Here is a 72,089-nt window from a genome sequence, read left to right as displayed (position 1 = left end):
AAACAGTTTGGAACGAATTTAGGACTATGTGAACACGTGATAAATTATTTTGCGCCCTAATGATCCATTTAGAAAGTGTAAATTAAGTGTAAGACCGTTCTGATATATCATTTTGATTCAATATGGTCTTTCATATAAGTAATAGTCGCGATATGGTGGCACTCTATCCTGGCGCCTGTAAGACACCAAATAATGTGGGATGTGATATCAATATTGCCGGTATTTAATAGAGTTTTCATAATAGAATGTACAAAATAATTGACAACTGACTGAATTGACTCGTCTGAAATGATATGATTTGAATAAATCATATAATTATGACACATATCAAGATTACATCATTAATTTAATGCAGGTTAGCTATGGATCAGTGGGTTACAAAATAGTTTTAATGACTGTTAAAACTTTCACCACAATCAAATTCGGTGGTGTATTTTTAAAACTTCTAATGTATTAAAGTGTATTGAGATATTTTATGTCGAGTACTGACAGTGTAAATCAACACTTAGAAAATATTTCAATTGAACGTTTGTCTGACAGATGGTACCTCTAGTTTTCACATAAAACATTAATTTGTTAAGTCAATACAAACGTAGCGAATTCAGATATCTTTGAATTACAACAGTATCTTTTTCCTAAAAATAAAGTACTAGTAGCGGAAGTCAATATTTTGATAAATGACGTCTGATACGTTTGTTTGGTTTTGTTTTGGATTAACGTCACACTGACACTAATATAGATCATGGTGACTTTTCAGCTTTTCGTGGTGAAAGCGGACTCTGGGTGCCCTGGGCATTATTTCATCATGTTTTACCGCCCTGTAGATATGGTGACATGTTTTATCGCCCTGTAGACATGGTGACATGTTTTATCGCCCAGTAGATATGGTGACATGTTTTACCGCCCTGTAGACATGGTGACATGATACCCCCACCACGTCACATACTGACACCGGGCTGACCAGTCCTAGAATACGTACTACCATTTTAATGCTAAGCGCCAAAGCGAGGCAGCTAATAATACCATTTTTCACGTTTCTTGGTATGTCGCTATTTACAACATCAAAAGGTTTTTTCACCTCCCAAAGCATCGGAGCGTGATAATCATATTAAGACGTTATTTATCTACCTCTCTTAATTAGATATACTGTCTCTGATAAATGACAGTAAAGTTGGTAGGCAGTTGGTAGTTGGTAGTTGAACATTCGAATAACCAACTACTTACTAGTTGCCAGTTGGTTATTCAAAATGTATAAGCAAGTCTGATTACCTTTTAAAACATAATGATAAAAAAATCATTCTAATACATGTTTTGTTCTTTAAACTTAATCTTCATTTCTTAAAATGCATTCAGCAGTCTCAAAAAGTACGTTGAGAGCCAGTTGCCAATTCGCGATATGTATCAGAAAAGTTTTTTTTCAGTCACAAATGGATAAAATCATTCAATATGACATTTTATATGGTTTTTAATATCAATATATGACGCTTTCAACATAAAGATCAGTCTTGGAAACACTAAGGAGAGCCAGTTGCCAATTCGCGTGCGAATAACCAACTGCCTACTGGTAGGCAGTTGGTTATTCGGCATTTTACATACAGTCAGTGTTTTGATAGAACATGATAAAAAATTTATTCTAACCCTTGTTTTGTTGTTGTTTTATGTTAGCATTTATTCTTTTAAATGCATTCAACAGTCTCAAAATGCACAAGGAGAGCCAGTTGCCAATTCGCGATATGTTTCAGAAAAGCCGATTTTTCAGGCACATATGAATAAAATAAATCAATTTTACATATATTTTGTCCTTTCGTATCAACATCCGACACTTTCAACGTATAGGTCCGTCTTGGAAGCACTCAGGAGAGCCAGTTGCCAATTCGCGTGCGAATAACCAACTGCCTACTGGTAGGCAGTTGGTTATTCGACATTTTACAGACAGTCATAGTTTTGGTCGAAAGTGATAAAAATATCAATCTAGTCCTTGTTTCGTTCTTTAATGTTAATATTTATTCCTTTCAATGCATGCAACAGTCTCAAAATGCACCAGGAGAGCCAGTTGCCAATTCGCGATATGTTTCAGAAAAGCTTTTTTTTCAGACACATATGAATAAAATAATTCAATTTTACATATATTTTGTTCTTTCGTATCAATATCCGACACTTCCAACATATAGGTCAGTCTTGGAAACACCCAGGAGAGCCAGTTGCCAATTCGCGTGCGAATAACCAACTGCCTACTGGTAGGCAGTTGGTTATTCGACATTTTAATGGCAGTCATTGTTTTTGGAGAACATGATAAAAAATTCATTCTAACCCTTGTTTTGTTGTTGTTTTATGTTAGTATTTATTCTTTTAAATGCATTCAACAGACTCAAAATGCACCAGGAGAGCCAGTTGCCAATTCGCGATATGTTTCAGAAAAGCTTTTTTTTTCAGACACATATGAATAAAATAATTCAATTTTACATATATTTTGTTCTTTCCTATCAATATCCGACACTTCCAACATATAGGTCAGTCTTAGAAACACCCAGGAGAGCCAGTTGCCAATTCGCGTGCGAATAACCAACTGCCTACTGGTAGGCAGTTGGTTATTCGACATTTTACTGTCAATCATTGTTTTGGTAGAACATGATAAAAAATTCATTCTTACCCATGTTTTGTTGTTGTTTTATGTTAGTATTTATTCATTCAACAGTCTCAAAATACACCAGGAGAGGCAGTTGCCAATTCGCGATATGTTTCAGAAAAGCCGATTTTTCAGACACATATGCATAAAATAATTCAATTTTACATATATTTTATTCTTTCGTACCAATATCCGACACTTTCAACGTATAGGTCAGTCTTTGAAACACTCAGGAGAGCCAGTTGCCAATTCGCGTGCGAATAACCAACTGCCTACTGGTAGGCAGTTGGTTATTCGGCATGTTACAGACAGTCATAATTTTGGTCGAAAATGATAAAAATATCAATCTAGTCCTTGTTCCGTTCTTTAATGTTAATATTTATTCCTTTCAATGCATTCAACAGTCTCAAAATGCACCAGGAGAGCCAGTTGCCAATTCGCGATATGTTTCAGTAAAGCCGTTTTGTCAGACACATATGAATAAAATAATTCAATTTTCCATATATTTTGTTCTTTTGTATCAATATCCGACACTTCCAACATATAGGTCAGTCTTGGAAACACCCAAGAGAGCCAGTTGCCAATTCGCGTGCGAATAACCAACTGCCTTCTGGTAGGCAGTTGGTTATTCGACATTTTTTTGACAGTCATAGTTTTGGTCGAAAATGATAAAAAAGTCAATCTAGTCCTTGTTTCGTTCTTTAATGTTAATATTTATTCCTTTCAATGCATTCAACAGTCTCAAAATGCACCAGGAGAGCCAGTTGCCAATACGCGATATGTTTCAGACAAGCCGATTTTTCAGACATATATGAAAAAAATAATTCAATTTTACATATATTTTGTTCTTTCGTATCAATATCTGACACTTTCAACGTATAGGTCAGTCTTGGAAACACTCAGGAGAGCCAGTTGCCAATTCGCGTGCGAATAACCAACTGCCTACTGGTAGGCAGTTGGTTATTCGACATTTTAATGGCAGTCATTCTTTTGGGAGAACATAATAAAAAATTCATTCTAACCCTTGTTTTGTTGTTGTTTTATGTTAGTATCTATTCTTTTAAATGCATGCAACAGTCTCAAAATGCACCAGGAGAGCCAGTTGCCAATTCGCGATATGTTTCAGAAAAGCTTTTTTTTCAGACACATATGAATAAAATAATTCAATTTTACATATATTTTGTCCTTTCGTATCAATATCCGACACTTCCAACATATAGGTCAGTCTTGGAAACACCCAGGAGAGCCAGTTGCCAATTCGCGTGCGAATAACCAACTGCCTACTGGTAGGCAGTTGGTTATTCGACATTTTAATGACAGTCATTGTTTTTGGAGAACATGATAAAAAATTCATTCTAACCCTTGTTTTGTTGTTGTTTTATGTTAGTATTTATTCTTTTAAATGCATTCAACAGTCTCAAAATGCACCAGGAGAGCCAGTTGCCAATTCGCGATATGTTTCAGAAAAGCTTTTTTTTTCAGACACATATGAATAAAATAATTCAATTTTACATATATTTTGTTCTTTCCTATCAATATCCGACACTTCCAACATATAGGTCAGTCTTAGAAACACCCAGGAGAGCCAGTTGCCAATTCGCGTGCGAATAACCAACTGCCTACTGGTAGGCAGTTGGTTATTCGACATTTTACTGACAGTCATTGTTTTGGGAGAACATGGTAAAAAAATCATTCTAACCCTTGTTTCGTTCTTTTATGTTAGTATTTATTCTTTTAAATGCATTCAACAGTCTCAATATGTACCAGGAGAGCCAGTTGCCAATTCGCGATATGTTTCAGAGAAGCCGATTTTTCAGACACATATGCATAAAATAATTCAATTTTACATAGATTTTGTTCTTTCGTATCAATATCCGACACTTTCAACGTATATGTCAGTCTTGGAAACAATCAAGAGAGCCAGTTGCCAATTCTCGTGCGAATAACCAACTGCCTACTGGTAGGCAGTTGGTTATTCTACATTTTACATACAGTCATAGTTTTGGTAGAACATGAACAAAATTTCATTCTAACCCTTTTTTTGTTCTTTAATGATATTATTGATTCTTTTAAATGCAATTAGCAGTCTCAAAAGTGCCAGGAGATCCAGTTGCCAATTCGCGATATGTTTCAGAAATTCCCTTTTTTCAGACACATATGCATAAAATAATTCGATTTTACATATATTTTGTTCTTTCATATCAATATCCGACACTTTCAACGTATAGGTCAGTCCTGGAAATACTCAGGAAAGCCAGTTGCCAATTCGCGTGCGAATAACCAACTGCCTACTGGTAGGCAGTTGGTTGTTGAACATTTTACAGACAGTCAGTGTTTAGGTCGAAAATGATAAATAATTCATTTTAATCCTTGTTTTGTTCTTTAATGTTAATTTTTATTCCTTTAAATGCATTCAAAAAAAAAAAAAATCAATTCTTTTTACGCCTTAAAAATGGCATCAACAATCTTACTGCTACATGTCGCGTCAACATTAAATCGCCCCTATTTAATATACGCACTATTGTGTATTCTATATACTGACTAAAGGTTAGGGTTATGTTTAACATAGGGTTTACTAGTGTATATTCAGTGTATGCGTAAACTCAATGCGTGAGATTTAATGCCGACTACAAGTAGGTAGTTGTTTTTTTGCACGCCATAATATTGAATACTTCTATGACTTTCGACCGAAATAGTGAATTTTTGACAAATGTAAAATAACCAGCTGCATACCATTAAATATATTCACATGGCAGCAAGTCACCAATTAAAATCTTTGGGAAAACAAAGCTGCAGGTCAAGTTCAATAACACCGTTCATGAGATCGAGTTTCAAGAAGTTTCAAGTCATAAATCAAGCTGGACGAGGAATCTTAGGTCATAAATCGGTTGTGCTAATGGGGATATTACGCATCGGAATTTAAGCAATGTACAGAGTTCATCAGGGCTGAACATCTGACTGGGGTTAAAATGCCATTTCAGGACAGGTTCAAAGGCATTGTAAAATTGAAGGATTATCAGTTAAAGGCCGACCAAACCAGTTGCTCAACCCACGAGAAAATTAACCTTCCAAATTGGAAAAAAAAAATGTTGAAAACGAAAAAAGACAAAAAAAAAAGATAAATAAACAAAAAACTGGTCTTCCTGAAAAATGCCGAAAAACAAACTGTTAGTAGAATTTGTAGTCTCATATTGCTAATATCCAGCAATATGTAGACTGCAAAAGAGAAAAAGAGTTATATATAACTTATATATATTTTTTCATTGATTATTAAAAGAATCAGTGCTTTTGTTGTATGTATAGTATATTGTAAACAAATCTGATATGCAACACTCATTTACCTTTCTGTACGTCTGTTTCATTTTTAACCATAATTTAAATGTAATTTAATTCACAAGTTTTTGGTTATTGCTTTGATATTTTCAATAACTAAATAGTCGAGTTGAGGTGTTTCAAATTCATGATTTATATATAGTCTACTATATCATAATGAGCAGCGCCATGAGAAAACCAACATAGTGGTCAGGATCCATGCTGTTCGCTAACGGTTTCTCTAATTGCAATAGACTTTGAAAGTGAACAGCTAGCTTGGATCCTGACCAGACTGTGCAGATGCGCAGACTGGTCTGGATCCATGCTGGTCGCAAACACACTATGTTGGTTTTCTCATGGTGCAGCTCATATAACAATGTTTTTGTTTTACACATTCCTTCTAATTATTTCAAACACTGTCCAGTGTAATTACCAAAGTTGACCACTGCCGTAATCTATAGTCCCGCTGCTGAGTGTTAATGTCCATTTTATTGACTTGGGAGTAATATTAATGACATGCATCGTCTTAGCAATCTAGGACCTGATATATGATGTGGTAAATGCACTTCCGCATTTGACTTATTTATACAAAGACATAACTACTCTATATAATGAACAATCCACTACGCATAATGACATAATGATTATATTATCAAATATCCTCTTCATATAATTTAATAACGACTCTATTATACGGCAGCGCAAGCTTCGTATGAGGATTTGGGGACCGTTTTTTTCTTTTTAAAAAGTATCCGCTTTATATAAAGAAGTACTTACCTTATGTAATGGTATTTGAACGAACTCCATGTAAAGAAATATGTATTATATATAAGGATGAAACCACTTAATATAAAAAAGTTTGCACTTTAAATAATGCCAAATATGCAAGCAGTTCTTTGTTGCATAATAAAATTTCAGTTGCTATTACTATTTTTCTTGTTTTGTTGCTTCTATATAATAAAGTGAATAACGTGTTATTGATATTGTCAACCCAAAAACTGAATTTTCATCCGAGCCGATGCAGTGAGGGTGTCGTGGACATTTTTATCATTTTAGACTAAAAATGGACTTTCTTGAAAATGTCGATTTACTAACTTTCTACCAGTAGGCGTTTGGTAATTCACAAGCGAATTGGCAACAGACATACCATGGTGTTCCCTGGATCTATTTACTTGTTGAAAATATTTGATACTGAAAGAACAAAATATATGTAATTATATGAATTATTTTATGCACATGTGTCTGAAAAATCGGCTTTTCTGAAACATATCGCGAATTGGCAACTGGCTCTCCTGGTGAATTTTCAGAGTGTTGAATGCATTTAAAAGAATAAATACTAACATAAAAGAACAAAAAAAGGGTTTGAATGATTTTTTTATCATGTTCTACCAAAACAATTACTGTCAGTAAAATGTCGAATAACCAACTGCCTACCAGTAGGCAGTTGGTTATTCGCACGCGAATTGGCAACTGGCTCTCCTGAGTGTTTCCAAGACTGACCTATACGTTGGAAGTGTCGGATATTGATACGAAAGAACAAAATATATGTAAAATTGAATTATTTTATTCATATGTGTCTGAAAAAAAGGCTTTTCTGAAACATATCGCGAATTGGCAACTGGCTCTCCTGGTGCATTTTGAGACTTTTGAATGCATTTAAAGGAATAAAAATTAACATTAAAGAACAAAACAAGGATAAGAATGAATTATTTATCATTTTCGACCTACACACAGACTGTCTGTAAAATGTCGAATAACCAACTGCCTACCAGTTGTCAGTTGGTTATTCGCACGCGAACTGGCAACAGGCTCTCCTGAGTGTTTCCAAGACTGACCTATACGTTGACAGTGTCGGATATTGATACGAAAGAACAAAATATCTGTAAAACTGAATTATTTTATGCATATGTGTCGGAAAAATCGGCTTTACTGAAACATATCGCGAATTGGCAACTGGCTCTCCCGGTGCATTTTGAGACTGTTGGATGCATTGAAAGGAATAAATATTAACATTAAAGAACGAAACAAGGACTAGATTGATTTTTTTTTATTATTTTCGACCAAAACTATGACTGTCTGTAAAATGTCGAATAACCAACTGCCTACCAGTAGGCAGTTGGTTATTCGCACGCGAATTGGCAACTGGCTCTTCTGAGTGTTTTCAAGACTGGCCTTTACGTTGAAAGTGTCGGATATTGATACGAAAGAACAAAATATATGTAAAATTGATAAAATTGAATTATTTTATTCATATTTGTCTGAAAAAATCGGCTTTTCTGAAACATATCGCGAATTGGCAACTGGCTCTCCTGGTGAATTTTGAGACTGTTGAATGCATTTAAAAGAATAAATACTAACATAAAAGAACAAAACAAGGGTTAGAATGAATTTTTGTATCATGTTCTACCAAAACAATGACTGTCTGTATAATGTCGAATAACCAACTGCGAATTGGCAACTGGTTCTCCTGAGTGTTTCCAAGAGTGACTTATACGTTGACAGTGTCGGATATTGATATGAAAGAACAAAATATCTGTAAAATTGAATTATTTTATGCATATGTGTCTGAAAAATCGGCTTTTCTGAAACATATCGCGAATTGGCAACTGGCTCTCCTGGTGCATTCTGAGACTGTTGAATGCATTTAAAGGAATAAATATTAACATTAAAGAACGAAACAAGGACTAGATTGAGTTTTTTTTATCATTTTCGACCAAAACTTTGACTGTCTGTAAAATGTTGAATAACCAACTGCCTACCAGTATGCAGTTGGATATTCGCACGCGAATTGGCAACTGGCTCTCCTGATTGTTTCCAAGACGGACCTATACGTTGAAAGTGTCGGGTATTGATACAAAGGAACAAAATATATGTAAATTGAATTATTTTATTTATATGTGTCTGAAAAATCGGCTTGTCTGAAACATATCGCGAATTGTCAACTGGCTCTCCTGGTGCTTTTGAGACTGCTGAATGCATTTAAAAGAATAAATATTATCATTAAAGAACAAAACAAGGGTTAAAATAAATGTTTTATAATGTTCTACCAAAACACTGACTGTATGTAAAATGTCGAATAACCAACTGCCTACCAGTAGGCAGTTGGTTATTCACACGCGAATTGGCAACTGGCTCTCCTTAGTGTTTCCAAGACTGATCTTTAGGTTGAAAGTGTCAGATATTGATATGAAAGACCATATAAAATGTCATATTGAATGATTTTATCAATTTGTGACTGAAAAAAGAAGCTTTTCTGAAACATATCGCGAATTGGCAACTGGCTGTCAAGGTACTTTTGGAGACTGCTGAATGCATTTTAAGAAATGAAGATTAATATTAAAGAACAAAACATGGATAGGAATGATTTTTCTTCAGTATGTTTTAAAAGGTAACCAGACTTGCTTATACATTTTGAATAACCAACTGGCAACTAGTACGTAGTTGGTTATTCGAATGTTCAACTACCAACTACCAACTGCCTACCAACTTTACTGTCATCGCTGATAAATGCATTTTAATCCGAACAAAGTGAAGGCCTTATGCCGAGAAGATAATAAAAGATATAATGAGGAATTTAGTATTTTGCGTATATAAGTCAGTCTATACTAACTATTACTATTAGCAGTCTGATCGAACTCTAGTTGCTAATAGCAGTTTACTTGCCTAGTTAGTAAGTCCAAAATTAGAACCATCCACAAACTACGCTATCAGGAAAAAAGCCATCTCATTCACAAATAATGTCTAAGAAGCCACATAGAATGTTGGTTCATTATAAATATGCAGCACTTTGACTCTGATTGGCTTGGTGTTACTATATGACATCAGTAATTACACATTTTATTAATATTTCTTGTATTATTACACAAGGGAACAAGCGCTGATCGGTCATATAGCCTAACTATACATTGCCAATTTATATAAGGAAGCTTGGTATAAGTTTGAGTTTTTGGAGTAACGTTGGATTTATTCAAAATACAAAATTCTCTGGAGTCGTTTTTTAATTAGTGAATAGGTATTTATCAATTAGTCCATAAGAAAGTTGGAATGAATGAATTTCTTGAGTTTCGTCAATTTCTTGAGTTTTGAAGTCTTTTAGCTTTCTTTAATTTGAAACTTTATTAAATAATTCAGTTAAGAATTTTGTTTGTTGTATTATAAAAAATAATTATTGTAAGTAGGCCTACTACACAAGACAATATAATGAGTTTACATATGTATAAATGTATATTGAAAGACATATGAGTAAATTTCTCTCGGAGATAATTTATCGAAGGAAGTTCAATTCTCTACAAAGTAGTATGTTATACTTTAGAGAAATTTCTAGAGAAAATGGTGTGTAACGTTTTCCTAGAAAAAGACAGTGTTCATATGTTATTTACAGATTAATTTCTGGAAATCTCGCGTGTTGTGTTTTGCTAGCATTTATGAGTAGACATTCTTGTCTCATGGCTTTTGATTTATTCAGTTGTCATATTTGTGTTATATTTCATGTTTTATTTATTCATTTCTTTGGCCTCTGGGTTGGCGTTATATTGAATATTGATAATGATTATGCTGTTTGATACTTAACAGTATGTCTTGTTTATATCAAATTAAACAATATTACTTATACCGTGATCAATTTAATCCTAATTAAAATATTTAATATGTCAGTTTTATAAAAAAATAAATAATAAACACTTAATTGCGATACGACTGTGCTTGAGATTTGAATTTGAAAAACAAAAATTGTGATTACCAATTTTAATATCACGTAATACTAAACATATATATGATTCTATTACATTTAAATTTGCATTTATACGAAAGTATTAATCAATGTTTAGTTTATATATAAACTGTTGGTTGCATCATTACATAGTCTTGTTTACTTTACAACAAACTGTGCCTTCCTACTTTAATTACATAATTGATTGTTTCATGTACGTGTCTCATATAGATTCGTGTGTGCAAGGGATAGAAGCTTCATTTCATTTGAACGACTGCATATGCAGTTTTGAAGGTCACAGAAGTGATAGTAAACTGATGGGTAAACTTTACACTTGATTTATCAACAGTTAACAAGGCTTTTATCATTTTAGGACACTTAATATTCATCTTGATTATCCATCAGATCCCGTAGCTGCAAGATTCGCTAGAACGTCATGTGTTAACATGTACGAAGACATACCAATGACCTCACGTATTTTAGATGGTTTTTTATCAGGTATAAAACTAGCAGAGTGTTGACGTCTTCGATCCTGGTCTTTTTAATCATAGTGGCAACATACCATGTGACCCGCTCACAGTTAACTTACATAACCATACTTTGTGGAAGGCTGTTACTTTGAGAACAAAAATATGCCCTATAAACATACATTCCCAGTTACCTATACTAAATGTACTCCCGACAAGAACAGACAGGGATCAGCTAATGATTGTTTAGATGCATGAACTGCTAGTACTGGTTGAATACATCATTTTTCTTCTAAACTGTTTTCAGTGTAATTTTAGACACACGAACACATTCGGCATATTCACTGTATTGTTTATTTGAGAACTATTGTATATCAAAGAATGTTTTGATATATTAATAGCCGACGAAGAGGTAATTCGCCTGTGGAACGATTTCACCAGGGCATATTTTCTACGTGGCGTACAAACAATTCAAGGTCTCCACAAAACATGGTTTTACATTTTAAGGTAACCCACCTAATGCTAGACATTTCAAATGTTCAAAACAATGTTACAGCAATATATTGTATCCAGTCAAAGACTTGTATGCAAAATTTAAACAACTTTTAGCGTGCCGTTTTTATAAGTTTTGTTTTAAATTCATGATATTTCCTAAGCTCAAGTACAGACAAATTTCAAAGTGATGGCCACTGTCCAAAACGTTTGCAGAGAATTCATTATACCATGAATTTTGATACAAGAAGCGTCAAACTACTGGTAAAAAATTATAAAACACAAAATAAAACTGTGAATATCATATTTTCCAGGGTGCCTCAAGTAAAAGAATTTGGTGCCATTATGCAGACGTCATAGACTGCTTCACCATTTCTTCGCCGACGACTCTCAATTATACTTTTCCTTTAACCTTATGGAAGCAGTGGCTAGAAGTTAGGCTTAGCGCCGCACTGAAGATTGTCTGGCTGCAGTTATCTCTCGGATGCATTGCAACATGCTAAAGCTCAATACTGATAAAACGGAGGTAATGTTATTCGCATGAAAATGTTATTCGCATGAAAGCAAGTACCTTGAGAATGTCTCGGTATCGTATTTTTAGAGATTTTGTTATTTCTGCCTTGTTACGTTAAAGGGTAACAATTTCTTGTTACAAAAAATAAAAGTAACAGTAAAACAAACCAGCAACTATTAACAATAACAACATTTTATTCTTGAAGTTAACAATTCAAACACCTTTTAAAATGTCAAAACCTCTGCCCACGTCAAATTTAAATCCAATCAGTATAAATTCCACAACAGTTCAAAAATGAATTTAGTACATCCAAGGAATGTATAAATCCTCTCTTCCAAGATAACGTTTTTACAATCCTTAATTTATATGTAAATCCTTCAAATGTTAAATATTCAATCTAGTAACACATGTATTTCGTTATCTAGAAATACAGGAAAGTGCTCACTAATACTATAACTTTTGGTTCTGGCCTTGTGTCAGAAAGCACCCTATTTAATGTGAAGGTTCCGGTCATGCAAGGTTCCAGAGTAAGTAGCACTAAGAATTGCACAAATATTCTGGAAAAAAAGAACAGTCCTTTCAAAATAATTTTTTATCAGTATTATGGTAGAATATTCTGGAACACAGTAGAAAACAAACAACTCATTTAAATGATGTCTTTAAAGTGTTGGTCATAAACAATCAATATATACTAGTATAACTTAAAGTGGGGATGGCATATTAAGTAATAAAACTGTCTTTATAATGTTTACAACATAACACAAATTATGCATACATAATGCATGAAAAAGAAATTGAATGCTTCAATATATTATATTTACAATTATTACACACATATATACTAAATAACATTCTTTTTGTGTAGAACCCTCTGTTCAAATCCTGAATAGGGCATATGATATTAAGTTTTTTAGATGTTTAAATAAAATAAAATGTAACCTGTCCTGAATCCTAAGACACTTACGCTGATATCAACTGAACAAAAAGTGTTGCCGTAACTTACAAGATAGCCGGTGAATAAGCCAACAAAAGTGCCCACCCTCCACGCAAAAATCAGCCAAAATTTGCATTCTGAATCAAAGTAGCACCGAAAAACTATTCACTGCCTTTAAAGTTAATTTAACATGATATTTACATTTTAAAGCCTTTCAAATGTTAAAACGATACACTTTTAACATAATTCTGGCATACAAATGCAGATTACCGTATTTAATAACCTATCGGGACTCCCCTTAAAGGCCACCCATCCATCCTTTGGGGCCACCCCAGCCACTATATAGCTTGATGGCATTGCTAGATATAGACACATGTGCTACTTTTAAACAAAATGGCATAAATAGTCATTATCTAGGCACTATTTTCTTCTTTTGGCCGTTTTATGATACGAATCCTACTGGCTGGGGGTCCTTAGCTTCATTGTTATATGGCCACCCACTGCCATTTTGGGACTCGCCAGGCCGAATTTAGTACTCAAAAATGAATAAAAAAACACTATATGTTACAGTTCATTCCGTAATGGGTTTAAATAAATGCAAAAAGTCAATATTTGAGTGGTTTGAAATTTTGTCTATTTTCCTTAAGGTCGCAGGGGAGTGCAAATTTGCGGATTCCACATTGACGTATGGGTACCAGTGTTGAAATATCCGTAGAAATCACGTTTTTGCTTATTTTTCTTTGAAACTACTATGGACCATTGCAGATACTATAGACTACATAAAGACGCCTCTCCGGTCCTATGCACCTGTCGCTTTCCACGCCAGATGTAGTTAAAATCGGCCAAAGCGCCCAAATTTTATAGACCAAAATTAGCCTTACCGGGCCTCACTTTGAACTCTGCCATTCATCCATTTTTATTTTTAAATCCAATTTCGTAGCATATATGTATAGCACGAACATAGATGCATACCAAGGTGGTATGGAATGTGTCTGCAACCACCACTTTATTTCCCTAATTTTCACTTGAAAAAAAGTGGATGGATGACAGCCGCGCGTCTGGCCGACTTTTTGTTCTGTTATTTATGTTTTAGCCTCAACCGGAAGTACGGAGCTAGGAATTTTAAAACACCCGCCATGTAGAATCATTAACCGTTCCACATTCCCCAGATATATTAAAGAATTAATAAGGATAAATAACCAGTAAGATAGATATGCCTTTATATCTACCCTGTCCAGTTTATACAGAAAATCGACAGGGGCCAAAACTACGAAACCGCTCCCCTGCCACGTAAGGTTATCTTTGTCCTTGATATGCTGGATAGCCAAATTGTTTTTCATTTTGTTAATGAAAGTGAGAGGATTATAGTAACTGAAGACATTCATAGGGTACATGGCCGCAGTTGAATACATTTCAAAGTGCTGAATAGCCAAAATAAGAGATAGACACTCTTTTTTCAATAGTGCAGTAATTTCCTTGATGTTTATTGAACTTTTTTGAGAAATAACAAACAGAATGATTAATTCCAGAGTTGTCTTCTTGTAGCAATACCCCTCCCCCCCCCCGCGCTCCCGCCCCCTCAGCACCAATATCACTAGCAACTACTGCTAACTTGATTTTTTTTTTTCAAAATTCGGTGCCAAAAGAACCGGTTCACTTTCGAGTATGGCCTTCAAATTTAAAAATGATTTTTTACATTTAACATCCCAGATAATTTTTTACTTTTTAGAAAGTAAATTGGTAAAGGGTTCAGCACGTAAAAAAAAAAGAAAAAGTTTGACAACATTTTCTGTAATATTCAGCCATAACGAGAAAACCCATAATATTGGTTGGAACTGGAAAATCACAGATTAATTCAACCTTAGCATCAATAGGTTTTACTTGACCCCGTCCCACAACATGACCCACGAAATTTACACAAGTTTTACAAAATTCACTCTTTGATAAATTAATTGTCAACTTTGCTTCACTGACTCTCTCGGAGAAATCCTCTATAGCCTGCAGATGACTTTGCCAAGTGTCATAGTATATGATGATATTGTAATGGAATTCTCCCTTACAAAATGAACGCCATGAAATTATGTGACAAATAATCATTTAGCATACAAGTAACTGCTGAACTAGAATAATTTAACTTAATACAAGGACTATTTAAAGTGTTTACGTCATACCTAAGTAACTTTCTTTCAAATGGACTGTTTCCTACAAAGATTCTTCGTAAAAATTAGAATGTCATCGTTGCTGACATTTCTCCTTGTGAGAGAGAACTCTACATTAGGATACGTAACTCTTGCCATAATTAGTACAGGAGGCAGATGGTTCTTTTAGCGAATAAACTAACTACTCCCCGACACGTACAGGAAGAGATTTTTACCAAATCATGACTATCTACAGATGTATTGGAACATTTCTGACGCTGCTGCCTTGTGTCATTTACGGTATTTAAAAATGGCGAACACGGAACTTTGGACTACTTCTACATTTTAGGATTCGGCTTTTCGTGACTGTATCTTTGTTATGAATGAAACTTTTAGGGATTCATATTTATGCTTAAATAACATAAAGCCTGATGTAAGCCGGATATTTCACATCAATTTTAACATTTTACTATGTATGTACTATATATTGTTAGGGTAACAAATTTCATCTGCCTGTATCACTACGCTCAGCATATAATGCTCCGGCTTTTTATCAATATGTTATTTCATAATATATATCATGTATGATTATGTGGCTTTTCCTTTAAGCCGTGCTTGTAGTGCTCGAGCCTGAAATGTAACGCACTTTTAATGTTCTCATTGTTACATGTTGCTTTGGGCGTATCACAGTACCTAGTCTAAAGCCTTTGCCATTGACACTCCAAAGGCTATAAACACGGGTGTCCGCGATCAGTCGGCATCTTCTTCTCAACCGTAAAACCTTGAGAAGTAAAACTTACAGACGAGTCATTTCTATCTAGAAATACATTTTACTATTCAGAAATACATTAACAGCTCTTCAACAAGGTAAAAGGAACACTTATTAGGCAGTCTTAACTTTGTTTTAAAGAGCAGAAAGTCACATTCATAGAATAGGCACTTTTAGCCTTACAGAGCAAGAACAACAACAACAATATTATGAAGTAAATACAAGACCATGTAAAACCGAACCTTTAGTATGCCTAGTCTGAATTACCACGTTATGACAGAACCAAAGAGATGCATTGGTCTACGTAATTCTACTTATATTTACATATTATAATGCTTTGTACATTCAGTCAGGGCTGTTATATTTCGATCTTCTCATATCGTTCAGCACGACTTTTATGTCGTGTTACTGGTACTGTTTAGTTTCTCAGCATGAACATTTCGGCCTGGGTGGTTCCAATACTCCCGCTTTCATAGCTTTGGGTATTGTTTAATCACCCCTTGGATATGGTGTCTGCTTTTTAATTTTGTCTTTTGGCAGTTCCTGTGATATGCAGGCTCCATAACCTCAGATCCCCTTTCTAAATTCCAGTTTGTTTAGTTCTGCTCATTGTTTTCTCGTTTAGGGCAAACCCTTTATTTTAACTGGGGACCATACGCCGCTTTTCATGGAATTACACGCTAGTGTAGCATTGAAGGTTCCATGTGCACCGCCGTATGAACACATCTGCGGATGTCTCTAAATTTCTTTTGTACTTTTAGCATGTGTAAATGTTGAGTTCTGCCCAACCCGGGGCTAGAGGGCGTGGACGGTAGCATGCATTTTAACTACCGTCCATGAACAGGCTCAATCAAACCGAGCCTGCAGCATTTTCGTTTTTGTTGTGTTGAGCGACCTGTAGAGTTTCCACTTTTTCTATTTTGTACTGATGTAGATTCTATATATAACTGCTTTGACTGAAGAAGATTCCATGCATAGGCCTAGGTCCTCCATCATTAATCTATGACGATGTATTTATTTCTACGATGTAATATCATTTCTACGATGCCATATTGTCAACTTCTGGAACGTACTTTTGTGTTGTGTAAGCGTTATACGATTATTATGACGTCGCAATATTAAAGAGCTAGTTTTAACCGTTCATCCGAGTTCCTGTGATAATTTGAAGGTATTGATGTAAACCAGAAAGCTGTACCTGTATATATGCACTTCATCTTAACTGATGGTGATGTATGTATATCGGTTATCATTATGGTCCGATATCCTGACTAGATAGGACCGACAAGGTTTGCCCAAGGTATATGATATATATATTGACGCATCTACAGAGATTGCCCGATATCGACGCATCCAAAGAGGTTGTCCCAGGTATACATTTCAACGCATCTGGTGTTAATCCCAACATACACTTGTATTTGCATGCTTTATCAGGGGAGATGTTGATGTGCAAATACCAGTTATTACTAGAAGATCGGTATCTTGATTAATAAGGATGTGAAACTACCCAGGGGGTAGGTCCTTACAATATCATCAATGTAGTATCAAATCCTTTAAGTCCAGAAATAATGGAATTTACAAGTCGTTAAAATGTTTCTGGCGAGTTCTTCATTTCAAATGATATAATTGTTGTACTGACGTTATCCAAATGGTGTAACCATAGCTGAAACTTGTTAAACTTTAACTGTGAGGGGAACTTGCCCAAATCCTTTTATCAAATCAAATTTCGTTACAGATTTAGCTTGTCCAACTTTATCAATACAGTCGGCAACTCTATGTATTAGAAATAAATCAGTTTTTGTGACGCTGTTAACTTTCCTGTAATCTGTACACAAGCGATGCGATTTGTCAGATTTTGGAACAAGAATACATGGAGAACTCCAGTTACTGTTACTTGGCTCAATGAAATCATTGTCCATCAAGTATTGAATTTCTTCTTTTGAATGATTCTGTTTTGTTGGATTCATTCTGTATGGATGTTGTTTTATTGGAGTAGAATCTGAAACTTTAGGTAAGGGGATATATGAATTGTCTCAAAGCGGTCCAATGCAACCCCATTTATTGAAATGACAATGATGCTGATAAAACAAGTCAAAATATGAACAATGCATACATTGTCATCAGAGTAAAGGATTCGTTGAAATAAATTTGAAAAAAGATGCGTATAAAAATCAATGCCTCCCTCATTTGAGAATGCTTAAATTGTGATAAAAGGGTGGACATGAATTAGTACTGACGCAAAACAAACAAGACAAAATATACCCAGACATGATATCATCCAAATAAAAGCCAACTGTCCCTTTAAACAGTACCAAAATACTTCTTTTTTCTTTTACGATATGTTGTGTTCCCTCCTAATAGTTTTGTTTCCATCAAATGAACCCAGTGTGCATAATAAATTTGATAAACGCTAAAGCTTAAGTTCATGCATGTGCAAAGATTTCATATTTTAAAATCCTTCAAATGTCCCAGTGTATATGAAAGTGTAAACTATTTTACGGTTTGCTAATAAATCACAATTATGTGTATTTATTTATTTATTCCACGTAAATACATGTTGAAAAGGTATAGAATAATACCGACAAATGTGACTATAGTAAAGCGGACGGAAATGTTATTTGTGTATAATCTTTCATTCGTTCGGGTATGTAATCTGATAGACAGCTGTCAATTATTTACAAGTAACTTAATGATAAGATATAACGCAAAAATGAGTTTATAAATAAACAAACATAATATAAAAATAGCATGTGTTTTTCCTAAAATCGCTAAATATAGAAGGTTGATATCAGTCGACTCATAACCTAGTAGAACTTGAACAGCAGTGATTAATTTTCAAGGGATATTAGGAATAAATTTGATATAAAAATGCGTGTGTACAAAGCAGCTGGTTATATCATTATAATTTCTTGTATTTTCGTAGCGTTTATTGCTGGAATTACGGACAGATTTGTGTTTAAAGTAAATTCCGACATTCGTGAAATGGAGGACACTCTCCGTGTTTTTAATTTTATAGATATATTAGAGGTATGTAGCTTTGAACCGTAGTAGTTGTGTGTATAATTATGTAAGATTTAAACAAAGTGTCTTGCATTGTACGAATGCACTAATTTAAACAAGCCCAACATCTTTGCTATTGTGTTCTAAGCAGGGAAGAAATCAAACCCTCATACGCCCCAACATAAGTAACATTTTTTTAATTTTATTTTATGGTTAAAATGTTTATATATGATATATAAATAGAGAACGATAACGAAAACATTATCGGAAAAGTCGATTATGTCTTTATTGGTAATTCAGGGTTTTCTTTATAGTCAATACGATTCAAAAACAGTACAACTATTTTGTCACGGATAATGGTTTCACTACCCGATTCCCCTTTTCTCAATAGTAACATTAACATGTTATTGTTACAAATAACGTGCGAGAGTAGTACTCAAATTTTAAAGTAATACAAAGAGTATTTGTTTGATGTTTTTTAGAAAAAAATGTTTTTCTTAAGTTAAATTTTATTTTAGGAGTAGCTTTTGCTACTCTTTTGTATATTCTATTTAGTAATAATAAAACAATAATAAAAAGGCGTATAACAAAAATATAATTTACGATATAAGCATGTTTGCATATGATACGCTAACTCTGAAATTAATAGTAGAAATTTCGATCGCAAGCCGGACTTAACTTTGTGTTTCCGAGCTTTAATATGCATTATGAGTAAGAACAATATTTACACAGAAGTAGGTAGATTTATCTTACCACACTTTCCACTTTTCTCATTTAATTGACCATCCGGCTAGTTCACGAAAGATCAGTGGTTCTACTCAGGTCCCTGTCAGTGTCTACAATAATGTCCGGAAGATAACGTGGGGTCCTTCCATCCGCCATCGAAAGCTTGAAATTTGCCATTATGATTTATACCTGTGACGGTGTTACATAAACTTAGTCAAAGTGACATATAAAATTACACCTATAGACTGGCTGACTAAAATTAATTCCGATATAATTGTGCTTTGACATATAAAATTACGAAGCAATATTGGTATAATTTGCTGTATTAAAGACACTGATTCTGGTATGCCAGGTATGTGGCCTATGGGAATGATCAGGTCTGCGTATTGGTGGTAATGGCCAATACACAAGACTGACCCATTGATAGACTTGCTTCTGTTTATCATAATAAGCTACTGTATAGCTACTGTGCAGTACATAAATTACAGGTGATATTTCTCACCTTCATAGCAAATCAGTTCTCACCTTTATAAGGAGTTTAGAAAGCTTGATTGAATTAGGGCTAAATAAACAAAGTGATACGACACAACAGTGTTTTTTTCATATTTTTAATAATCAAGTTTTTTAACAATTACATTTCATCATTGCTGTTTTTTTTTTTTTTTTTTAATCAAAAATATAAAAAATGCATTCAGGCACATAGCTTTTAGAAATAATAAATTATGTGTATTTTCAACAATGATATCTCTTTATTGCTGGATTTTATTATACATAAAAGAATGATCGTTATTTAGACAACACAAGGGGAATTATGCATTTCTAATATATAAAATCCTTCTGTCTATATTCCATTTTATCTATTAAAAATGCAACTGAACGCTTAATTTCTAATAAAATCCAGCAATTATCTTTTTTCTGGTTTTATTTTGTTACTTTTAATAAAAAGGTCATAATCATTGAATAAACAAACTTTTAATTTCTTTTATTATGTTTTAAATAATTATTTAATGGTTAAGGAGTGAGAATTGCTTTGCTATAATAGTTATTATTTAATTTGCCTGGACATTACTCAACATCAATATTAAAATAATTTTTTGTACATTGTAAACAAAAACAAAAATAGCATTTCAATCAATAAAATGCAAAACACATGAAATAACCAATTTATCTGTAGGCAATAAAATTTATGATTCTCTGACAATAATTAGGCTACATGTCAAGTCTACAGGGGTTTTATGGACCCTTATCAGACTGGACCAGACAGGATCTTGTATATTGGGGATTAAGAAGTCTGGTATTTGTGGGGGGGGGGGGGGTCACTTATATAGGAGATTTTCTTTGTCTTTAACTTTACTTTTAACATTTAACCTGTGAGTCAAATAATTAGCCAGCTCACCTAGAGTTCTAATACTACTTTGGAAAATATTATTTGTTGAGGTGTTTTGCTATTACTGTCCTTATACGTTTGTACAGCTTCGTTTAAAATGTAATTGCTACTTTCTTTTATATTGATCATCCATTACATAGATATTTTGTCCTTTTTCTATTATTTTCTGTAATTGTTGTCCATTGGTATTTGGTTCACACAGAAGGAAATACTACTGAATTATTTGATTTTGATTACCCCCCTTTATTACTCAATTTTGCAATATAGAAAATGTTTTTTTCCTAACCGTGTTTTAATGTAGATCTCTCTCTGCACATATGGTCAGCTTCTATAATCGTTTTCGTATAAAATTAATGATTAAGCTTATTTAGTGTATTTCAATCATATGTTTTTACATTTGTTGTTTACCTTGTAGATAACACCGAATGTGTACAGTTTTAAGTATGCGGGATCATTCAGTACATCAAAAATAAAACACGTTTTGTCAGCAGTAAAACGGGTTTATGGTGATAAGGTTTGTAATGACTTTAATGAAGTTTAAATTTTGTGGTATTTACGTCCAGTTATCTGAAAGCGTTTGCTGTTGTTGCTGATGATGATGCTCCTATATCAAACAACAGTTTGTGAAATATATTTGTTAATTATATCTAATACGACTGATGGCCAGAAAGGTTCTGTCTTCCGTATCTTGTCATTTTTCGTCCTGAAAGGCCGGAAAAGTTATATGGACAATCAACCGCTTCAGTTTATTATATAACCCCTTAATACGCTCATCATGACAAGTGTAGAATAATTGTTAATTACAATCAATTGTGTGAATTTAAAGCATAAAATTAACTTCTGATTATCAAATAAAAGCCAACGATTAAAAAAGAAATCCGAAAGCTGAAACATGCTGTCTCCCCGGAAGTAATACCTTACATCAATGTATGTATGCATGTGTAAATGATAGACGTTTACACAAACATATATAGATAGAGTAAAACAAAGAAAAAAAACAAGCACAAAATAAATAAAGTTAACAATAAACACAATGAGGCCTCATTAGAACATCCAATCGTGTTAAAATGTTTTACAGCTAAACGAGACCCATGAAACGGCAGAAAATCGCCAACTCTAGTGTAAGAACTAAAGTACATGTACTTACGTACATATCAATTACAGTATAAAGAAATGTTACGCATTATTGCTTATGTTCTTTGTATGATGTCATTGTGTAACAAAAGCCAAGTCTACTCTTGTCTATTAAGTGAAGTCCGATATCTATGAAATAGAAATGTTAAACTAGAAGTCATATTAGCAAGTCTCAGTTTTCGTAATGTTTTCATATCGAACGAGGGTGATTATAAAATATATATAATTTAGTAATGCATACATTCTTCTGAGGATCTAAGTGTTTTTACTACACATTTTTGTTCCGAATATACGGAAAACGAAAAATCTCATATAACATTTCTTTAATAACATTGATCAATTTTATCAAACGAAACAAACCTTTCACACATTTACATACGGTTTCCCACACCAGTTTATACATAGATATTATAGACAGCATTGAATAAATACACACCTGTTTATAACATATTTGTGGTTAAACATTATCATTATAACAATTACTACAAATTTTTATATGGGGCCTTTGTCAGTGTTTGTTTCCTACAAGTTTTAAGAAGTATTGGCGTTCTTTCCTGGATGACGCTATCTTAAGGGCAAAGGTAAAATAAATTTTCTAACTAAATATTGTTGCATCCTCAGGCATGTTATAAAGGACCTTTGTATTCAAGATGTCGGTGAAACAATTTCAAAAGTATTTAACTACTGTGTTTTGAAATTTCTAATTTATACCATAACGTGAAAATGCAAACTTTAGAATTTTAAATGGTTTTCACCTTTGCTTAGAAATCACATTGAGTATTGTCAAAATCAGCATGCATCTTTATTTTAGATAGTCGAAATCGAACAGGTCAAAGAATATATCAAGTGGATTCCAATGGATAGTCCAGATGTAATGCCAGTTGCTGCAGGACATGAAATCGGCCTCAATGCACCGGTTAGTAAGAGTGGTATTAACTTCGCGAAATACCGTTAATTTTTATTTGTCGACCAAGGTAGAGTTGTTTTTTTTTTACTTTATCCGACTGGATTTAGCCTTGCTGGGAAAAACTCATATGCTGTTTCTGTTTTGATGTGAATACGCTTTAGTGACTCATACATTTGTTTACTTCCATCTTCTACAATTTTGAAATATAATCATAAAACTTAATCGACAGTTAAAATGGCGAACAACTTTATCCAAGGCCATAGGAGAAAAACACACTGATTCAACCTTTCATCGCAATTTCTTTGTTAGCCGATAATCTATGATAACAGGCCCACTAATGTAGACTTGGTTCGTATGTTATTTTTTTTTATACTTTATGTATACTTGTACTTTTTTAGTTTGTAATACATTACATGAAATATACTGGGTCTAATAAGCGGACCCGAAAGCCAATCGATCGATCGGACTATGCAAGCATATCAATTTTGCTACTTGTGTGAAGTCTGTTCTATTACTTGCCGTTCAAATATTACATCCATCGCAATGTCAAAATGACATAACGCCTATAATCAGACCAACACTGTTACGGTGTTTGTACACAAATGATTGCCTGGTATGTTTTGCATTTTGCAATATCACAATATATCACGTCAGTAACCCGGTATCAAAATTAGCGTAAAGGTCCCACAATATGTATTTATACTTATCTGGCCGTCTACAAGTGTCTTGCATTTTTACTGGTCAATAGACGTCATGTGCAGCAAAATGGCTGTCATTGAATCAAATCAGATTAATAGTTTCAGCTATAAATATCGTTTTCGAGAGTATGTCAGAATAATTTGTAGCTGACTGTTGCAAAACGGCATTAATCCAGAAGTTGTAAATATATATTGTACACTAGCTATAACAGCAGAGAGAAAAAAGTTTATCTGTATTTACATGTTGCTACATTGTACGGCTTGTTAAACCTAGTTGATAAAATAATCACTGCAGTATAGGGAGAGAGAGAGAGTGGGCAAAACAATTAGGTGTTGATAGGTACATGGAATTTGCACAATTCTATCCAAATCATAAACTTCAAATTCGAAAAAGAACCGACAATTCCAACCACCAACAACCAAGTATCAACTTCAAAACAAAACCACAATTAATCAACCAAACAACCAAAATATTCGCCGAGCAACTCGACAATTATGTACAATAAAATGTACGCCACCAATCTGTAACAAATAAATGAAGAAACAAATAATCTTTCCTTCAAAAATCGAGCCACCATTTGACTCTAAACAACATTAAAAATACTACATGTATAACATGCGTCTTTCTCTCGCTAAAGTGCTTACAACTTCTGGTATAACGCCGTTTTGCAACAGTCAGCTACGAATTATTCTGAGAGAGTAATTTTAGTGTTTTCTTGCAGTTTTATTTCTCCTACTTAGTGTAGGCTCGTGACGTTAACCGTAAGAAGCGGAAAAAGAAGAACAATAACTCTGTATAGGAGACACGGTCATTGAAATCTTGTTTTAAATAATTCATTTTAAGATTCTTTAATCTACGTGCAAGATAAAGGATTTAACAGGAAACGGGTTTGAATTCATTTCTGACCACGGGAAATCTGAATTCGAAAGGATGGAATATTTTTTTTGTGTTTTTGTTTTCATTTATTTTCATCAAAACCAGTTCATAACCTGTATAAATGAGCTTTTTGTTTTGTGAATCGGTCAAAATACAGTTCATTGTGCATTTTATGACTTGTGTTAATCAACTAGCGATGGGCCGACAATCGGCGACAATCGGATAATCGTCGGCGTGGCATTCATGATCACGATCGCCGACTTCACTTTTCCCTGACCGATTAGTTAACTTGGCACGCTCAAGTTAATCAACTATAAACAAAACATGATGACCAAACAAATCATTGCAGGATTCCGGTCCGCACTATAAGTAGATTTGTTAATTTACAAAATGTATCGGTTATAGCATGGAAGTAAAGGGAAGTATATGCGGCTAGATTTAATCGTTACGTGACAGGATATGGGATATACTCTGTTTCAAAAATCCATATCAGACTCAAGCGATTTCCGAGACAGCGTATATACCATATCACCAACAAGCAGTGTAACTATTAAACTCATCTATTCATATAAATGTATCGTTATATGTACATGTTGATTTACCTTCTTCAATATAGATATTAACTGATAACATAGCCCTAAAAGGCAAAGTGCTGGTCACAAATGATCCCTTTACATGAAGAACACGGTGAATTGGAACGCCTCACTGTATTAATACAGTCAAACCTGTGAACAAAGACCACTCTTCGGAACAAGTAAAAGTGGTCTTTGTTCACAGGTGGTCTTTATTCGGGGGGGGGGGGGGGGAGGGTCACTTCTCAGTTAGCCATTATCATGCTGATAAAACGTATTTTTATAGCTTCTTGCTTTCTTTATGTTCTATGTATTAATTCGGCCGGTGCAAACTTGTAAATTTTCAATCAAGCAGTAATTATTATGTTTGCTATAATGCGGAAGTCGGCGGATTTCATATATTTTCATGCCGGAACGATCCAGCTTGTCGTTATTGGGGGGCAAATATGACCTTTGGGAATGAATTAGGCCGGTCGCTGGTCGCGGTCGCCAGGTGGTCGCTATTCACGGCCTTTTTATGAGCATTTTTCTACGGGGGGACCGGAGACCGGTCGTTGTCGACAGGTGGTCGCTATTCACGGGTGGTCGCTAGCACAAGTTTGACTGTATCGCATATCAGGAGATGAAAAGATTTTTTAAAAATATTTTCTCTCCCACGTCTTGCCCGTGCTGCCGAGGAAAACATGTGAAATCCATATGTTCAGTTCAGTGACAGCGCAAAAAGGTAAATACTTTCAGACAAAAAAAAAATCCGATAAGAAGAAGAATAATGCTGGAATCTTAAGAACCATTTTAGCCGGCATATCCAAGTAACACTGATCTTTTATCTGCTGGTCATACTAACGTTATTAATAATGTATAATGAATTTAGCTTCGGACCCAGGAAAGTGAGAGCTATTTCGGAATGAACGTTGAAGCTGCTTGGTTGCATGGATACAATGGCACGGGTATAAATGTCGCTGTAACTGATGTTGGTATAAATGCGGACATCACAGACCTGAGAAAAACCCTGGTAAACTTGTTTTCTTGATATTAGTTTGTCCATTCTTAAATCGAAATCGATTAAGTTTCTTAACTGGTGTTAAGACTGATGATGCGAAATAAAAGAATGAAAAACATATCTATTTAAATATAATTACTATGTGTGGTGCTCCCGTGTTGCTGTTTATAGATAATGATTCCCGTTTTTTTAAATATATGAATGTGTAAATAAGCAAATTATAGGGACACTAAATTGTTTTGAATCTTTTGAATTTGACAATTGTCTTTCTCATTTAGGATATGAATTTAGCATTTAACTTCATCAACAAAACAACTAATGTGACCCCTGAACGCTTCCCTAACTATGAGGGGGATTCCTTGCGTTATGTCGAGTGAGTAAAATCCTTTATTGATATATTTTACATACATTGTGTTTAAGGTGTTTTTACTAAATGAAAAAAATATTTATAGTTACATCTATGCAGACCAAGTAGCAAAGGACGAAAAAAAAGATTTTAATCTTAAAGCGGTACGCTATTTGTTTTTTCCTGCTTATAGGGATGCGTTTGTGCAATTGTGAGTCTAAACCGGTGCCCTACTGTGTTCTTGTATCTTACTGATTTTCAGTTGTGTATGGTTGTGTGTTTATCTTTAGTACATGAATGACTGCGCTATTACGGTTTACGTTGTAGTTTAAGTGTGATTAAGGGACTTTGCGTTCCCTTCGTATATTCATCCTTGTTCTACTTTCCCCTTCAAAGCCACCCATCTTTTTACCCTTTACCACTCCCCACCACCCCCTATCAATATTTGGCATATATTTATATGTACTTGTTAGATTTTAGAAGCAACCCGTCTGTAATATTTTTCCATTACAGCTTCTTTTTTTGTGGGTCTACTTTGCAAATGCATGGCTCTGAGGCTGTGTTTTCGGTGCTCTGTGCTTTCGGGAAGTCTACCCTTACCTATTATCTTTTGTGACTGTTAATACGGGCAGTTACATTTGTTACTGAATCGTCAGTATATCAAACAACGTATACTGTTCCATGTTGTTATATGTACATAATCAACATTGTTAGCCATTTCATCATCTTACGTAATTCGACTCAATACCATTTAATATATGACATAGTATCTATGTTAATTACAGTCATGGAAATAGGGTAACAAGTATAATTGGAGCTGAGAAAGGAAATGATTTGTGTAGTGCAGGTATTGCTTATGGGGCAAAAGTTGTTCGTAAGTATTCTTTTTTATACTTGAATGCTTGAATCAACATGCAGAACACGAATATTATCAATAAGGTAAAACCTGTATGTTTTCATGAGATAGGGCAATTGCATATTACAAATATATTCATTGTTAATTCAAAGAGGTGCAGGGAATCTTTTACTGTCCCCGAGAAGAACTATCATATTCTATTTTGAAAAGTAAAAATGAAATTGTATTTTGTCCGCAGTTGCAATTAATATAAACTAAAGTCTTACTTAAGGTAAGTGAGAACACGTTTGTATTGTAATAATTGTGTTTTACTTTTAAAATTTATTTCATCGAATGGAATGTAAAAGAGGTTTTGATCTCTATTTTATCAAGTTTGAGTAATATATAAAACTATTCAGAATACATATATTACTTGGTATTTACATTTCAGCTTTGAGGGTATTTTCGGTCACGCACGAGTATTATATATTCAAGTTAAATACTACCTCCGATGTCATGGCCGCTGGCCTAGCGTATCGTCAACAGGACATTCATATCTACTCAAACAGTTGGTCGCCATCTAAATCATTAGAACCTCTAGATATGGCTACAAGAGAAGCTATTCAACAAGGGGCGACAAAAGTACGTTTTCTTTAATTCTGATTAAATGTCGTGGTATATAAACAACAAATCTAAAACCATACATGTCTTTGATAAACAATATTTGTGGTAATTTTTTCCAGGGCCGAAACAATCTTGGAGCAATTTATGTTGTGCCGGATGGGTCGGATGGTGTATCTGGCAGTGGTCTTGCAAACAGTTTATATACTATTGCTGTTAACAGTGTTGGTGTAAACGGTACCCTGCCGACGAAGCCACAAGTGAGCGCATGCGTTTTAACTTCTGGCCTTGGAGAAGGAAGCAAATTCCACACAAATTACATGGTAACTTTATTTAGTATAGATTTGTTCGCTAAACTTTGAGATGAATATCAAATAAATTGACGTTGTTGTAAAAGAGAACAGTTTATAACTAGGACTGTTTTTGCTAAAACTAAAATATAGGTATACAAGTGACAGCAAATTTGATACAATATTGTCACTGCTGATAGAATTTACGAAGAATCTATACATTTAAACATTACAATGAATGATTTCAAACGACATAGGTTACCGGGTGATAGACAACATTCAAGTAAATATAAAATGGAATTATACGACCCTTACAATGAAAGCTATCGATTGTGGATTATTACAGATTGTAATTTATTTCAGCTGACATCATCATACAATAACACATGCAGCAGATCATTTAAAGGAGTTTCAGCAGCGGTTGCTGAAGTATCTGCTATAATTGCTCTTGTTTTACAAGCAAGGTATCAGACTTTACTATTAGCGAACAGCCTATTTTCCTCCCAAATCTATAAAACAAATTGTATTAAAATTCAGACTAGACATAAGTCATATTAAAATAATGTGCAATAAGTGCGGTGAAATTTACACTTACCATCATCTATGTGTTGTATAGATAAACAAACTTTGTACAATTGAATGCTCAAACCTTTCTTATCATTGTACAGCTTTGAAATCCACAAGTTCGGCTTTAGAAAACTGACTGCAATTTTATCATGCTTAATAATCAGAATATATATTATGTTTACTTTTTTGTATTAAATTTATGACGTCATCTTAAAACAATAAATTGTTATACCGTCGGTTTCAAACGTTTTACATTCATCAGCACTAAACTAAAATGGTCATAAACCTGCAGCAGTATTTATTCGTTCTGATTTTTTAGGCTAATGACAGTGTATTTTAAGTTAGAGTTAGTATAATTAAAGTGATTCAAAAGATAATAGGTAAGGGTAGATTTCTCGGAAGCACATAGCACCACAAACACAGCCGCAGAGTCGCGCATTTGCAAAGTAGGCCCGCAACAAGAAGCTGTACCGGAAAAATATTACAGAACGGTTGCTCCAAAAATCCAACAAGTAATTTTAGTTTTACAGTTTGTAAATATTAAGCAAGGCATGATGAATATGCGGAGATCTAATTTGATACTAAATCTGACATTGTACATGCGCCGGGAGTAATTTTTGTCATTGCTATATATTATTATACATTTAAAAATCTTTGATAACTTGTTTTTATCTATCTTGTGAATTCGACTATACTACGTCTGCGCCTCTGGAAGTTTATAACGCATATATATACATTAAGTAAATAAAATCACATGCCTTTTCGACAGTATTTGATTACAAAAAAATACAAACTAGTTTCGCATATCGGCTCATTAGTGCATAGTAATGTAACAATGTAATAGAGATGGTACCTAAAAAATCAAATTTATCTTTACAGATTATTTTTAGAGCAAAATGATAGCTAAGTGCACCAATTTACTAAATATATTTATAGTTTTCCTCCTTTCCATGTAAAAGTAGAAATATTTGATACTTAAAAGATGACTTTCTCAACATATCTGAAGCAAAATGGACAACTCTTGTATTGACCTTTTTCTTTTCTTTTAGGATTTCCCCAATTATATTCTGTATTAAAAGTCTCCACAGCTAAATAAGATCAATGGTAATTATAGTATACTTTCAACACTTCTAAAGAGCCTATACCGTACTTCCTTTTGTTTGTTATTAAAGTCAAAATTCAAGACTAGACAAGAATCTAAAATTAATGAAAAAATCTGAGTGAAAGAGAATGACATGCTCTTTATTACAACCCTACCAAAACTATACCAAAAATTTACGTGAAAGAAGTTGTTAAAGATTTTATGATATAAACAAACCCCTACACCATTTTACCATCAATATTTTTCATTCATGAATGCACTCAATTCTGGTGAAAATTGTTGATATATTGTAAATGAGAGGCCGAAACAAAATTTTTTTTTTCAGGTTGTGTAAACAGTAAGTTGTAAATTGATGTTTATATCTAAAGTTACCCGCTTACCTTGTTTACAACAATAAAGAAACACGTTATAGTTTTTAGAGTAGTTGGCCTGAAACTAAAATCATCAAATAAAGTAATCACCATATGCTTTTTCAGCATTTATTCGTTTTTCATGGAAAGCAATGATCGTGAGAGTTTCATCCAGAAAAATGCTGAATTGCTTAAAATACATTGCACAGTCATTACCTATCAGCTACCTTAAAATGTTGTACCTACAACCACTACCCTATATTGTTGTAATTTCATTTGATGACAATTATTTTTTGTGTTGCATTATTTGCAGCAAAGTACACTTGAACAGTAAGAGAAATGCTTCAAAGTGACTAAAGCATAAGAAACACTTTACAAAATGGTTCATTGAAATGATGAATATAACCAGTCTAGCTACTTTCTTACACCGTTTTTGTAATTTCTAACTGTTGGATATATAACACATTTTATATTTTAGTATATAAATGTTGTGTGAACCAATGTATTATAATTAAGAACAATGAATAACTTTGGCTAAAAGATCAAAACTTAGTAACGTTTCTTAATGTCATAAATTGTCTTTAATGGGATTTATACGTTATTATACTTTAGTTTCATGCACTACTTAACTTTCAATCAGGACCTCACTACAACTTATAGAATAACTGTCAGTGTAAGCCACGAGAAAAGTGTACATATTGTTTATTGAACACAAGGTAATTTAAAATACAATGTAGGTCATATTTTATCTGCCTAAGCAGTTGTTGGTAAAAGGACCTATTTGATTTTTTCTAGCACTTTTGACCAATGGTTTCTGTTGGTTTCAATTTATTTGTTAATTCAGAGTTGTCCCCCTTAGATTTTCTCGGGTAAATACCATCTCTAAATGTCAAAATGTACAATTAAATACAGACCTGTCTACTGATTATCTTGCATGATTCCGATTAGTTAATAAAACGTTATGAGGCTATAACTTTCGGAACACCCCTCTTTTAAAAGTTGATATGAACTATTAAACACATACTTCACATATTGATAAACTAAAACATGAATACAGCATGAAAGTCTTATAGTGGAATCCAACAACATATAGCTGTCATATCTTACGATGAAAATGTGCCATGCAGCTTAGAAATAGGTCTGAGTCTATGTGTGTCTACATTTGTGATGCTGACAGCTTTACAAAAATATACTAATAACTCATCTGAAACAAGCAAAACATGTAAGTGCAATTATGCATGAAACATACCAAATGACTTAACTTATAGACAAATAAAAACTCCTCATCATTGATTCTGATGTATTTGAAATAACACAGTGAATTCTAAACATTTGCAGGTCAGATCTAACAGTACGAGATATTCAACATTTACTTGTGGAGTCATCGGACCATAAACGACTAGCAGTAGCACAGTCATTTCAAAGAAACTTCGCTGGAAAGTTTTGTAAGACAGTAACTCTTTTTTGCCATGTAAATGAAAATAACATTTTTCGCCATTCTTACAACTAAAAGAATGATGACTGTTTGTTTCTTTCATTTTATATATATCACATGTGTAAAATCCTTGGAAGTAACCAAGCAACATAACTAGAGACTCGGTTTGGCTGAGTCTGTTCATAAGAGGTAATGAAATGTGCAAAGCCTCTCACCCCCATCCCCTAGCAAAGGCTTAAGAACAGTTCTATTAAAGTCGCACCGGCACTATTTGCAATGATGGAGAAAGTACCTACAGTGACAGGATAACATTTGAGGTACGGGCCGTCCCATGCAGAAAATAAATCACTGAGGCTACACAAGCCAGCTATAGCCTGTGGAACGGCACGAGCAAGTCATTCGAAGTCTGTGACCTGAAATACTCGGTTGTTTAATTGTTTGCGTTCGAGACATATGATTCTGTATAAAGAGCTAAGAATAAACCATTTAGTTTTAAATCAAACCTGTCTTTGTGTTTTCAGTTAATCATTTTCTGGGTTTCGGGTTAATTAATGCAGAGAAGATGGTGAAACTTTCAAAAACATGGCATCTCGTGGAAAACGTCTACAAGAACACGCTACGCTATGAAGGCAAATTTTCTTTCCGTTTGAGGAAGCCCACATTTCCGCACACGTACGCATAAATAATTTGTCAGAGTTCTTCGCTGTTTTACAAAATTTTGATTTAATCAATTCAACACATCAATATAATGGTTTCGATGTAATTATTAAGTTATTATTTACCTATTATCTATTTACTGGCAAATTAGAATTATCTTTAAGTTTGGCTCGTTATGTTTATATCTATCTTAAATATAAAATAAAGTTTACTTTTGGCAGATTTTATCTATAATTATTTTTATATATTATAAGATCTTTGGTATACATACACAATTTATTAGACAACATACATTGCACATGCAGGGCTAATTTTATAAGGACCATTCTTATATGACTAGCGATGCTTAAATCACCACAACGATAATATTATGTTGACGTCACGTCGACGTGACAATTATTTAGCGCAGTACAGCGCTTTCAAATTTGATCAAATATTTACTTAATAGCTGAAATAGTTTAAGGTATTAAACCCGTAATAGAGTACCTCCGTTTTGAAGAGTATTCAATTCCTACAATAAACCTAAGTTTCCCCTTACTTCCTTTTTTCTCGTAAGATTTTACTGTTTTCAAGACTTACTATTGATTTATTATACAAAAGTGGAAATTTTTCATTTGCTAATCAGTTTCTTCCTGTTCAAAGTGATTTTACCTCTGAAACAAAAGGGAGCAGAGTTAGACATCTTTAAAATACTGAGTTTCTTGCGGTAAAAGTTCTGTATATTTTGCCTTTACACTTTAGAGTACGTATTGAAGAAGAAATGTAGGTAGGTTTTACTTCTGTCCCAAAACTATTTTTAATGACGTTAGCAAAAACCCACAGGACTCTACCATAAATTTTCAATGTTTGAGTCAGAATTCTGTCTCATTAGAAACAATGATATTGGGAGTTTTATTTTGTGTTTTATTATTGTTTACCAATAGTTTTGTGCTTCTTTTATTAAAACTAATGGTATAATGAATTCTTTGCAAACGTTTTGGACAGTGGCCATCACTTTGCAATTTGTCTCTACTTGAACTTGAGGAAATACCATAAATTATACAAAATTTATAAAAAACGGCACGGTAAATGTTGTTTAAAATTTGCAGCACGGTGCAAAACACAGTCAACTTTAAGATATACCAAGCAAATACCATTTTAAACATTTCTATTAGGGGTCCAATACCTTAAAACGAAATGTCAAATTGCCCAACTTACTGAATTGGTAATTCACGACGACCTCCCATTTGGCCCATGCATGCGCAAGGAAACGTTTTTATTTTATCTAAATGTTACAATAAAAGGCGTATAGAATCGAAATAATTTATAGCAAAACCATGTTTGAACACTATTTATACACTCGAGCGGTTATACGTCGTTCAACATAATTCTCTCGGGCTGCGCACGCACGATGTATTACCGCTCTTCAAATACAACTAATATTGATCTATAAGCCGATAATTCCACATTACATAAATCCGCCCAAAGTATCGCAAATATTCAGTCTGAACTTCAATATAGCCTCAGTAGTGTCCATAATTGGTGTAAAATAGATAACATGTCACTTCATACTTAAAAAAACAAAATGTGTGGTATTAAATAATACAGTCAAAATAAAACATACTTAAATCCTCGAGTTAATTTTAGATGGTTCGGTCTTTGAAATCTAAGTGTCAGAAAGTTCAGGTGTATATATCGATGAAGCTCTGTCTTGGCCATTCCATGTTAGTACCGTGGCCGATAAACTATACTCAGAAATTGCAATACGTAGACGAATTGCTTTCTTTTCCTTAAAAACGAGATGAAACGATTTGGTCGGATATTGATACAATTACATCTTGGCAAAGACGCGCTTTAAAATAATTACAAAATTAAAGTCTATCAACTATGATGATGCATTAAGAAATTCAACACGTCTATGTTTCGAAAACAGATTCAAATATCATATTTCGTTACTAGTGGTCAGATGTAAAAAAGGAAATTGTCCTATACATTACAGATGTACTAAATTTTTATCATAATGATTATTACAGTTTGCGTTCATCCGAACACAAGGATCTTTCCATAGTTTAACCTAAAACGAACTACCTGAACCACACGTTTAGTTAGAAAGTTCCACACATACGGAATTCTCTTTCTTCTTGTTAATAAAACTTCATAGTAATATGTCTACGTTCAAGCGTGCTTTAAAGATTTTTTTCTTGTTACAATAGTTTTTAGCAGTTTATTACGTATAATAACAAGAATTTTGTTGCATTAATGATTTTTTTTTTAATTAGCGTGACTGTTGAATAATTCGGTTAACAACAATAATAATAATAATTGTATAATCTTATAATCCAAACCTGGAACATGTTTATTACTTCATGGAACAGACTTTCCTCTTTTGCACGTCTTAATTGTTGTGAATTCATATTTCTAACGCGTGGTATTTTTTTTTGCGCCAGGTTTCCAATGGATAGATTTTCATGAAAATGTCGCAAAGATTTAAATGTATAAAGCCCGAATGTTTGTTATCGTTTTGATAACCTTATCCAACTTATGCGGTTGCAAATTATGGCAACCTTCTGTTATATACATGCAGGTATTGTTACATATGTATTTTTAATGTAAAATCTGTGTAGCTTCAAATTCCCGTATGTGGGGATTGTGACAATCAAATTCTAGATTTCTTTTAATTGGTTACTGTTACACTTATAATTTTTGTCTATTATGCTGTTTAAGACTTCTTTTATTTGAGATGTGTCTTTCGAGGAAACATTTATGTACACGTAATTCAGATATGAGCTTTTTTGTACAAATGTTTGATTATAAATTGACTGTATGAATGTATGAATGTATATGAAATTTAATTGAAGGCCATACTGGTAATAAGTTGTATAATATTTGTACTTGTTCCATTAGTATGTAACCTTCAGAAAATAATGTTTTTATTATCATTATTATTCTCATTATTATTATTATTATTATCATTATTATTATCATTATTATTAATGCAAACACATTAATTATGTTTATGTTATATTTTAGTTTCAAAATGATGTCCATACTAGAATTGAAGATAGAAGAGGATGGATGCAATCCGCATGTTAATACGATAGAACATGTGGTTTTGTGTATTAGACATGATGTTATCAATCAAGCAGATACGCGCCTGGAAATAGTATCCCCAAGTAATACAACTTCTATCGTGATAGATAATACAGTAATAACTAATTTGAATGAGGATACTTCAATGAGAGAGCTGGCTTCTGTACACTTTTGGGGTGAATCACCTTTTGGACATTGGAAGGTTAGAATACAATTAGGACACGAAATAGGTATATGCTTTATTTTAGTTATGTAATGTACTTTTTGATCAATTTGACACTTTTAATATATTAAAGAACGAAACTCTATTACTTAAGGTGACGTTTAATTCTTTAGGAAGTTTTAATCGCAGGATGCATCTGTTTTACTTTTAAATCTGTATCAACCTATATATTTTTAAATAAGAGCTTATGTCTACAAAGATATATAGCTAACTAATGGGAATGTAGTTGATGAAAGATATCCGTTCCCAGACGTTGACCTGCATTGTAGACAGTATTCCCTGCTTGAAATAGGGCTTACAGTTGATATTCTGCCCTTCTTGTACAGTGGCAGACGGCTATACTTAAATATCTATACCGAAATAACATTACGGGGAAAATGATAATAATGGAATTCAAAATCTCTTTGTAGCTGCAGATCGTTTGGCATCGACGTCTTTAACCGTGTATGGAACATTTAACGAAACGAAACGAAAACAAAAATGTACACGGTCATCAGATGAACCAGACTGGAATATTAATACAAAGGAACCCAAGACCATCCAAACGAATAGACACATTTTAAAGTCAACCGAATCATCCGGAAATAAATACAAGACAAAATCAACAAAGAATGGTGCAACTCGAAACATATCACACGATACATGCATTCATCTTGTTATGAGTGTAGTATTATTATATTTTTTCAGATTTACATAGATCTATTTACATAATAATTGCGTTCAAATGTGCTTTATATACGGAGGCAGTACTCAAGGCGCCAAAATTATCTTTTTACTGTACAGACACAGAGAGATTTGACAAGAAGGACAGGGCGAGGGAATGCCCTCGGAAAGTGAGAAAGAAGTTTAATTCTAGACACATACATCTAATGTTAACTAAACAAAGCTCTTTGTGAGTAGAAAGCCTTGCCAGGTTTATAACAATGATACACACAAAACCCTATTTTCTAGGAAGAACCAGTACTGACCTCTTAATTGGATGGTAAACACGCAAGAAAATCTTAAATTCCTTGTGCCTAAATCTGAGTTTCAGCTCAAGACGTAAGGATTGATAGTCAAACGTGTTACTGTTAAATCACCAGGTTGACGCAATAAGGATTGGCACGTTTCCGCCCTACAGCTTTTCTTATGGCGCTTTTATTACATTTTGCCAGGAAAAGGTCATTTTGAGCTATATTAAACATATATGTAAGTTTGAATGTCAGTCATTAGTAAATGAAGTACAATCGTCGGTTTGGTAATGACCAGGAGGATGGGAATGAAATATAAAGATCGGACTCCTATAAATAATTCTAGATAAGGCAGACATTGAAACTGGCATAATGTTTTCCCTGGTCTGCAAAATGCTGAAGGATTTGACATAGACCCATCGCAAAATTTATGCAGACTAAATAAACAAGATATGTAGTTATAGTTCTTATTTAGTATGTAGTCGTAATTATTTGAGAACTTTTAAAACAATGATTTCAATGATTTTAGATCGCAACGATTTTAGAATACTTTATGATAATGATACTGAGCCTCACGAGTGTTTATCCATAGCCAATAAATGCATATTCACGGTGGCGATACCTTGGGTATGCAGGGGTGCAAAATTTAACCTTTTTTCATGGTAACTTTATTAACACTTAACCAGTTTAAATGAAATAAAGACAAGTGCCCGCCAGTACGAAAACGACAGCCTCGGTTGTAGGACTTGGTCATCTGGGTTTCATATTTTGTGTGAAAAGTGCAACGGCGCATTCTGATGAAACAAATCCAACTGTTTGCACTTTTCAAAAAAAAAAAAAAAAAAAAAAATACGAAACTCGTGTGCCCAAGCCTAATCATCGAGTCTGTAGTTTTCTTTTGAGCGGGACTCGTCCTTATTTCGTTTAAATTGGTTAAGTATTAACAAATTTATCATGAAAAAAATATAAATTTTGCAGCCCTGCATACCCAAGGTATCGCCACCGTGATATTCGTGAATTGTACAGCCGATACTTCTGTTCGAAACTCCTATGCAAACTGAATGTGAGAGATTTTTATCACATAAGTCATGTTTAGGCGTTAGGAGTCCAATCCTACGGATTTGATGCTCATTTAATCAAATGATAAGATGATACAAATACGTTTTGACACAATTGAATTGTGTTTTAAATCGCAATCAATTCAAAGAAGATCTTGTTCTATTATACTTAGTAATTTCAAAGTCGTATATTACAATTGGTACACTGCGTATCTCACAGTATGTTATTTTTACCACATTTTGTTAAGAAAACGAGTCGTTCGGTAGATCAAATGACTTAAGATTGAAATCAGACGTTTTTTTTTGGAGGAGCTAGAATGCTCATCATTTTCAGTTTAAATACCAGTTAAAAGGAACTTCAAAGGAACTGAATTGGTGGTTAAGTATATGGCCGTTATGGGTTGTAGGATCCAAAGTGCTACTGAACCCAGTGTGTTCTTACTTAAATACCTTTTAAGTAGCCATTATTTTAAACCCTGTTTCAGAAATGTTATATATATTTAAAAACTGCTTTTGTTTTGACTTTAAATAGTTGAGTTTTAATATAGTTTAATGTTCTTAAATGTGTGTTAATGTATGCATTTAATTCCTTCATTAGCTGCTTGTTGTTGTCTAAAGGTCAGTTTGAAAATATGTTATATATATTTATCTTTATTTACGTATTATTATTGCATACATGTACCTCATACAATTACTATGTAATAAAACATAAAATCATATGCAAGACCATTCTATTAAAGAATTATAGGGGACTAAATTGATTACTAAACATATCACATAATTCTATCACATTAATTATTATATTAAGATAGATTAAAAAACAATATGATGTGTAAAACCAAGAAGCTGCATTATTCTGAGCTTTTTAATGGCCTAACTCGGCCATAAAACTAGACAATTACCTTAAAAAACTGAAAAGCTAAAACACCACTAACGTGTATATAATAAGAAATTATTTTAGAAAAACAAATATTATAACAGATCAGAGCTGTTATAAACTGATTAATACCAACCCCTCGTTAAAACATACTTGTCTACTACAGTCTTTTCCATATTTTACATATAGTACCATGCTGAGATACAACAGTTCTTAACATAATAATAATATTAATATTACATACCCAATAAATTTTGGGTAACAATGATAATTCCAGTTATTCTTCATATCAAAACCGATTTTTGTTTGTTGTACCCTTGTAAACTTTAAGAGTATGTTTGTGCAATGTTATTGAGTCAAGAGCAGACTCAATCAAACCGAGCTATTATTCTTCTTGGTTGCATTCTTTGCATCCAAAGGGTCGTTTGATCTGTGCAATTCGGATTTACAGTTATTGTTATTGCTTTACAAAATAGAAAATTTAGAAACAACTTCATATGTATTTATTCAATCCAAACATGACAGGACTTTTGTATGATACGAATATGCAATTTCCAGTCTTCCTTGTGTATGTAATGTAATAGTTATTACGTTCGTATTTCAGAACAAGTTTTGCACTCTTTTTATTTGTTTTTTCGTTCAGTTTAGAAAATTTACATTTTGTCAGCACAAATGTAAGCCAATGAGAAGCATTTATACTAAAGTGAAGATTTTGGCATATATATTGTTACATATAATACTATGTAAAGGTATGTTTATAGAGTAAATGGAAAATAAATGCTTGTCGGGTACTATGTTAATACTTTCACATGCATCGGGCATTTTTAGGTGTTTGCAGGTCTTGTCCTCTGTCTGTAAAACGGGTCCATATTCTTGCCATGTTTAGTTACGTAAATGTATCATTATCTGCAATGTTTGTAAGTAAGACAATATTCATTCATTTGACCGTTACTTGTATTTAGCACATTTCTGTTCCCGATTATTGCTTTTTCTAGTCAGAATTTTTGACATTGTATTTTTCTTTCAGTATAAACGTTTTGTTACTCAAATGATTAACTTTTTACTTTTATATAAAATCTACATGTTTTAGGTAGGTTGTTCCTACAAAAGTAATAAATATTTCAGATTTATATTTTGTCTCTTGTTTTTGTTGTATTTATATAAATTCAAATTAATAAAATGATATTAGCGCCTGTAAACATGTCTAGCGTCAAATAGTATAGCAAAAGGCTCAGGGTGAGCTATTGTGATCGCTCACCGTCTGTCGTTCGTCTGTCCGTCCGTCGTCCGTCCGTCCACACTTTCTTTTAAACAATATCTCCTCCTAAACCACCAGGCCAGTTTTGATGAAACTTCACGGGGATGTTCCTTGGATGGTCTTGTTGAAATTTTTTTAAAGAATTGAACTCCATACAGAACTCTGGTTGGCACTGCAACTGAAAGGAAACACTTCAAAACATCTTCTTGTCCAAAACCACAGGTCATAGGGCTTTAATATTTGACATGTAGCATCATCTAGTGGTCCTCTATCAAGATTGTTCAAATTATGCCCCTAGGGTCAAATGTGGCCCCGTCCTGGGGTCACATGCTTTACATTGACTTAAATAAGGAATACTTTGAAAATCTTCTTGTCCTAAACCACAAAGCGTAGATCTTCAATATTTGGCAAGTAACATCAGCTAATGGTTCTCTATAAAGATTGTTCAAATTGTGCCCCTGGAGTAAAAAGAGGTCCCGTTCCGGGGATTCCAAGTTTTACATAGACTTATATAGGAAAAATAATTCTTGTCTGAAACTGCAAGGCCTAGGCTTTAGATGTTTGGTGTGTTGCATTGCCTAGTAGTCCTCTAAGATTGTTCAAATTATGCCTCTGGAGTGAAAAGAGGCCCCGCCCTAGGGGTCCCAAATTTTACAGAGACTTAATTGGGGAAAACATTCTAAAATCCTCTTGACTGGAAGTTCAAGGCCTAGGCTTTTGATATTTGGTATGTAGCATTGCCTAGTGGTTCTCTAATAAGATTGTGAAACGCTAGGGTGAAAAGAGGTTCCGCTCCGAGGGTCACTTACTTTTTATATGAGTTATGAAGGAAACAATACTTCAACAATTATCTGATCTTATTTCCTAGACTGTTTAATTATAATTACCATGACCCCAAGTAATTAGGGGTCACCTGACTGTGACCTTAACCTACTGACCTACTTTCTTGATTTTTAAGGAACAGTCTTGAAATTTGAATGACATATTCAGTTTTGCACACCGATTTTAAAACTGACTTTCTGTGACCATGAATTTGACTTATTTACCTACTTTCTTAATACATGTATTTTAGCATCAGTTTGATATTTGAAATATGTAGCTCATAATACTCAGGTGAGCGATTCAAGGTCATTATGACTCTTTTGTTAACGTTATAACGATATGCAATGTTGTGTTATGTTTTAATACATGTGAATACTGAACTTCAAAGTTGTCAGTATACTACAATGATAAAATTCTTACATTTCTTCTGAATAAATGCATAATAAAAATCGCTGTCTATTTCAGTCATTTAATTAAAAAAAAAACGACCAGAAACATTATACAGAAATAAGCCTGAAAACAAGTTGGTCGAATTTCTTCATCAGGAATTTATTTTGTTGCCGTATTCTATGTTCTTGTGTCCCATTCCCTGTAATTAGCTTTTAGTGCACGTATTTTATACATATTTCAATTTATTTCTACAGTTTAAGGTTTGTGAACTTTTGATGCACTTTTACCGCATGACTTCTTTGTTTTGATTGGGCTAGTATTGCGTATATCAACATGAAAAGCGCACGAGCACAAGTTGGTAACCAAATACTTACCTGACTACAAGGTTAGTATTTAAATTCAAACCTGCGCCTGTGCTTTGCAAGCGACGTATAGTAGACGAAACTTGACCCCGATGGTTGACATTTGTATTATAAAACAAAATGAGGCACAACCCTTATTTCCATAATGAAATGATCGATATGAATAATCAGTCTAAGGGCAACCATCGCAGTCAAGTTGCGACTATTATACACAGAACACGCGTATAAAAAATCAAGACTGTTTTAATCCAAACTGTTATGTAGATAAAGTTTCCTTTCAAAAAGGAAAGGCTTGACCCCTTTTTGGCATAGTCTATATAACTGGACAAGTGGGGGTAGGTGTCATTACATGACATTCTATGCAAAACATGATTGCGATTTTCTACTGCTGTTCCCATGGAAACGCCAGTCTTAACATTAAAGGCAAGGGTATTGAACAATTCTTGGCGTTTTTGGTTTTGAACTACTAGTGTCCAACCTCCTTATAAAATTTAAGACTCTAGCCCAAACTGTTCTAGTTATTGGGCGGAAACCAATTTTCTTTACTAGGCCCTTGTGACTTCGGCCAAGTGACCGCAAAAACAATAAAGATTCTATACTCAATGAGACCAATTTTCCTATGAAGTTTGAAGACTATGTGTTAAATGGTTCTATAGTTACCAGGCTGAAAGGTTACGGTCTATGAACCGTCCGACTGTCCTACGCCATTTTTTCTAAGGGCATGGTCTATTCCTTACAAAAGGGTGCACGTACGAAAAACAACCTAGATTTGCGTGGCATTCAGCAGTAATTACAATACGAACACAGAAATATAAACACTGATATACAAAATACGGTGGTATTGTAAAAAAAAATGGTTTAATATACCTTGCAGAGCTACTTCCTTAACTTGTTTTAATAACACACATACAACAAGAATCGAACCAACCATAATAGTCCTTTTGGTAGGTTACATCCTTTCATGGGGGTGTTCTCTAACAAATTTCACAACTGCCCGTTAAATCTTTTTAACAATTACTACAATGGATAAATGTAAATTCAATCATGAATAATGTAAACGTCAAAAGTTGTCAGTTTATCGTACAGACTTACGTTTTATAGTTCATATTGCTGTACACCCCCATTTTAATAATAGACAAACAAAAGAGCAACTGCAATCGGAAAACTTTCAATATTTCCGCATTGCGCAGCTTACGTCACAGGTCACTTGTTGCTGCAATCAATCACTGAATTCGTAACATATTGATCTCGGTTTGCGGCAGCTTCCCGGCTTTTCGTATCATACTAACACTTGGGTACCTAAAAAAACTTAACGAAAACAATACATAAGCTCCAAGCCAAAAACTACGCGAGTGATTTTCCTGTATATATTACACTTCTGAAAAGAATATGAACAGAGACAGTCTGCCGAGTAAATTTAGTGTTGGAACTTAAATAAAAACAAGAGGGCCATGATGGCCCTATATATCGCTCACCAGAGTTAATCCGGCCTACTGTCCTAGTTTTTGACCCCACATGTCCAAGAGTTGAACTTGACCTAAAGATCATCAAAACAAACATTCTGATTAAATTTCATAAAGATTTGGTTACAACTGTCGCATTTAGAGAGTTCACAAGCTTTTCCCTTGATTTGACCGGGTGACATAGTTTTTGATCCCACATGACCCAGATTCGAACTTGACCTACAGATTATCAATACAAACATTCTGACTAATTCTCATGAGTTTAAAACTTAAGTTGTGGTCTCTAGAAAGTTGGAAACATTTTCTTTTGATCTGGCCTAGTGACCTAGTTTTTGAACCCACATGACCCAGATTCAAACTTGACCTAGAAATGATAAGACAAACATTCTGACCCAGTTTCAAAAAGATTGAGTTAAAACTGTGGCCTCTAAAGTGTCCACAACCTTTTCCTTTGATTTAACCAGGTGACCTAGTTTTTGACCACGCATGACCCAGATTCAGATTTGACCTAGAAATCATCAGCCAAACTTTTTGACTAAGTTTCATAAAGGTTGGGACACAACTGTGGCCTCTAGAGTGTTCACAAGTTTTTTCTTTGATTTGACCAGGTGACCTAGTTTTTTATTCAACATAACCCAGTTTCACAATTGACTAGAGATCATCAAGACTAACATTCTGACCAAGTTTCATATAGATTGGGTCAACAATGTAGTCTCTAGAGTGTTCACAAGCCTTTTCTTTGATCTTACCTACTGTTCCAGTTTTTGATCCAACATGACTCAGATTCAAACTGGACCTAGAGATCATAAGTTTCATAAAGACTGGGTCACAAAAGTGTTCACAACTTTTTCCTTTGATCTAACCTACTGACCTAGTTTTAGACTTCAAATAAACCAGTTTCACACTTGATCTAGAGATCATCAAGACTACCATTCTGACTAGGTTTCATAAAAATTGGGTCAAAAATGAGGTCTCTACAGTGTTCACAAGCTTTCCCTTTGATCTAGACTACTGACCGAGTTTTGACCCCACATAACCCAGTTTCAAACTTGACCTAGAGGTCATCAAGACTAACATTCTGACCAAGGTTCATACAGATTGGGTCAAAACTGTGATCTCCAGAATGTTCACAGGCTTCTCCTATGATCTGACCTACTGACCTAGTTTTTGACCCAATATAACCCAGTTTCAAACTTGACCTAGAGATCATCAAGGCTAACATTCTGACAAAGTTTCATAAAGATTAGGTTACAAATGTGGCCTCTAGAGTGTTCACAAGGCAAATGTTGACGGACGACGCACGACGGACGCCGGACAATGACCGGTCACAATAGCTCACCTTGAACACGTTGTGCTCTGGTGAGCTATAAATTGTAGTTACAACATATGTAATATTTGTTTAAAATTTTCGTTTTATTATGTGAACACACCTGCTTAGTTCAATAAAGTAAAACACAGTGTTTTGCATCCAGATATTGCAACTTCGATCCAAAGCACGATTTGAAAGATGACAATGTGTAATCGGTCTCCACATTGGAGTCATATGAATGTGTAAGGCACTTTATTTTACCCACACATTAATAGGTCATATAACCTCCGGGCAATAGCTCATCTTGAGCGGGCACCTGGGTAGAACCATCGATTTTCTGTAAGCCGGCTGGACGGCTTCTGAGTAGAAACAATTATTAACTCTTCGCAAGGTTTAAACCCACAGAGGTTATAAGTAAGAGATACGAAGCCAGCGACCTAATCTACTCGGCCGTTGTTGGTGACTAGTGCGGAGTCCATAAAAACTGTTTAGGTTAACTGATCTCCGGTCTTATATAGTACCAAAAATATGTCCAGAAAACGAAGTTTGTTGAAAAAATAAGTATGAAAGGGGCATATTTTGGTCAAAAATACAAATCAGAGTTATGAGGATTGTTACCACACATGCAGATGATGATGGTAAAGATATATTTTGAGTTTCAAGTCATTATCTTATATAGTACCAAAAATATGTCCAGAAAACGAAGTTTGTTGAAAAAATAAGTATGAAAGGGGCACATTTTGGTCAAAAATTCAAATCAGAGTTATGGGGATTGTTACCACACATGCAGATGATGACGATAAAGATACATTTTAAGTTTCAAGACTGTATCTTATATTGCATTAAAGTTATATCCAGAAAGCAAAGATTGCAAAAGAAATCTTTAAGTACAAAAGGGGCATAATTCTGTCAAAATACAATAAGAGTTATGGGGTTTGTAACCACACATGCTGATGATGATTATAAAGAAATATTTTTAAGTACCAAAGATATGTCTATATACGAAGCTTTCGAAAAAATGTAACATGAAAATAATTACAAGTGAATCAACTTGGTGACCTTGACCTTGAGTATAATGGGCCCAGCCCCTGCACATACTTTAAATGCTGAACAATGTTTATGTGAACTTACAGTAAGATATAAACAATAGTAACAAAGATATGACAGAAAAACAAAGGTTGCTGAAAAACTCTTACCTTAAAAACAACCTAAGTATAACACCTTGGTGACCTTGACCTTAGGTATAATCGGTCCAGTCCCTGTCCATACTTTGTGTGTATGCTGGACAATGTTTATGTAAAGTTAAAGTAAGATATCGGCAATAGTAACAAAGATATGACAGAAAAACAAAGGTTGCCGAAAAACTTTAACAAAGAAAGGTCACGCCGGGGCTAGTAGAATAGCCCCACCCCCACCCCCTAATCTCCGAAAAGTGGAGCTAAAAGCGAAGCCCAGTCTCTATTGCGATGGAAACGCGGTACGCATTTTATGTAAACAGAAAAAAATGTTGCTTTTTTAAAAATTTGTCTCATATTTTAAAAAATATCAATTTAGATATTTTGATATTCTCAGCAAATTTGCTAGATTTTGACATGTGTTTTAAATACTTTGGTCAAAATTTCTGAAGGCATGTCCCGTAATGCTGAATATTGAGAAATTTTGTTTTTAAAAAAATCTACTGAGCAACATAATTCTGCTTTGAAGATACTACCAGTCTTATTTTTTAAGCAAACGGTAACTTACAGGAAAGGTGAATCTTTAGCAGATTTGTTACATTTTAAACACGATACCTTTTTCGGCGACGCCGTCTAAATTCGTTTTCGTTACCTATGCCACATGACTTCAGTTTGCAAATCAAACTACTTGATAACGCATTATAGATAATTTATCAAAATGGAAGATTTATGCAACACTCCGCCTGATTGGACGAGAGTATCAATTTCTTTCACTCTGTTGATTGTGCTACGCTGAGTGAAATGTAGACAAAGCGTTTATCCTAAACGAAGCTGTTCACAGTTTTAAAGCTAACTTTGGCTCAGTATATTTAGCAAGAATATTGATATATCTCAAAATGATAAGTAAGTTTAATAAATATGATAAAAACCTAATCAAATACCAGCATATATCAAACTAAAGAAAGAGCTGAATACGGTCTGCGTATCACATGAATAAGGGTGTGATAAGAGTCTTTTATGTAGAGAAGTGCTTTTTAAACGGTTTTCCTTGTTACAATTGTCGTCTGTATATGAAAAGGTTTCTTGCTTTTGTGACTTATTCAGATTGCATATTAAAATGAGTACTTGTTTGCTTTGATATATTTGTTATAAATTATTTAACTGATTTATTATATATGAATATTTTTCTTTAGTATGGTATGCAAATATTGAACTCAGTTGAAATCTGTTTATTATATATATGCTATATAATGACTGAATCTCATTACACTGAAATGAAGGTACGCTGCATACAGTTTATCTATGTGATATGACTACGGTCAAACTTTGCTTATGAAACAGAAATATTGAAATAATTACAATTGTATGTTTTGCTTGACCTTCACTTTTTTATAGGTGTGACGTCATTGTCCAAAGATTCACGAATAGCGAATATGCATTTGTTAAAGCGGGATCAGTTGGCCTATTTTAGAAATAAATAAAAATAATAAATAAAAAGATCCTTTAATTGATTTTTTCTCATGTATTCTAATCAAACTTGATTTGTAGCATCTTTATTAGGCCCGCAGCCAACTTTGTTCAGCTGGGACATTTAACCCCTTTTAGGGGCTGCTAGAGCTAAAACTAGAAATGCCTTTATACAGCGTCTCATGAACAGCTTGGTGGATCTTTGTCATACTTGGTCTGGAGCATCATTATAAGGTCCTCTTCCAAATTTATTTATATAGGAACTTGGGCCCTATTAGGGACCACTATAGCTAAAGTAGATATGCCTTTCTTCGCATTAATGTAATGGATTTTTATCAAACTCGATGTGTAACAATATCGTAAGGTCTCCTGCTATTTTGTTACAAATGGGGATAGGGACCAATTTAGCTAAAAATATAAACACGTTTAATGAATTCTTCTCATGAACCGCTTCGTGAATCTTTTTCAAACTACTGCTGTAATTATTCGTCTAAGGATAAACGAAACAAAATTGCAACCCTACGAAACCTTTGCGAAAAATTAAAAGAGAACCATTAAAATTGTTAAAGTGCGGTGTTTAGTTTTGCAATTTGAAAAATGTTAGATGAAAGATGAATGTTATGTGAAAAATTCATAAACTTCTTTCCTTATTACAATTCGCCGACCATCATTTTTAAAGATATTTCTTGTTTCATCTGTAACGGTTATGCTTTGTTTGTTTTGGGTTTAGCGTCGTTATTCAACAGTTTTTCAGTTATGCTACTGCCAACTTCCTCACATGAATGACGAGCGGAGGAGGAAAAAATTCAGATACAATGTTTTTTATCAATCGGCACATAGACATACACCCGAGGATTGAACTCATGACCCGCCCGCGATCTGTACATCTGCGCCCCCCGCCCCACCATTGAGCTAAACGGGCTTTCAATTTTCATGCAACGGAAGTCAGTTACCCCATTACACATGGTTATGGATTCTGCACCAGTATTGAATTGTTCTCCGCATGCAACTGACTTTTTCTCCACATGATAGATACTAGAACGATCAATTCAAGCACACCTGTTTTATGTTAAATTATCACGGAGAACACACATCACGCATGGTGTAACGAATTTGTGACATATTTTTTCTAAATCTTGTGGTCAGCATACTGAGCTAAGTAGGCGGACTGGCTGTTATGCAAAAGACAGAGATTGATATGCATTCACATGTTCGTGCAGACTTGCATTATCAAGGAAGTGTACGTTGTCAGGAAAATATGAAATAATAGTTAATAGCAAGAACAAGCAATTTGGCAAAGATTAAGCATGCATAGTAATTTATCAACCTTATAAGTGTGATTGATAATATTCATACCTTTTTTACTTCTGCATGTCACAACCATCGACTGCTGTTCTATATTATACATGTGTACTGTACACGATCATGCGGTAAATCAGATATCGAGCCTCGGTGTCGGTATGCATCGCCATACTAACCTGAGCCCATGCAATTCGTAAATACCTCGCCGCTTCGCGGCTCGGTGTTCACGCATTGCACGGGCTCAGGTTAGTATAGCGATGCATACCTCCACTTAGGTCGGTATCTATTACTTACGCACTACTAATCCTTTATGTAGATTTCTTAAAGACCCACCACGACCTAGTGACCTACCTTTTTCCCTTGCACAAAAACTTTATGAAAATCATTCTTGAGACACAGGTAATATACAGTTATACTACAAGTTTTCAGGTGGACAATTTAGGCCATTTCTGAATAAATGTGTTTTGACAACTTCATCTGCAAATGTATTCAGTCAATCTCTTTTAAGGTTTAGCAGTATATCACAAAACAACAGATTTTTTTAGCAAATGAATAGCATCTTGACACACAACTTATCTGTCCAATATATGTTTTACTGTTCTGTCCCACGGAGTTGGATACTTAAAATATTCTAAATGAGTTGTCCCCCTTTAAATTAGAATGCCATATGTAAAGAAATAAATGTAAACAATTGTCAAAACGATGTTTTACCTAGTTATGTAAAGTTTAAACACTCGCACGATGTTGCAAATGCATCAAAACGATGACATGTAACAGCTTTTTAAAAATGGTGAGTTTTTAAAGGCGCTGAACTGTCCAGAAGTGTGGCCCCTTAATGTAGTCCCTTTCCGGAATTCAATATATATATGAATAAATTGACAATGGTTTTGTACAATAATATAAATGTTTTATATGCTGTTATAATTTCATGTAAAACAATGCTTTCTTTGTATGATTTGATGACGTTCGAACTTTTTCTCTCCGAAACATGGACCTATACCTTAAGCATAGTTTCTAAAACATATATGAATAACTATCTTACACTGTAGAATCAAAATGTTATTGCAATTTCACTAAATACACTAATTTCTGTACATATTGCTAGTTATTTTATAAAATGTTATGACATTACACACATTGTCTTGGACTAATACATGTCACTGTCAGTTTGTAACTAGATACTTGTTATTTCTCATTTTCTTCATGCAAAGCATGTATAATTACCATCATGGAAAAACAAAAGAATACAGTTATTTTGTGGTGCCTCTTTAAAATAACTAAATAACTAGTATATATGGATATGTATAAAACTGAAATAATACGCTAAAATAAACGAGCTTGCACTATCCGTTTTGATACACACGGCTGGTGTTTCACACCATATAGTTCTTTATTGACCCTTACCCTGCTAAATTTCTATAATGAACTTGTCCATCTTTCAATTTGGACAGTACCATTAACTATAAAAGGGGTGACTACAAAAAATAATACTGACTGAATGGCGAATAGTGCAGATCAGGATCAGCCTGCACTGGTCGCAAAAGCAGAATCAATTGTGCCCAGAATGATAAGGGTTACGTTCGACCTTAAAGGACTATGCTATTTTGACAATGCGAAATTCCGATGTAAAAATGAGATTATCGTAACAGCGTCAGAAATGCACGGGGATCAAAAATAAACTAATAATAATAAAAAATATATCTCCGAGTAAATTATAAAGTATCAAGGACTCACAAAAAGCATGTCCCAACAGTGCACTAGAAGAAAATGCATAGAAATTTTCGGTGACAGTATTAGGTACCGTAAGTCTCTCATATCTATGCAATATATATATTCATCAATCAAGGATATGTCATTGTAAATGAGCTGAGCGTTAGTTTTCTAAGAAATCGTCGTTAAACTGTTACACAAATCGCACGTGCACCTCTTTTTTACAAAACTAGAGATGCTTTTAGAAAAGCGCATGTCTCCCACAACTGCAACATTGAAAAATGTCTAGTTTTTCTTGATGACTGTGATGAATAGATCCAATCAGTAATTCAAGGGCCATAATTCAAAAGTGCCTTGGCGGATTTGGCTAGTTATCGAACTTGGCCGAGGTCTCATGGTCAATCACATTTTGTTTAAGTTTGGTGAAGATCAGATGTGAAATGTTTGACTTATAGTGCGGCCAAGCTTGAAAAATGTTTAGTTTTTCTTGATGGTTGTGATGAGTGGATCCAATCAGTAATTTAAGGGCCATAATTCAAAAGTGCCTGGGCGGATTTGGCTAGTTATCGAACTTGGCTGAGGTCTCATGGTCAAACACATTTTGTTCAAGTTTGGTGAAGATCAGATGAGAAATGTTCGACTTAGAGTGCAGACAATCTTGAAAAATGTCTAGTTTTTCTCAATGATTGTGATGAGTTGAACCAATCAGTAATTCAAGGGCCATAATTCAAAAGTGCCTGGGCGGATTTGGCTAGTTATCGAACTTGGCCGAGGTCTCATGGTCAAACACATTTTGTTCAAGTTTGGTGAAGATCAAATGAGAAATGTTCGACTAAGAGTGCGGACAATCTTGACAAATGTCTAGTTTTTCTCGACGGCTGTGATGAGTGGATCCAATCAGTAATTCAAGGGCCATAATTCAAAAGTGCCTGGACGGATTTGGCTAGTTATCGAACTTGGCCGAGGCCTCATGGTCAAACACATTTTGTTTAAGTTTAGTTTCCTTAAGTTAACAAAATAAAAGGAGTATTTACCTTAAATTTCCTTATTGTAGAGTACGATTCACTTTCTAACCTAAATAAAGCATCACTTTTTTATAACATCCCACCGATCTTTCTGATCACTTAACGATCACTCACAATTACAAAATAAAACCAACGTGTCATCAAAATTTTCACTCTACACGGCTTTATGGACATCACGGCCTACAAACATTAAATTTGTAATCATGCGCCAACCAAACAAATGATGAAAGATCGGTACTTTTTCAAAGATATGTTTTATTTCCTGTATTTTTTTATATTCTAACCTTTAAACAACCGAATTGTATGCACAGAAATAACGAAGAATTTATGCAATATAGCTTTTAGTTTAAATTTTGGACCTATATTTTTCCAGCCCAACAACAGACATGTATATGTTACAAACCCGGCTTGTCCTCGAAATCAGTGTCAAAGGTTACTAGAACATAAATACAATAAATAAACAGTCACTTACTATGTTCTTGTAAGTCCTGTAAGATGAAACGGCTCGTGTTTATACATTCATATATATATATTCCGTAAAGGGAACATTGACAATCACAAGTCGATCTTTACCACGAAATTTAATTAAATATCTAAATTTTATACTTGCAAAAGAAAACGTTAACTTGATGGTCATGGTCGCTGGCTTCGAATTCCTCGCCAATCACCTACGTGGGATCAAAACCTCACTTGAGGTGTAAAACGTTTCACGTAAGGAAGCCATCCAGCTGAGGTTATTGTCTCGATCTAGGTACTAGTCTTAGCCCCCAAAATACCTGGAGGGGCACCTGGAGTCTTTCCCCTACAACAAAACCTAGGGAAAAGTTCATTTTGTCGTTTCGATGTTTCTCTCAATGAAACAAAATAAACATTATTCCTGTTTTTGTTTGTTTGTGTGTTTGTTTATATTTTTGTATAAATGAATGCAAAAAGGTTATTTGTTTGTTTCAGTGAAAAGTCAAAATATAATATTTCAATTATATATCAAAAGTGAACGCCACATGCATTATTTTTTCACGAGGGGTTAATGATTTGATCTTACATGTAAAACAAAACACATTCCTAGTGTATCCATGTTGTTTGCTAATGGTTTCTCTAATTGCAATAGGCTTTAAAAGCGGACAGCATGGTTCCTGACCAGACTGGTCGCACAGCCACTATGTTGGTTTTCTTATGTATGTACTCGTGGAATTAAATGTTAAGTGAAAAAGTATGAATTCACAGTGTAAATTATCCTTGCTAAATAATACGTACGATAAGTTTGCTTTCTCACTGTCTAACATGTCCGAAATAAGCTATTCGATTTTTATCATAGATCTCTAGTTTATTTTTCACATTAAATTAAAGCAAACGTGTTCAATATAATTTCAAACTTAAACTTTGAAGTTTAGTAGGTTGAAGCATTCTCTAGATCAAGGGTATTTTATTACCTTCTGTAGTCAGTCATTATCTATTGTAAAACATGATTTTTTAACCGAAGTGGAAACGTTGAGGTACTTGAAAATGCAGCTTTCTAAAAGGTCTGTTAGATTTCTCTATGTCATTTATCAGACTTACCTTGTAAATAAATAAAATAATTACAAAATTAATACTGCTATTTCTTTTGTTGCACTTTGCGGACTTATGATAAAGGTATATATATATATGTGATCAGTAAGTACTAAATCCAAAGGGATTGATGATATCAATTAGTAATAAACAATTCTGTTTTATACAACGTTTCGGCTTTATTCGCCTTTATCAAGTATAAATGTTCTGAGATGATCACATCACATTTCGACCATGTTCATTGCTTTCTCAAAAATAATAATAATAACATTACTACGGATATGACGATACGTTACCATAGCGTAAAATAAACTATAACGCTCCAAATAAACGTTGACTAGCAGAAGAGTAAAATATTTTTAAAAAAAAAACAACAACAAAGATGGCAAAGTCATAAGACCAAAGATTCATGGGACTCATTTCATGGGACGCATTCTTCTTTTTCTTTTGAGCATTTTGACATTTCAACCAACATGTCTCTGCCTTACTTCTTTCATTCCATAGTACAGTTTAATCATCTGTCCACCACGGTTTACCCCTTCGGAATTTCTTACTTGTACGTCCAGATGCAGTAAATTTGATATGCTTTACCTGTAATGTCTGCTTCATTTCTGAGTGAATGCAGTTAGTAATTTTTTCATAATTCTTGTCAATCATGAGCTGATTACTAGCATTATTTTCTAACTCAATTATAGCCTGATTTAAATTATTAACTAAAACATCATTACAAAAGAAATCTGAAGGGATATTCTTTGTGTCAAAAATTGTTTTTGTACAAGAAAGCTCTACATCTTTAACATTTACATCTTGAGAGATAATATCTAAATGCAACCTCCACTTTAACATTGAATGATCAGGTCTGCCACCATCAGTGTTATTAAAGCATTGGCTTGACTTCATTAAATCTAATGTTCTGACAACTTCAGATTATCAAACTTATTAAGAAGCTCATATGGCACAAAACAATAGTCTACAACTGAGCAACCTTGAGGCCCGATAAATGTAAAATCATTTTTAACACTTTTCCTTCCATTCAATATGCAAAAATTTGTGTTTATTAAACAATCAGTAAGTATCTTCCCATAAGCATTTACAGAAAAGTCTATATCTCTGTCAGGTAAATCATCTACACCTGCTATGAAATCTAAATTATCAGCACAGTGGCTATTAAAGTCACCACACACATACATACATTTAGCATCTTTCTGAAATTCCTCAATATTACATAATACATTATCAAAAAACTCATTTGCATCAAATTGCCGAGTGAAGTTTTCTTTAATGTGTAAAGGCATGTGCACAAAAATGAAAATTTTTTCCAACACCTGGTAAATTGTAATGTGTTTGTAGAAAAGTAATAAACGGAAATAGAAAAATAGCTCTCAGCTCATTTATACATATAGTTCAGCTTCAATATGTATGTTATATTTTTTCGCAGTTATGCTTGATGACATAGAATACTGTCACCGAAAATTGTGACACGAACATACTGATAACTTTTCCAACTTTACTTTTTTAATTAAAGTAAGAGTTCATCACTTCTTGGTTTTAATGTATTGTCACATTGGAATAAAGTTTGTTTTACAGTAGCTTCGAAATTCCCCAGAAGTAATATCATGTACCCCACCCACCTAATTCATAATTTCAGAAATGCATAGTCCTTAAAATTGGTAGCTTCGAATAACACATCCTTGATCCGTGTAGATTCCAAACACAAGGGACTAAAATCCAATGGAAACATCCACACGGGCACGCGAGCAAGCTTCAAAAGTCATTTTATGACCTATGGTTTATATCCTTGTGATCCATTAACAAGAGGGCCATGAAGGTCCTGTATCGCTCACCTGACCTATTGACCTAAAGATCATAAAGATGAACATTCTGACCAAGTTTCATTAAGATATGGTCATAAATGTGGCCTCTAAAGTGTTAACTAGCTTTTCCTTTGTTTTTGACCCGGTGACCTAGTTTTTGACCCCACATGACCCAGATTCGAACTTGACGTTTAGATCATCAAGATTAACATTCTGACTAAGTTTCATGAAGATACAGTCATAAATGTGGCCTCTAGAGTGTTAACTAGCTTTTCTTTTGATTTGACCTAGTGACCTAGTTTTTCACCCCACATAAACAAAATTTCAGTTTGACCTAAAGATCATCAAGATTAACATTTTGGCCAAGTTTCATAAGATATGGTCATAAATGTGGCCTCTAAAGTGTTAACTAGCTTTTCCTTTGTTTTTGACCTGTGACCTAGTTTTTGACCCCACATGACCCAGATTCGAACATGACGTTTCATAAAGATACAGTCATAAATGTGGCCTCTAGAGTGTTAATAAGCTTTTCCTTCGATTTGAGCTAGTGACCTAGTTTTTCACCCCACCTGTCCCAGATTTAAATTTAACCTATAGATCATCAAGATTAACATTCTGACTAAGTTTCAAGAAGATACAGTCATAAATGTGGCCTTAGAGTGTTAACAAGCTTTTCCTTTGATTTGACCTGGTGACCTAGTTTTTCACCCCACCTGACCTAGATTTAAATTCGACCTAAAGATCATCAAGATTAACATTCTGGCCAAGTTTCATTAAGATATGGTCATAAATGTGGCCTCTGGAGTGTTAACTAGCTTTTCCTTTGATTTGACCTGGTGACCTAGTTTTTAACCCCACATGACCCAGACTTTAACTTGACCTAAAAATTATCAGGATTAACATTCTGACCAAGTTTCATAAAGATACAGTCATAAATGTGGCCTCTAGAATGTTAACAAGCTTTTCCTTTGATTTGACATAGTGACCTAGTTTTTCACTCCACCTGACCCAGATTTTAATTTGACCTATAGATAATCAAGATTAACATTCTGATTAAGTTTCATTAAGATATGATCATAAATGTGGCCTCTTTAGTGTTAACTAGCTTTAACTTTGATTTGATCTGGTGACCTAGTTTTTGACCCTACATGACCCAGATTCAAACTGGACCTTAAGATCATCAAGATTAACATTCTGACGAAGTGACGTTAAGATATGGTCATAAATGTGGCCTCTGAAGTGTTAACTAGCTTTAACTTTGATTTGATCTGGTGACCTAGTTTTTGACCCTACATGACCCAGATTCAAACTGGACCTTAAGATCACCAATATTAACATTCTGACCAAGATTCATTAAGATATGGTCATAAATGTGGCCTCTGGATCGTTAACTAGCATTTCCTTTGATTTGACCTGGTGACCTTGTTTTTGATCCTACATGACCCAGGTTCAAACAGGACCGTAAGATCACTAAGATTAACATTCTGACCAAGTTTCATGAAGATATAGTCATAAATGTGGCCTCTACAGTGTTAACAATCTTTTCCTTTGATTTGACCTGGTGACCTAGTTTTTGACCCCGGATGACCAATATCAAACTCATTCAAGACTTCATTAAGGGTAACATTCTGACCAAGTTTCATGAAGATTGGGTCTAAATTGTGACCTCTAGAGTGTTAACAAGCTTTACCTTTGATTTGACCTTGTGACCTTGTTTTTGACCCCAGATGACCCAATAGCAAACTCGTCCAAGATTTTATTGAAGGTAACATTCTGACCAACTTTCATTAAGATTGGGCCAAAATTGTGACCTCTAGAGTGTTAACAGTCAAATTGTTGACGACGCCGACGCCGACGGACGGACGACGACGGACGACGGACACAGGGCGATCACAAAAGCTCAATCTAAAAACAAAACAAAAATTTTACTTCATAACCTGCACATCACATAGAGGGATTTTAGTAATTGTTGTATAAGCTTATATTTAATGCGACAAAAGTGGTAGAATGAATGTCTATTTCATGTACATGTCTTACCTAACTTGAAATACGTGTCAGAAAAAAGAAATTAATTGAAAGTATACATCGATGTCATCCGAGTAGGAAATAGTGCGTATTATAAATGGGGAAAACCTAAGTGTAGAACACATAGAAAGGCAACTTGAAAGACAACCAGTGCCACATACATCGCAAACCGAGCTAGCCATATATCAACCAATTAATGAAAAAGAAAATAAAGTTATTATGCATCAGATACCCATTTCCAAGATTAAATTCAGAATTAGGATACTAGGAAGGACTTGGTACAACAGGCCTTGCATTGTTGTATGCTGTGGTGATGCTTACGAGTTTGTTTATAACACCAATTACAGTTGAAAGAATTTCTACAAAGTGGATCATGATATGGTCAATGTGTACATACATAATTTACATGGCAACTGGATTTTATCCATCCTGGTACACGGTCACTCCAAATTGTGACATCTAGAGTGTTAACAAGCTTTACATTTGATTTGACCTTGTGACCTTGTTTTTGACCCCAGATGACCCAATAGCAAACTCGTCCAAGATTTTATTGAAGGTAACATTCTGACCAATTTTCATTAAGATTGGGCCAAAATTGTGACCTCTAGAGTGTTAACAGTCAAATTGTTGACGACGCCGACGCCGACGGACGGACGACGACGGACGACGGACACAGGGCGATCACAAAAGCTCAATCTAAAAACAAAACAAAAATTTTACTTCATAACCTGCACATCACATAGAGGGATATTAGTAATTGTTGTATAAGCTTATATTTAATGCGACAAAAGGGGTAGAATGAATGTCTATTTCATGTACATGTCTTACCTAACTTGAAATACGTGTCAGAAAAACGAAATTAATTGAAAGTATACATCGATGTCATCCGAGTAGGAAATAGTGCGTATTATAAATGGGGAAAACCTAAGTGTAGAACACATAGAAAGGCAACTTGAAAAACAACCAGTGCCACATACATCGCAAACCGAGCTAGCCATATATCCACCAATTAATGAAAAAGAAAATAAAGTTATTATGCATCAGATACCCATTTCCAAGATTAAATTCAGAATTAGGATACAATCAATATTTAGGTACAAATATAAATAAGCCACAAACGAAGCATAATGTTATGCAATAAGTTTTAAATAATATTATACATTATAAAGCAATATTTGGAAAACAAGACATATATAGAGACTAAAATCATACATTTTGTATTGATATTTAAATGCACTTTATATCGAATTGTTATATACTATGTAGTACATACTTCATAAATTTTTTCAGTGCGACGTTCATTTTCATTTCCATGCCAATTCTACCTCATGATTTATAAAACCGTTATAACATGTGACATAACTTATTGATATTAGTATTCCTTAACTGACACAATTATTAAAGGTTTGGTGTAACATTTATTACAAATAACATAGTCTGGACAAATACACTAACTTTGACTTGTACCTCCTGTCAACTACTAGTGTATTGGCTGAGCAAAACAGTGTTCCTAGCAGACACATTGAATTGTCATCTACCCTTACATTACATTTCAAAATTATATACATTGTCATGTTTTCTGTGTATTTGTTATGTTATGGCAAAATAGGCTAACTTAAACTGGACAATGTTAGGTAATATTGACGGTTTTATTTGTTGAAAGTAACACATATAATTATGGATAAAATTGTCGTTCGTTAAGGACCTAAGTATATTCTGGCAAACAGTTTTTTCATCGGCTAAAAACTTCCAAATTTATTTGGCAAATGAAATAAGTCCGGCTACCCAATGATTGGCACCTCGGAAACTACAATAATGCGAGACGGTAAGTTGAAGTCACAACATAGATTATGGCGGAAATAAAGAGTCCCGTCATTGCTTTTACAGTATATGCATTCAATGTTATTCTCTTTTTCACAAAGTTTTCAGTTATATTATGTTACGGACTTAAGCACATAGCTCATGTTTTTATTCTTTGGCACTGATTGTATAGTAATTTAAAAGAAACTTTAATTGTACCATCCATGATATTCCTATTACCTTTTGTACAAACCATAGCCAGAAAGAAACTTACAATTTGAACTAGCTGCGGACAGAAAACATATATTATATTTTGCCTAACTGTATAACAGCTGGTGAGTCACTTGATTACGTGATTTTATTTTGTCTTGTGAATTCAATGTGATTTAACTGAACTTACAGAAGCATACTATTTCAATATGGAGCAAAATGAAGATACTATGGATAAAATGATACAAGAAATCAGTGAAGTAACGAAGGGAACAAGTGACAAACATGATGAACATTTAGATGAAATGTCTAAACCCATCGTATATAAAAATATACTTGTTTTAAGTGTAGCAAGTATGTTACAGTTCAGTGCTTTTAATTCATTTGCTAATTTACAAAGTTCATTAAATAAAGCGGAAGGACTTGGTACAACAGGCCTTGCATTGTTGTATGCTGTGATGATGCTTACGAGTTTGTTTATAACACCAATTACAGTTGAAAGAATTTCTACAAAGTGGGTCATGATATGGTCAATGTGTACATACATAATTTACATGGCAACTGGATTTTATCCATCCTGGTACACGGTCACTCCAGCGTCAGTAATTATTGGCATTGGTAAGCATGAAGGTTAATATTCGTTAGATTCAACGAGATTTTATGCATTCGTTAGTTAATCGATCAACGCTCTTAAACCTTTCATTGAACATATTTGAAACTTATCTAACAATGTTAACATTGTTGACAGAGATTAAGTTTCAATAACGTAACGTAGAAAGGAAGTTAATTGTGTAGATATAATGTGCATTTTAAAGTACACTTTGAAATGTCGGGCGGAAATATTAATTAGGATAAAATACATGTCCATATCGTCTGTTTTTTTATATAAACACATACATTCCTTATATTCGAAACGGTCTCCAGAGGCAGAGCTAGACGGGTCGAGATTAAATGGGATGCCCCTTATAGAAAAAAAATGCAGGTAAAACTTCAAATGATGCATTTTGTTTCATTTTATTGTTATTTTCAATTCGTTTACTTATACAGCAGTAACCTTTGAGTGCTTGTTAGCGGACGTAAAAGACTAGTCTGCACTTGAATATTTCTAACCTTTTTTAGTTTTATGAGTCACTTAAATATCGATCATTTTGCTTAATCTGGTGCTATAATAAATGTTGCACACTTCATTGACTATCGGGAATAGACTCATTCATTTTTCTCTTGGTCGCGGGATATGCAGCCGCCTACGGAAGTATTTTGTACAGCAAATGATATCTATTCAGTCTGTTTATATTTTAATCCTGGTAATTTATAGATGAGACAAGTGGATATACTGATTACCTTTGTGTATAATAGTGTTTTACTTAAACATTTCATATGGCTACATTCTTATGCAAAGACAATCTACGGTGACGGCAATGTATTGGGTATTAAATTTCTTGTTTAAAACACTTTATAAACATATAAGTTCTGTTTGGTATTAATTTTTAAATTGATGGAGAAACAAGTCCTTATATAACTAACAATTTTTATTTGCACACACAAAATTCCCTCAACACGGGTTTTAAAATGTGACTTATCACCTGTGTAATATCAAGTAAAGACAAAGATGGAACACCCTAAATCCACCCTGTGTAATTATGCGCGGGAACAACATTTATATTCATGGGCGAGTACATGCAATTACTGCTTTTTTGAGACTCGAGCCCGTTTTATATCACTGTGACAATTAATCAATAACTTAAGTCATAGAAAGAAACAATATTACAATATAAAGATACAGAGATTAGTAGAACAATGGTTATTGAATAGTAACTAAAATCAACTAAAAGCCCTACAGTAAGGGAAGTTATGTTAATATATTACAAAACTAAACTCTTTCTTCGAACATTCTACCTCACGGCCTATAGCAAGAATGAAAATCCAATAATTAGCATCGTTACATCCACAGTAATAGCTCACGTAACCCTTGTTATAGACTGATGTCCAGCGTTCACCGAAGTTACGCTACATATACATTAAAATGATGTCGCATATTTTCTTTAGTCCAAGAATTCTTATCAAGATGTTCTCTGTAAGTTGTCTATAAAACCCCCCTTTTTGCCAATTTCTCACGTGTCATTTTCACTCTCGCACTTTCGTTGATAATATGTAAACCCAATCCTGAAAAAGTACTCTAACGGAGATAAATTGGACTAACAACTATTCAACCCTATTCGGTTTGTATCAATGCTGGGTTTTGAGGCAACACGTCTATAATATTTTTCCGTTACAGCGTCTTTTTGTTGTTTGCAAATGCGTGGCTCTGTGGCTGTGTATGTTGTGCTTCCGGGAAATCTACCTTACCTTTTATCTTTTATTTATTAACATAATAAAGTTTTTCTTTCTCAGAAAATCAATTTGCTCGGTTAACCGAGACTGCCGTCTTTTTACGCAAGTATTTTGGGAAACCAATGTACATATATCAAACTGTATATTCCTATTATGTTTTATGTCCTTTATTTGATACAGAAAGAAAACCAGTAGAGTATTTAAAATAGAAAAAGTGGAAACTCCTCAGACAAAAATGTTGCAAGCTCGGTTTGATTGAGTCTGCTCATGGACGGTAGTGGAAATGCGTCCACGCCGTCTAGCCACGGGTTGATTAGAACTCAACATTTACATTAACAGAGACATCCGCAGATGTGTTAAAACTTATCAGACTCTTTCCATTTAGTTTTTGTATATATAGATATTTAAAAAGATATTTTTCCCCTTTTATTATTTTTGGCCCCTATTTTTGTGTTCAATGTTTACAACGGTAAATGTTGACGATTTGCACGTTTTTTTTTTATCTCAAAACTGTTTCAGGAAAGAAGGGCGTTCTACCATGCCATGATTGCAGTACTACTGAAGGGTATCAATAGATGTCCGCTCACAGTTTATTACCCTCTTACTTGTTAGAATATCAATATTCGAATTAACATACACGGCACGGTTGGATCTTTCATCAGAATCATGAACCTAATAATTATGTGTATGTGTGTGACCTTGTAACTCATACTTAGACCCCGCACAATGTACACCTTCCGTATTTCAAAGAGTAAGTGCTTCAGTGTTCCCGCAAATCTGCATTTCATACAAACATATTTTTATGTATATATGGACTTTGTCCGTAACGCCAGTTAGAATTGTATAAACAATGCAACTATATATTGACAGTAATTTTCATGTGATTAGATGTACACTTGTTATTTCTTCCGAGCTTCACAAAGTAATCTATTTTTCCTATTTTAATTAATTAGTAAGAATAATTCATTGCATTCATGTGCACTGAGGTGTGAATTATAATTACAACAATTTAGATTTGTTTCAATTAGATATTATAGCATGCTGTTTTAATTAACGAAAAGAAAAGACGGGCAGAGAATAAACTCTTTTTTTGCATTGGGCCGGCCGTTGAGTTATCGTACCAAATTCGGTAACGTTGTTAGTATATTTGTGCTACATGATTTGTAATCAGTTAAGACAATGGAAGAATATTCAAATTTGGTTAAAATGAGAAAGTAAATGAACATTGCAACACTTGATCAAATCAGGATGAAAGCCATATTGTTCAATGGATACATCAAACAACATGGCGGATTTATCATAAGTTTAGATAATTATTCAAACTGAATTTCCTTAATTCTTAAATTGATTATCCTACCTTTTTCTAACTAGAATGAAGAAAAAAACAAACTATTTTATGCTTTACATCAACATTAGAAATAAATCTATCTATCTAAACAGGTATTTGCTTTTTAGTAATTCAGCAATGTGTAAATGATGTCATAAACCATAAAATATCTGCCTTCATTGTTTGCTGGTTTCTAAAATTTCATACTGCCATATTTTTCCAACAGCAGTTAAATTGTAGTCATTATGTCAGCTTTTTGAATGCCTGGACGTTGGCTTTCATATAAAATCATTTTTACAGCTATACGTGTCTAAACTGTACTTTCGTTTTTCCAGGAGCCGCCCATTTTTGGCTTGCAATGCCAGCGTATGTGATCGACATCGCAAAAAGATACGCTTACATTACTGACACGGCGGAACAAGATAGAGTAACATTATTTTTCGGGATTGTTTATGCGTTTATCTATTCTAGTAAGTATACAATATAGAGGATTTTTATTTGTTTTCAGTGAGATATCGAAATATATCTTTATATCTTTACCGATAAGGAAGACAGTACAATCTTTTCACGGAGGTAGAGACTAAATTATCTTCCCTAACGGTGAAGATATATTTCGATCACTCATTCACAAATAAGGGAGACAATTCAAAATTTTCACGAAAGCAGAACAGTATTAGAATTGTCGCCTTAACTGTCAGTCGCTGTGCTTTGTTTACCACAAAATCATATTAAGGAAAAACAACACGAAAAATGCTAACAACCGAACGGCCTAGGTAAATCAAGCTGCAGAATTAAATATTATAATGGATTCGGTAGAAATAGCTAGAAAATATTGATCTTCGAGTTGCATAATATAACAAATAATGTCGCCTACCTGGGATGGAACACAAGTAGGAAAATACTTGACGAAAACGCTGGCATATTACGTAAGGTCGAGTTCTTGTCTTGTGAAAATCAATTAAGACAACAACCAGCTAAATGTGTTGTCGCCAGTAAAATTTACTAAACGATAGTAAACAGATGAAAAGTGGAGGAAGCACATACATATAGCTACATGATTGGCAAATTCAAACAACCAAGGTAACATTTTTAGATCTTTACTATAATTCCCTATGAAAACTTAAGAATAGCTAGCTTGTTCTGAATAGGAATGTCGAGCTGTACATGACTCGTGCAAGGCTGAGTCGTGTAAGACTTAAAGGCGTGAGTATTTGGATAGCCATAGGGTATCAGTAATTCTAAAGGCAACAAAGGGAGGTAAGTAGTTAATATATTTCAAGGGAGATCCTTTTTTTCTGAAATACAGATGAAGGTCGGCACTACGAGTGATATAGAGAAATATCTCATTGATAATTTTCAGTATTTCACCAGTTTGCATAAAATAAAATATTTTATTACTTCACAAGGCAACTGCAACAGCCATTAGGGAAAGGTATTTGCTGATGACTCATTGACTGTTGGTTCAAGTCTGGATTTATTTAAGTAATAAGTTGCGGTCAAGTAATTTACCTACAAGAATGAAATATATCGACAGGCTTTAAGTGTGCGGGGGCCAATGCCTTCATGCGGACTTTAGACGCTAACAAACCTTTCGTAACTAAATTGAAATTACTAAAGCGCGGTATACATCTTATATTATTTGCTTCCTGCTTCTTTCGTATTGCATAATTTTATTCAATTTTGTATACATACTTTTGAAGATATAGATGTCTGGAACACCATTGTTATCAATCAATAGGGGATTTTGCAAAAGCATCAGTTTCTGTTTTGTGCTACATGTATATGTATTAAGACCCTTTGTTTGTTCTACATATAGGTAATATATGGGGAAACTTATTTTCGTCGATTGTGTTCCGACACAAAGATACAAATAACACCTCAGAGGACTTCGAAAGCTTTTGTGGACCAAATTACTGTCCTTATAGAGAACTCAACATGTCAATGATTGTACCACCCTCACAAAAACAGGTTCTGTATTGTTTTTGTGTAATTGTCTAGATTACATTTAGTATTAGAATTTAGATTAAATAGATACAGATTTTCATGTAGTTATGTTTTGATAACGTTGTTAATACTATGTTTGTGCCTACGATGCAAATTGTTTCACTGGTTATGTTGAATGCTTTTTCATCTTTCACCTTTAATTACTGTTAATGTATAAACGACACATCAATAAACGATGTTACCTTCGTTTATTCTTATTCATGACATGGATGCTCTTTAAATACATGTGTAATCGTAAATACAAAAGAGAATAAATGCATTTTTTAATGTAAAATGACATTTATTATAGGTTTACATATTTACTGGGTTCTGTTCAGGAATAACAGCCTTTGCGATGGTTTTGTTGATCTCCTTTTTAACAAACGTAGGCTCTAGGATCAATACATCTTCTGCCATATGTAAACAGATCCGGAGAGTGGCAGTTCATTTGATGACATCCAGGAATCAACAGTTTCTAATTGTATCTTCAATATTTGGTGGCCTGGCAAGCGGTTTTGTTGTAGGAGACTTTACCAGTGTATGTATAATTTTAAAGGTTTTTCAAGTTGTAGAATGTTGTAGGATAATTGAAAAGAGTTTTAAAGTCGCTAAAATAGTCATAACCGGTATCTGCCGAACAGTTTTTTTACTTTGCTAGAACGTACTCGTACAGCTTGCTAATTATTATGTTCTTTTGTCATAACAGAAATAATTTGTCCTGGTACACTTACTGATTATTCTCTGTATATCATATCAAAAAAAAGGAAGAATATCCAACAGGGAAAACCACGTTCAAAAAACGCGGTCTCTCCAACGACACACACGAACAACTCTCGCTAACACACAAATATGAGCACAAACGGACAAAACAAACAATACAGGAACACAGTTGGGCACCGCCTTGAAACCACCACTGGGGAGTTTAAACCGGTTTATGGTGCACACTTTCAGTTTTTTTAAGTAGCACTGTAATTTTCAACTGATATTAATTATCATCATATCAGTCTAATTCAGAAAATACAGAACTTTAATCCCTCAAGAAACTAACAGATTGCATGTTCAGTTATATCAGAAAGTTACATAAACTGTATTGTTGCTTTTCAATATTCGCACATTCCATTTTGATTAAATATTTTGAAAAGCTGCATATTAGTATTTATTCCATATGAGCAGTTTAGTAGATTAGATTTGCCATGGGCATTTCATGTGATTCTTCATTTGATATAATTATCTTATTCATTTTTATGCCCCCGAAGGGAGGCATATAGTTTTTGAACCGTCTGTCAGTCTGTCAGTCTGTCGGTCTGTCAGTCTGTCCGCAATTTTCGTGTCCGGTCCATATCTTTGTCATCGATGGATGGATTTTCAAATAACTTGGCATGAATGTGTACCACAGTAAGGCGACGTGTCGCGCGAAAGACCCAGGTCCGTAGCTCAAAGGTCAAGGTCACACTTAGACGTTAAAGGTCATTTTTCATGATAGTTGGGCGTGTCCGGTCCATATCTTTGTCATCCATGGATGGATTTTCAAATAACTTGGCATGAATGTGTACCACAGTAAGACGACGTGTCGCGTGCAAGACCCAAGTCCGTAGCTCAAAGGTCAAGGTCACACTTAGACGTTAAAGGTCATTTTTCATGATAGTGCATTCGTGTCCGGTTCATATCTTTGTCATCCATGGATGGATTTTCAAATAACTTGGCATAAATGTGTACCACAGTAAGACGACGTGTCGTGCGCAAGACCCAGGTCCGTAGCTCAAAGGTCAAGGTCACACTTAGACGTTAAAGGTCATATTTCAACATAGTGCATTGATGGGCGTGTCCGGTCCATATCTTTGTCATTCATGCTTGGATTTTAAAAATATTGGGCATGGATGTGTACCACAGTAAGACGACGTGTCACGCGCAAGACCCAGGTCCGTAGGTCAAAGGTCCTAAACTCTAACATTGGCCATAACTATTCATTCAAAGTGCCATCGGGGGCATGTGTCATCCTATGGAGACAGCTCTTGTTTGGTCATGGTACTACTCAAACTGAATAATTGTCTGTCGCATTACTGCTGCTCAGATTTTCGATGAACCCCAGAAACGTGTCTATTTATTTCTTTTTTTTTTTTGCCAGGGTTAACTCGTCTTGCGTAATGAATAAAACAAAACAGACAAAGTCAATAACTTATATCAAGTGTTTTATATTTGAAGAATACGGAGAGATGATATACTAATGTATATTTTCAAGCTATAACTTTATTCTGTGGGAATGGTTTTGGTAAAACGATTTACACATCATATGTCAGTGTTTGGAAAACTCTTGATGTCAGTTTCGCCCCTGGTCATTTTCCATCACTTAGGTTGACATCAAAAGATAAGAGGTAATGGCAGACTTCTCGGAAGCACAGAGCACCGAAAACGCAGCCACAGAGCCACGCATTTGCATATTAGGCCCACAACAAAAAGCAGCTGTAATGGAAAAATTCACATTTAGGAAATATAACATGTTTATGGATTGATAATTTTCACAGCAGCACTCTTGTATGTGCCATACGGCGACCTCAAAAAGATATAAATACTAGGACTAATTGTAATTATGTATTTAAATCCACTGAAATCATAGCGTTCGTTAGATTAATTTGTATAATAGAGTTACGCGTAAGCCGTTGTCAGGAACGAGACACATCAATCGATCAGTTATTGTTTTGTGCTTAAAACGATCTTCTTTTATATTTTATTCTATCTTCTTACATTTCAGGCATATACCAGTTGCCCTTACGGAATACATAATGTGGGACTTGTAATGATAACTTTTGGTGTCAGCCAGTCTTTGTGTAGCGCTGTCTTTGGAAAGCTTAATCAATACACAGGACATATTGCAGTTTATACTTTCGGTTAGTATTGTTTTACATATAGATACGGGGTGGCGATTGAAGTATGTATGTATATATGTATATATATATGCGCGTGTGCGTGTGTGCGTGCGTGCGAGCAAGTGTATGTACGTGCGTGCCTATTATATTTCTCGTTTACGCTAGATTTAAGATTTGCATTGTTTAGCTGCCTGAATATATATCTTCACTGACTAAAACCTACGAGCTCTAATCACCAATATAAGAAATATCTTGAAAGTGATTGTATTTCTATTGAAGGATCAATCATACAGCTGTCTTGTTACATAACCTTACTGCTATGGAAGCCACTTCCAACTCAGTATGTAGTAGTGTTTGTACTAGCTGCCATGTCTGGCTTGGCTGGAGCAGCAAATGAACCGGTTATTTCAGGTACGTGCACCGTTTGCATTTATAGCAACCTTTTAGGGTAGAGTAATTTAGATGGGAGTCATATCTTTTCTTATACTCAATGAATAGTAATCAGCACAATCCAGAGTAATAAAAAAAACATCTACGAGGCACTACCGACGTAGTAAATAGGTATTTTTACCGTATTTGAAACGATACTCAGCAATGACAGGAGCTCTAGCTATAGTTTAAATATTCTAGAGAAACGACATATGCTTAAATGTTTTTATGCTTTCATTTTAATGTTTGTGAGAAAACAGTAAATAGTTATTTGTCTCTAGTTGTTCTGTCACTTTCAAGTTGGGTTCGTATTCCAGTTCGAATTGAAGTACAAAACAATATCAGCAGACATCACTCGTATATTTGATATTTCTTTCTCTGTGTGTCTAAATTCACATATTTCAGCCCTGCACAATCTTTATTTTGATAACACAAGGGATATAGCATTATCAAGTTACAGACTTCTAAGCTCGTTAGGATGGGCGATATCGTTTGGATACAGCAGCTGGTTATGTTCGCAATTCAAACTTTATATACTCATCGGTGTATTAGTGCTCTCTCTTTTAACTTTGATAGCACTAGATATAAAACATAAAAGAGACCTTAGACAAAAAGCAAAGGAAAAGGACAAAGTTGGAGAAAGTTTGATTGCTCTGCCGACATAGGTCTGAAAAACACTGTAATCACAACAGTACCGTTGTGGTACCCAAAGCTTAAAGTCAGTGATGTTAAATATGAGCTATTGCGACCGATGTGTGGTAGAGCTAATCACAGATAAGAATATATAACGGAATTATATCCAAGAAATGTTTTTGACCTCTTCTTTGTTACATCTGGTATCATTATGCCGTTTACATGTTACAGACGCTACACCAACAGAGTGCCAAATGAGGGAATATATATATGTTATATTTATCTTTCTAATTAGCTTATTGTAAGGATATTTGTTATATATAAATATTTGAAACATTCATATGGTATCTACCTCGAGTATCGTTTGAAGGTTTTAAACTTTATTTTCTAGTGACAATTTTCTTATTTTCTGTTTGAGTATGGGTTTACCCCCGTTTAAATGTTTTTTTTTTATGTTTATTTTGTAAGGAAACAAAATGGTAGCGAATCAATGGTGGTTTATAAGAATATTTCCGGCAATGAAAAATTTATAAATAGGTTTTTATTGACAGCTTTCGTAACTTTTATTTCTTTGTTTGCTTATGACAATATGCTTCTAAGTAGTTAACAACATATATATTGTCTCAAAGTATAATATTCGTTTTTATTTGTTTAGATATGTATATTTGCTCTTCACACAACTATAATGATGTATATTTTGAACATAGAAATGATATGGCCATTAAGTAGGGAATTATACATCCCACTTGTGTTTACTGTTCAACCTTTGCGAATAACCAATCCGCAGTTATAAGAAAACATTATCACAACAGTAACAGTCGTCACAGAGAGAAACAAAATTTAAAGTATTCAGTATAGATCAGTAGCCTTTACTACTTATAGAATCGGATTAAAGAACGTATTTTTTTTTCAGAATTCTGTCTGATTGACATATTAACGTGTATCACTGATTCAACTTCATACATGAGATCGTTGTACTATATAAATGTACAATGTTTAACACAATATATATAGCTTGCGTACAATATAATAACATTCAATGATCTTAAGACCAGCACATTCCAATATGATCCCTGATAGATACCATTCATTTTCATCCTATGCAAACACTAAGCAAGTACAGTGCACAGACTAGGGTACTTCTAATACTTACTCATTTTACCTTTCTCTTAACTCTGCTCTGACTCAGGGCTGCCTGTTTCCCGGCTTTTTATGATTGTGCAGAATGCACAGGACAAAAGCAGTTTTACTTATTGCTAGGGCCAAACTGATTGAACGGTCACTTCATACTGGGAGTAATTAGTTTAGTGTGACAGCTTACCCTGTCTTAGAGGTTTCCAGATGATCTTGAAGATATCTTAAATATATAATTGCCACGTAAGATATTGATAAAATGTGAACTTGTTGTCGATCTAAAGTTTATGAGTGTTCCTTTGATAGTTATTTCGAATCTTTGTTTAAACGATTCAGTTTGGTTAGACATAAGAGCGCCAGAGCTAGAAATTGAAAGTCGACTAACCACATCTTCCCTTAAAAATAATTTCGCAGAAATAATCTTACTGTGACTCGTATTACAACAGTCCAAGGTATCTTGATTCGTCAGAAAAAAAAAACACGACTGCCAAGAAGGCGAGACTTTTACCTTTAATGAAAACCTTCTTTTATGACTCTGCAGGTTCTTTTTTTCAAAAACACTTCAGCAAAATGTTTTTCTTCTGTGCTTCTGTAGTAAACTTATGAAAAAATGTTGTATTATATATAACTACTAACGTCAAATGTTGATATCCTTTTCTCTATATGTACTGATAGAAAATTAGATTAGCCACTAGACTGATAATAACTGTATTTCTATATTTTTTCCTTTTTTGACGAATTCAATTTCATAGAGACAAAAGCGAATCTATTTTTGAGATTTTCACATAGGACTGATGTTGAAATTAGGATATAGACTGGCTCAGTTCACTACATTCAATCATAAAAATGTAAAAAGATATATCATAGTCTAGGAGCTAGTCTAATAAAAAATTTGTAGGACGTCTTGTTTGAAACAACTGCCAGATTTCCGCATGTTGTTTGATTGTTCTGTTGACATTCCACATGAGGTGGGCGATATAGACCATCCTAGCCCTCATGTTGTACAATTTCTCTATTATTTCTTTTACACGCAAAAAATCAAAAAGTAGCTACCTGAATTATTGAATGGTTTGGGGTGTAATTGTGCAGACATATATAGTGGTGCATTTCCCTTCCAAAATCCCCAGCTGTGTACTATATCACGCTCAAATTTTCCCATTTCCTATGTGTATTACATCAGACTTTCTTTGCTTTCACAGAATTATGTGGTATTTCATATGCTTATAGTGTTCACTTTTTACCCACACTTTATTATAACAGTTGTTTCCTGTATATGCTTCTTTCCTTACACTATCCTGTAACTTTGGGACACGATGGGGGTACAGACCTTCAAACACCATAAGTTTGCGCCTGACCGTCCATTTTGTTCCTGTAATTTGTTCATTTTGTCTCCGCTGTCAATATAATTTTCTATGTCTATGCATTTTTGTGTATATATCAAGAGTGCATGTATCAACACATACACTGCGATGGGGTTACAATTTTCTGAGCTGACCCATTGGTCGTTGTCACTCGTACTTGGTAGTAATCCTGTTTGTTCTTGGTCTTAAGGTATAAAATAGTTGATTATCAAATGTTTCATTTTTTACGACAAGGCCAATGATTCCATAATATATATTTAGCTTTAGGTTTACTTGACTTCTATATTATTAATTCAAAGAGCACTAGCGCCTCCTTGCAACAGTCTATAGTTAAGAAAAATGTGGGATACCATGCATGTGCAAAGTAAAAGGGACTAATATGTACGTGTTTGGTCCTTTACCAACCATATACTGTCTATGAGTATTTATATTTACTTATCACATAATGTTCTACGATAAAATGATAAAGACGACCGAAAATTCCCGTTTGTCAAGGTATCTTATTAGCGATACACTCATGTTAAACATAGATGCCCTATAGTCATTGAAGTTTTATTTAACCGTTATGTAATTGGTATCATTGATTTATCAGTATGTTAACACACAAATACCCATTTTTTGTTATTTCCTTTGCAGTTCAACGTTCTTGAAAGTATTCGAGAGGCTACATTTTACTTAGTGAATTTTACTTTTAGTGCACGTGACAATGTTTGAATAAACTTTGTCAAAAAATGGAATTCTATAAACATATCTTTACTAAGTTTTGCTGGGTTTTTTTACCCGTTGTATTTGGAGTTTCTGATAGGTTTGTGTTCAAGATAAATGCCGATGTTCATGAAATTGAGGAAAGTCTTCGAGTCTTTAATTTCATAGATATGTTCAAGGTAAGTAGTTTAAAACTCAAATATTATTTAGGGTATAAGGCTCACATGTCTTTGAATATAGGTTTTCGATTGAACGTTGAAACAATTTTGGAAAGTTTTCGTTGTTAAATATTGTTATTTGTAGCACAGACAAATATGGCGAAATACATTGAAGGTTAATTTATGAGTAAATAAGTATGTAAGTCTAAACATGCTAAACCTAACCGAAAGTTATATTAACGAATTGAAAATACACAATGCACGCATTTTGTTCATGTTCAGATTGAAACTTCCTTGTTTGAATTGTCGCATTTCTCTGTTGACATTATGAATATTGTCTACGCCTTGTCCGTTTAATAAATGAACTCGTGAATGTAAAGAGAAAATGTTTTTTATGACAAAGTAAACCAAAATATCTAACACTAATTGATTGATACATAAATACATATATTATAAAAGCTAGTATCTGAAGAATGTACTCTATTTTCATTTTTTTATTATCTTATAAGTTTGTCCTTATTACCGTTAATTAGGACGTACATTTCTAAATCAATACTTTTGTTACTGGCCAACTATCAAAACATTTGAAACTATCATATCTCTTTGCCAACCTTACACGCGGAACATAATACAAGTTGTACAATTTCCAAAATATGAATTACTCATTTTGGTTTATGCAATACGTGTGATACGCTATAATCATGTTAATTCTCCCATATTCGGTACAGGAAATCCATCGTTTACAGGGACATTTAAGATCATGGCTATAAAGTATGGATTTAATTAAAAAATATATCTACCTAAATTTCCATGAACGTTTCAACTGTACTGTACATTATATACATT

General features: G+C 34.1%; 2 protein-coding genes across 4 annotated transcripts; both read left to right on the top strand.

Annotated features, from left to right (window-relative positions):
* Positions 1-18,744: 18,744 nt before the first annotated feature.
* On the top strand, positions 18,745-39,768 carry LOC123548691 (neuroendocrine convertase 2-like). Of its 2 annotated transcripts, XM_045336171.2 has the most exons (13): positions 18,745-18,984; positions 21,486-21,584; positions 23,016-23,120; positions 26,130-26,270; positions 26,537-26,631; positions 27,390-27,478; positions 27,891-28,081; positions 28,183-28,383; positions 28,714-28,814; positions 31,708-31,814; positions 32,326-32,476; positions 35,471-35,760; positions 36,164-39,768. In XM_045336171.2, the coding sequence occupies exons 1-13, from the start codon at positions 18,826-18,828 to the stop codon at positions 36,448-36,450; spliced, it is 2,016 nt and encodes a 671-aa protein (XP_045192106.2). In that variant the 5' UTR covers positions 18,745-18,825; the 3' UTR covers positions 36,451-39,768. The 2 variants fall into 2 exon arrangements, with proteins under 2 accessions (XP_045192106.2, XP_053402245.1); XM_053546270.1 differs by lacking the exons at positions 35,471-35,760; positions 36,164-39,768 and adding an exon at positions 34,888-35,449.
* An 18,720-nt stretch (positions 39,769-58,488) lies between these two features.
* On the top strand, positions 58,489-68,519 carry LOC123548688 (protein unc-93 homolog A-like). 2 transcript variants are annotated; one of them, XM_045336167.2, is made up of 7 exons: positions 58,491-58,936; positions 62,312-62,446; positions 63,793-63,944; positions 64,270-64,497; positions 66,709-66,844; positions 67,103-67,234; positions 67,658-68,519. In XM_045336167.2, the coding sequence occupies exons 1-7, from the start codon at positions 58,528-58,530 to the stop codon at positions 67,915-67,917; spliced, it is 1,452 nt and encodes a 483-aa protein (XP_045192102.2). In that variant the 5' UTR covers positions 58,491-58,527; the 3' UTR covers positions 67,918-68,519. The 2 variants fall into 2 exon arrangements, with proteins under 2 accessions (XP_053402243.1, XP_045192102.2); XM_053546268.1 differs by lacking the exon at positions 62,312-62,446 and having other exon boundaries at positions 58,489-58,936.
* The last annotated feature ends 3,570 nt before the right edge of the window (positions 68,520-72,089 follow it).

The sequence above is a fragment of the Mercenaria mercenaria genome, chromosome 6, assembly GCF_021730395.1.
Source record: "Mercenaria mercenaria strain notata chromosome 6, MADL_Memer_1, whole genome shotgun sequence".
Classification (NCBI taxonomy): Eukaryota; Metazoa; Mollusca; class Bivalvia; order Venerida; family Veneridae; genus Mercenaria; species Mercenaria mercenaria.
Note: the sequence above shows the minus strand (reverse complement) of the source record. Positions and strands in the feature narration are given on the sequence as shown.

Excerpts from the sequence above, each read along its gene's own strand:
- LOC123548691 (XM_045336171.2), top strand. The coding sequence starts at position 18,826 with ATGCGTGTGTACAAAGCAGCTGGTTATATCATTATAATTTCTTGTATT. Across the intron at positions 28,082-28,182 it reads TTCAACAAGGGGCGACAAAA|GGCCGAAACAATCTTGGAGC; the intron begins GTACGTTTTCTT and ends AATTTTTTCCAG. Across the intron at positions 31,815-32,325 it reads AAACTTCGCTGGAAAGTTTT|TTAATCATTTTCTGGGTTTC; the intron begins GTAAGACAGTAA and ends TTGTGTTTTCAG.
- LOC123548688 (XM_045336167.2), top strand. The coding sequence starts at position 58,528 with ATGGAGCAAAATGAAGATACTATGGATAAAATGATACAAGAAATCAGT. Across the intron at positions 64,498-66,708 it reads TTGTAGGAGACTTTACCAGT|GCATATACCAGTTGCCCTTA; the intron begins GTATGTATAATT and ends CTTACATTTCAG. Across the intron at positions 66,845-67,102 it reads TATTGCAGTTTATACTTTCG|GATCAATCATACAGCTGTCT; the intron begins GTTAGTATTGTT and ends TTTCTATTGAAG.